The 72,089-nt window shown below is 42.6% G+C and overlaps 3 protein-coding genes across 3 annotated transcripts; all 3 read right to left on the reverse strand.

Moving 5' to 3' along the window:
* Positions 1-2,913: 2,913 nt before the first annotated feature.
* Positions 2,914-4,371, reverse strand: LOC132228014 (heterogeneous nuclear ribonucleoprotein A1-like). Its single transcript, XM_059683777.1, has one exon. The coding sequence runs from the start codon at positions 4,234-4,236 to the stop codon at positions 3,295-3,297; it is 942 nt and encodes a 313-aa protein (XP_059539760.1). The 5' UTR covers positions 4,237-4,371; the 3' UTR covers positions 2,914-3,294.
* A 9,318-nt stretch (positions 4,372-13,689) lies between these two features.
* On the reverse strand, positions 13,690-16,690 carry LOC132228015 (cysteine/serine-rich nuclear protein 1-like). The gene is given in 4 exon segments (XM_059683778.1): positions 13,690-14,865; positions 14,867-15,100; positions 15,102-15,538; positions 15,541-16,690. Coding segments are annotated over 4 exon segments (1,839 nt in total). The 5' UTR covers positions 16,553-16,690; the 3' UTR covers positions 13,690-14,709.
* A 6-nt stretch (positions 16,691-16,696) lies between these two features.
* Positions 16,697-17,127, reverse strand: LOC132226609 (nuclear nucleic acid-binding protein C1D-like; the record flags this gene model as incomplete). The annotated part of the gene is made up of 1 exon (XM_059681173.1): positions 16,697-17,127. A coding segment is annotated over exon 1 (423 nt), but the record flags the coding sequence as incomplete, so codon positions are not given.
* Between the last annotated feature and the right edge of the window lie 54,962 nt (positions 17,128-72,089).

Consider the following 72,089-nt stretch of genomic DNA (forward strand, 5'->3'; position numbering starts at 1 on the left):
TCCGCAGTCAGGTTCAGTCCAGGATCCCCTGCCATGCTCTCTCGCCAGGCTCCGCCTCCAGGCTCCGAGGCCAGTCCCTGTCCAGGATCCTCCAGCATGCTCTCTCCAGCGAAGTTCTTTTGTCTCTAGAGAATGCTCTGTGTAGGTTTTGTGCCTAGGCTCTGTCTCTCTTGGTCCTGTCTTCCAAGCCCTGTGTTCTAAGTTCTGTCTTATAAGTTCTGTGTCTTGCTGTCTTGTTACATCTGTATTTATACCAGTTGATTTTAATCCTGTCAATTTCTATTCCAAAGGTTAGGGCATTTCTTATCTCCATTCCAGGGAGTAAAGATTATGTAGCTTAAGCATGATTGTTCATAGTTAAAGTGATTAGTTACCCACCTGGCACTTAGTTGAGGGGTTTTATTCCCTCCCTAACTTCAGGGGAAAATCCCTACCTGGGGATTCAACCTTTCTCGGAGAGGTGACCTTGGTTAAAACACAGCGCCAAGAAGGTGAGCAAACATATTAAGAACCGTATGCCATATATGCCAGGTCCCTTGAAACAGCAAGGATGGACCGGCTCCCGGCACCTTAAGTCTGACCTCACACCAGCATTAGGACACATGCTTCCTTACTCTACTTAACTCTTCTGCTAATTGGGTTTGTCCTCACCGTGACTGACTGCATTACTTACTTTGCCTTCTCCAGAATTTAGCAGTGTTCCAACCACACCAAATCAATGATAGGGGCAGGTCCCATCTTATTTTGGTAGCATTTTATCTTTGTCTGCTCACTGGTAAGTTATTGAGTTGAGACATGACACCAGCATTACCAGTGCTTGCCAATGTGACAATGGCTCATGGGGCCCCAGAGAGTCTGAATCTTCCTGGTCTGGAGGATGTGTCTAGAGCCAGGTCAAAGAGGCATCAGTGTGGTTTTAGTTTGCATTTTCTAGGGAGATTGAGCACTATTTCATATGTTATTTGACATTTGAGTTTATTCTTTGATATTGCTATTTATGTCTTTTGTTCATTTCCATATTCTGGATATTAGTATTTTGTCTGTTTTACAGATATCATCTCCCAGAGTATGACTGTCATTTCACTCTATTTTTAAATAAACATCTTAATTTTAATGCATTTAAGTGTATTAATATTTTCCTTTATGTGTTTGAGAAATTCTTTTCAATGCTGATGTCATGAAGATATTATAAAGTTGTAAGCCTTTGTCTTTCAAACTTTATTCTTTAATCCATCTGAAATTGATTTTCTGTGTAGTATAAACTATAAATCCAATTTTAATTTTGTTTTCCATAGTCATAACCAGTTGTACCTGTACCATTTATTAAATAGTTTCTACTTTCTCCCATTGCTATGCATTTCCAGCTCTATCAGATTGGTTTTCACATAAACATATGTCATATGAGTAGGTGGAATATTAGAAATATTCTGTTATATTGGCCTATTTTTCTGTCTCTTGACAGTTATACATTATCTTAATCATTATAGCTTTGTAGTAAGACTTAATATCAGATTCTTGTTTTAGTCTGGCTTTGTTTGACCCTTTGCTCTTAATACAAATGTTAGAAATATTTTTAAAAATTCCCCAAAAATAAATCCTGTTGAGATTTTAATAGAAATTGGTATGAACTAAATCTTCAAATTATTGAATCCTCCAATTCATAAACATGATTTCTCTCTTCATTTATTTCAAGCCTCTTCAATCCCATTCAGTAAAGTCTTACACTTTACTACAAAAAGGGTCTTACACATCTTTGGTTAAACTTATTCCTAGATACATTTTGTTGTGTTTTCTGATTGTACCTGCTGTATCAAAACTTAATTACTCTTTTAATTTGGCCTTAAATCTAATGATCCTGTTAAAATTTATTTTATTTACAATTATAAATCAATATATAGATTTGTGTTTTCTTCGTATGCTGACATTTCCTTTGTGAATGAGGACGAAGTGTTAAAAATTAAATTTTATTTTCTGTCATTCTTTCTTTATCCATGGCTAGCTTTGGGACACCTCCCTTGCAATGTTATATAGAGGCAGTGATATCAAGCATTCTGATTTATTCCTGATTTTAAAAGTACGATTTTAATATGTCACTATTAAAATATCTTGTTTTGCTCTATGCATTTCCAGGTACTCATTATCAGGTTAAGATTGCTTTTTAAACCATGAATTGCTGCTGAATTTATTGATTTTTTTTTTAAGTATCTGTTGAGGTGATCATATTGCCTCTAATATCTTGATGTAGTGAATCATACTATTGATTTTCTAATGCTGAACCAACCCTGCATCCTTATAATCAACTCAATTTTGCCAAGATGAATGTTCTTTTCTATGTATTGCTAGGGTCCCTCAACCTGGCCTGTGCCCTCTTGTAATCTGGGACCTCTCAGGGGATGTTGGACTGCCAGTTTTGGCCTGATCCCCGCAGGTCAGGCCGAAGGACCCCACTGATGCACGAATCCGTGCACTGGGCCTCTAGTACATATACACACACACACACACACACACACACACACACACACATATATATCATTTTTGGTTAATCTCTTCCCACACTCCCCCTTCCCTCTGAGATTCGTCAGTCTGTTCCATGTTTCCATGCCTATGCATTGAGGGTCTGCCCCATGCAGGACAGTGCGTGTCATAGCTACTGGCTGAATGGTCGAATGGTTGAACAGTCAGGTGGCTGCTTAGGCATATATATATATATATATATATATATATATATATATATATGGTATCCTGTTGGGGTCCAACCCCAGCAGGTCCAGGGGTTCCCAAAGGTGTGGACGGAGTTGGTGAAGAAGAAATGACACGGAGATAGCGTTCAGTTGATCAGCAGCCTAGCCAGGTTCTGTAGCCAGGTTCTCCAGCCAGGATCTGTTTATTGTTTGTTTGTTTGTTTTTTGGTGGTTTTTTTTGTTTTGTTTTTTTAAAGACACATTTATTCAGTGTCATGATCAGACTATTACATTTAGCAATCAACAGCATGGGTGCAAAAAAAAAAAAATCTACATTAAAACCCTTGGTTGGAATGCTTTATACTTTCCACAGAACAGAAACTAAAATAACCTGTTATACAATTAGTCACAAATACAGTCCTCAAGTTTTTTTGCCCATACACATGAGTATTGTCTAACACATGTCTTCTTTGTAGCAGCTAGGCCCTGCCACCACTGTGCTTGGCTGAGTTCACAAATCCGTTGTAACCTGTAGCTTCCCTGTCACTTCTCTGGCTCTCCTCTCCTGCTAAGCTTTGTTTCCTGGCAGTAATTAAAGCCTTCTGCCACTGCCCTAGCTACTGCTGCTGCTGGATCCGCCATAGCCACCTTGGTTTCGTGGTTTGGCAAAGTATTGACCTCCACCACCATAAGGGCCAGAGCTTCTGCCTCCAGAGTTTCCTCCCCTCATAGGCCCCAAACCTGAAGATTGATTGTTGTAATTGCCAAAATCATTGTAGCTTCCACCACCTCCAAAATTGCTTCCATCATTACCAAATCCATTATAGCCATGCCCACTGCCACCATATCCACCGCCACCACAGCTGCCACCAAAGCCACCTCGACCACTGAAGTTTCCTCCATGACCAAAGTTGTCGTTTCCACCAAAACCACCTCCACGACCACCTCCGAAGTTTCCAGAACCACTTCGACCTCTTTGGCTGGACGAAGCACTAGCCATCTCTTGCTTAGGCAGAGCTTTCCTTACTTCACAGTTGTGGCCATTCACAGTATGGTATTTCTGAATGACAATCTTGTCTACGGAGTCATGGTCGTCAAAGGTTACAAAAGCAAAGCCTCTCTTTTTGCCACTGCCTCGGTCAGTCACGATTTCAATCACTTCTATTTTCCCATACTGTTCAAAATAATCTCTTAGGTGATGTTCTTCAGTGTCTTCTTTAATACCACCGACAAAAATCTTCTTCACAGTTAGGTGGGCGCCAGGTCTTTGAGAATCTTCTCTGGAGACAGCCCTCTTTGGTTCCACCACTCTTCCATCCACCTTGTGTGGCCTCGCGTTCATGGCTGCATCCACCTCCTCCACAGTGGCATAGGTGACGAACCCAAAGCCTCTGGAGCGCTTGGTGTTTGAATCCCTCATCACCACACAGTCCGTGAGTGTTCCCCATTGCTCAAAATGGCTCCTCAGGCTCTCATCGGTTGTTTCAAAGCTCAGACCTCCGATAAAGAGCTTCCGCAGCTGCTCCGGCTCCTTGGGAGACTCAGACTTAGACATGATGACTGCAACAGGGGAATTCCAACGATGCTTACTCCACGGCGTTCAGCAGAAAGGAGTGATCTCCAGGTTCTGTCTTTATTCTCCTGTTACATCTGTATTTATACCAGTTGATTTTAATCCTATCCATTCTATTCCAAAGGTCAGGTCACTTGTTCTGTTAAGCTACAAGGAAGTAACTGAAGGAGATTATCCTAAGTAAAGATTATGTAGCTTAAGCAGGATTGTTTGTAGTTTAAGGGATTAATTACCCGCCTGACAGTTAAGGAATTTTATTCCCTTTCTTAGTCCTATTAATCCCTAACTCCAGGGAAAAATCCCCACCTGGGGAAACAACCTTTCTCAGGGAGGTGGCCCTGGTTAGAACACATAGCACTAAGAAGGGGAGCAAACATATTAAGAACAGTGTGCCATATACACCAGGTCCCTTGAAAAAATATGCTGTGCAGATGTTTCTTCCCTGCAGCGACTGTGTCAAGCAGCAAGGATGGACCAGCTTCCGGCAAATTCCCCCTTTTTTATTTTTTAAATGATAGCACATGTAAATCAGCAGCCCCCACTCGGATTGGGTTGTTTAAGACTCGGAAGAAGACTGACAAGCAAGGATAGTGAGCATAGCAATAAACATAGTGGATGGAGTGCACACAGAGCCTTGTAGAAGGTTTCTGGCCTCTTCAGTCAAGGATTTCAGCTGTCCCCAAGTCGGTGGTTTGGTTGTCCTTGTTGTTCTGACTAGCGGGAAGCGTCAGTGGCGACGGGCTTCCCGAAGTGTCAGCACGTTGAATGGCTGGATCAAAGGGTCCATCAGGGCCGAGCTTGATGGTGGTGTCGGTGTCCAGGGAGGAGTCAGCTGTGCCCTCTGGGTTGGCCAATATGGATGATACCGGGGAGAAGGAGGATGAGGCGGAGATGGAGGGCGGACTAGATGGTCTGGAATTTACACAGGTGAATCTGCGTCCTGTGGAAATATACAAGCACATCCTCTCCCGCAGGTTAAAAGTACATCAGGTCCCTTCCAGGCTCCTGTAAGCAAGTCTCTCCATTTGACGAGGGCTTTAGGTTTAGTTAGATCAGGGTTCCAATGCCTGTACATCGGGGAATTTCCCTCAGAATCTACATTTAGTATATTAATTACAAATAGAGTATGTTGTAGAACATGATGAGGATAGGAATATTTAAACTCATTTTCTTGTAATTTTTTAATTTGTGTTTTTAAAGTTTGGTGAGCCCTTTCTACTATTGCTTGGCCTTGGGGATTGTAGGGTATTCCTGTAGTATGTGCGATGCCGAATGTAGAGCATAAGTTTTTAAAAGCTCTAGAGGTATAGGCAGGCCCATTGTCTGTTTTAAGTGCCCTTGGTATTCCTAGGTAGGAAAAGCATTGGAGTAGATGTTGACTTACATCTTTAAAGGCTTCTCCTGTACGTGCAGAAGCAAGGATAACATGAGAAAAGGTATCAGTACAAACATGCACATAGCAAAGTTTGCCAAAAGATGGGACATGAGTAATGTCCATCTGCCATAAGTCACAGGGTCTAAGTCCTCTTGGATTAACTCCAGTAGCAGGGCTAGGAAAATGAGTAGGACAATGGCTGCAGTCACACACAATACTTCAAGCAGCTTCTCTAGATATGCGATAATATAGACAGAGAGCAGAAGCATTTTGATGGTGAATGGCATGAGACCGCCGGGCTTCTTCTAGAGCTGTACAAACTACTGTGCGAGTTAGTAAATCCGCCTGATGGTTTCCTTCGCTTAGGGGTCCTGGTAGGCAGAAATGAGCTCTAATATGCCCAATATAGAAAGCGTTTTCTCTTTTGTGAACGTAAGTTTGTAGCTGAGTTAACAAAGAGAAATGGCTGTTCTTCCTTGTGGGAGAGAGGCGGTTTCAATATGAGGAAATAATTTAACTATATATTGAGAGTCAGTGTACAAGTTAAAGGGAACCTGTTGCAATTGTTCAAAAGCATAAATGACTGCAAAAGCTCTGTTGTCAGGGCTAACATCTCTAGGGTTTGCTGAACATGGGTTATTGAGTCAATGATTGTTACTGCCCTACCATTAGAGGAACCATCTGTGAATACTAAAGAGGCAGAAGGTGATAATCACTCTTTTGAACATTTAATAGGAAATACAAACGGATGTAGGGAGAGAAATTGCAATATAGGTGATCTTGGCAAATGATGTAAAATTTGTTCTGGGAAGTTACCTATAGCTATTTGCCACTCTTCTTCAAATTGTAATAGTGTGTCTAATTGCTCTCTTTTATAAGGTACTAGAGGCCCGGTGCACAAAAATTGGGGGGTTGGGGCACCACCCTCTGTCACACTCAAGGCAGGGTCGATGGGGAGGTTGCGGTGTGACCCCCTGTCATGCACAGAGCAGGGCCAATCCGGGGGTTGGGGCACTGCCCCCTGTCACACACAGAGCAGGGCCCATCAGGGGGGTTGGGGCTCCATACCCTGTCATGCACAGAGCAGGGTCCATCAGGGGGGTTGGGGCTCCGTACCCTGTCATGCACAGAGCAGGGCCCATCAGGGGGGTTGGGGCTCCGTACCCTGTCATACACAGAGCAGGGCCCATCAGAGGGTTGGGGAGCTCCCTCCTGTCACGCAGAGCAGGGCCCATCAGGGGGTTGAGGAGCTCCCCCCTGTCACAAACAGAGTAGGACCAATAGGGAAGTTGGGGCACTGTCCCCTGTCACGCACAGAGCAGGGTGGATCAGTGGGTTGGGGTGCCGCCCTCTATCACCCACAGAGCAGGGCCGATCAGGGGGTGGGGGCGCCGCCACTGTCACATTCAGGGCAGGTCGATGGGGAGGTTATGGCTCTACCCCGTCACACACAGAGCAGGGCCCGGGGGGGGCGGGAGGGTTGGGGTTCCGCACCCTGTCACACACAGAGCAGGGTCGATCAGGGTGTTTGGGCTCTGTCCCCTGTCATGCTGATCCCGTTGCCGGGAGGCCTCTTGGCTCCACTGATCCTGGTGCTGGGAGGCATATTACCCTTTTACTATATAGGATAGAGGCCTGGTGCATGGGTGGGTGCCAGCTCGTTTGCCCTGAAGGGTGTCCTGGATCAGGGTGGGGGTCCCCACTGGGGTGCCTGGCCAGCCTGGGTGAGGGGATGATGGCTGTTTGCAGCTGGTCACACCCCCTTCAGGGTGGGGGTCCCCACTGGGGTGCCTGGCCAGTCTGGGTGAGGGGCTGAGGGCTGTTTTCAGGCTGGGGGTGACTGAACTCCTAAACGCTCCTTTTTTCCTTTTTTTTTTTTTTATTCTGGGCCAGCTTTAGCTTGAGGCTTGGCTCCAGCTCTTAGGCCTCCGCTGCTGAAAGTAGGTTTCTGGCCTTTGCATACAATGTTGCAAATCTGCTGGCTGAAGTGCTGCAGTATTTGTTACAATGTTTGAAACTGCTGGCTCAGAGGCCTGCAGCGGCAGGCGGGGAACGTTGGTTTCCTCCGTCACTGAGGCAACCAAGCCTCATGTTAGTTTCAAGCTGCCTGGCTGCAGGCCGCCATCTTGGCTGACAGTTAATTTGCACATCTTGCTGATTAGCCAATGAAAAGGGTAGCGGTCGTACGCCAATTACCATGTTTCTCTTTTATTAGTGTAGATTATTGTCTCAGTAACTTCTCTTCCAAAGAGTTCAATACTGCGTCGTCTACCTTTGATAATGAGAGTGGCCACTAGGGAGAGATAGAATGTTACAATCTTCCTAGGAGTGACAGGTAAATGTATCCATTCTAATGGTCCTTCCTGCCATAAGCATCCTGTAGGAGTATATTTAGTGGCTAGAATAATTAAGGTTCAATATTTGGAATAATCTAGATACTGTAGTTGCTGTTTATTGATGGCCTGTTCTATTTTTGCTATAGCCTTTTCTCCTTCTATAGTTAATTGTCAGGGAGACTTAGGGTTAGAATCTCCCTTTAAAATGTCAAGTAGAGGTTTTAAGTCAAGAGTGGTTATTTTTAGATATGACCTGACCCAGTTGATATCACCTAATAGTTTCTGATAATCATTTAATGTGTTTAAATGTTCTTTTCTTAATTATAAAGGCTGATGGGTGATAGTAGAGGTATGTAATATTCTGCCTAAGTAGGAAAAAGAAGGTTCAGTCTGAATCTTTTCTGGGGCTATTTTTAGACCATGTTCTTCTAAAGCAAGGACGGTCTGTGTAAGAATTTCCTGTAAAGTAACCCGATCTTTATGAGCTAGTAAAATATCATCCATATAATGAATAAGATATAGATCTGAAAATTTCTTTCTAATAACTTGCAATGCCTGATCTACAAACTTTTGACATAATGTAGGACTATTTTTCATCCCTTGTGGGAGAACCTTCCATTGATATCTCTGATAAGGCTGTTTAAAGTTTTCTGATGGTATGCTGAATGCCAATCTTTGACAATCAGCCAGGTGAAGAGGTATAGTGAAAAAACAATCCTGTAAGTCAATAACAACAACACAATACTCCTGTGGAATTGCCACTGGGGAGGGCAATCCAGGTTGTAAGGAGCCCATATCTTCCATGGTGGCATTTATGGCTCTTAGATCTTGCAAAAGTCTCCACTTGACTGATTTCTTTCTTATTACAAATATGGGTGTGTTCCAGGGACTATTTGATGGCTCTATATGTCCCTCTGCTAATTGCTGATCAGTTAATTGTCGGGCTGCTGATATTTTCTCAGATGTTAAGGGCCATTGCTCAACCCATACTGGTTGTGATGATTTCCAGACTATGGGATCAGCAGTCCTAAAGGCAATGGCCCCGATTATAAATCCTGTCGAGGAGTGTGAGGAATTACTTTCTTTTCCTAATCCCTTTTCTGGATTAAATCCTGTGTCTAGCATCTGTGATGTTACTCTATCACTGGGGCTATATAATAGAACTCCCATTTGAGACAAGATATCTCTTCCCTATAATGTAAAGGGGATAGTCGTAATTACATAGGGACAGAATGTTGGGTTGATCTTAATCAGCCCCAGTTAAAATCTGAGAACTCTTTACATTAGATGCCTTGCCTAGTCCTACTAGGGAAGTGGAGGTGGTGTATGTGGGCCACGAAGAGGGCCAATCCTTCCCTGCTATGCAGGAAACATCTGCTCCTGTATCCAATAGACCAGGGGTCCTCAAACTTTTTAAACAGTGGCCAGTTCACTGTCCCTCAGACCGTTGGAGGGCTGGACTATAGTTTAAAAAAAAAACTATGAACAAATTCCTATGCACACTGCACATATCTTATTTTGAAGTAAAAAAACAAAACGGGAACAAATACAATATTTGTATTTGCATGTGGCCCGCGGGCCGTAGTTTGAGGACCCCCGCAATAGACCTTCAGTTGGTTTTCCCTGAATTTGTAAAATTTTTGTAGGTCTAGCAGCATGGATTTCTTGTATCCAAAATGCTGCATCACTAGATCCAAAGCCTCCTGCCCCTCTGGCTTCCTGGGTAACAGCTGTCCCTATTTTATGTATTGGTAACAGGAGTAATTGGGCAATTCTCTGGTTGGGCTGATCTGTATAGTTGTGGTGGTGGGGAAAGTAAAATCTGTATTTCTCCTGTGTAGTCTGCATCAACAACTCCTGGGATGACTAAGATCCCCTGTAACGAGGTGGAGCTCCGTCCTAATATTAAACCTACGGTTCCCTCAGGCAGTGGCCCTGACACTCCTGTAGGAAAGGCTGCTACCGGCGAGTCTGGGGTTAGTATTGCGTGTGTGGTTGAATGGAGATCCAATCCTGCACTGCCTGGGGTTGCCCTGAAGAGGTCACTGACTGAAATTTGCAGAGGGGTTGAGGGTTGATGCCCCTATTATTGCAGGGCCTGGGGCTGGCCCCCTCTCAAGTTTCCCAATTGAGGTGATGGGATAGAACCTCCTTGGGAGCAGTTTGTAGAATTTAAAGGCCGACCATTTTTATGGTATTTTGATCTACATTCTTTTGCCCAATGGAATCCTTTCTGACATCGGGGACAAACAGTTTTTGGAGGATTAATATTATTCCCTGCTGTATTTCTAGGCTGTTGAGGAGCTTGCCATCTGGCCTGAGTATTATTATTTTTATTTGGGCATTCTCTGCTAAAGTGCCCAGGTAAGCCACAAGGGTAGCAGTTCATATTTCTTTTATTACCTGTATTATTGCTGGCTTGTCCTATGCCCTGTACATAAAAGAGAATAAATAGGTCAGCTACACAACACTTACAGCCTTTATTGATAGGATGTAGCCATTGTGCCCAAATTCAGCCATCAATTACAACTTCATTTCCCATCCACAATTAATGAGAATATATTTTACTTCAAATGGGACATATAGGCAGAGTGCCAAAAGTTAAAGTATAACCTTAAAGTCTTGAATTCACACTTCAAATATCAAAAGAAGCAATTCCCAAAATCATGAAAACATGAAGTAACTACACATAAAAAAAAACACACATTTAAGTCATTTCACTTTTTCTTGTATATAGTGAAAACAGGAGTATTTATAACTTCAGACTTCAGAAAGCATACTTCATAAAGTCATTATTCATTTAAAATAGACAAATGTGAGACACCAAGATGGTGGCGTAGGGTGTAGACCTGTGCATGCTGCCTCCCACAACATCATTGAAACTACCAACTATAAGACAAACAACCACCATTCAGAACCATGGGGAAGTTGGCCCAGTGGAAGTTCTACAACTGGAAGGAAAGAAAGAAGTGCAGTGAGACTGAGCAGGAGCTACAGAGGAGCCAAAAACAGAGGTACAGAGTCGCGCACCAGGCGGGCTGCAACTGGATGTGCGGTTTTTTTCAATCGGAAGTGGTTATGAACTCTTGAGTTCACTGGGCTTGTCCGGATAGGCTCTCTGAGGCCCCAGACCCCACGGGGAGAGCCGGCACAGCCCTGCAGCGGTCAGAGAGTGAGGGAGGCTCTGGCATGCAGCTGCTCGCCAGCACTGGGGGACGGGAAGTCCCAATGTCCCGGAGAGGCGAGGGGCCGTGGAGACACCGCCATTGCTATTTGCTCCACCCTGGCGACTCCCTGAGACCCCACCCTACTCAATTTACAACCCCATCCAAGCTGTGCCAGAGGCACAAGAGGAAACACCTGCACTTTTACAAACTCTCGAATCCACTGAGCTGGTTTGGGGTGGGAACATGAGGCACCAGACCCTATAGGGAGAGGCGGCATGGCCTTGCAGCAGTCAGAAAGGGAGGGAGGCTCTGTTGCACAGCTGCTCTCCGGCACTAGGGGACGCAAAGTCCCGGAGTCCCAGAGAGGCGAGGAGCTGCGGAGACACCATTGCTATTTGCTCCGCCCTGGTGACTCCCTGAGACCCAGCCCTACTTAATTTACATCCCCATCCAAGCCTTGATAGTGGCACAAAAAGACCCACCTGCGCTTTTGAAGCATAACCAAACGAATTGCAGACTTCAACTCCTCGCACCCATAAGAGATACACTCAAGAAGCAGATCCAGGGGAACCAAGATGGCAGTGTAAGGTACAGACCTGTGCGTGATGCCTCCCACAACATCAAAACTACCAACAATGGGACAAACAGCTATCATTTGGAACCACCGGAAAGCTGGCCCAGTGGAAGCTCTACAACTGGAAGGAAAGAAAGAAGAGCATTGGACTAAGTAGGATGTGCAGAGGCGCCAAGAACAGAGCCCAACCCAGCAGGCTGCAGATTTCAACTCCTCGCATCCAAAAGAGACACACTCAAGAAGCAGAACCAGGTTCGGAGGAAGCTGGGGCTGGACCAGGCTGGGCTGGCGACATGAAACCGCTGTACCAGCAAATGCACAAGCACATCCACCAATTCCAGTCTCACATGAGACGCTGGGAGACAGCAGACAAGCAGTCTGTACACTTAGTAGAAAATGAAATCCAAGCAAGCATACCAGATATTCAGCCACCAAGAACGCCTGGAGATTTTGTCCAGCAAGGAGCCGCCCAACAAAAGACAGAATGCCAAACTTCGTGTTGCCCCAGTGAGGCCCGGACGGCCCCGAGAGGTCGGGACACCCCTCGTGAGGTTGACACTGCCCCGGTGAGGTCGGGACGGAACCAGTGAGGTCGGGACGGCCCCAGTGAGGTTGAAACGGCCCCGGTGAGGTCGGGACAGAACCGGTGAGGTCGGGACGGCCCCAGTGAGGCCAAAACGGCCCAGGTGAGGTCGGGATGGCCCCAGTGAGGCTGAAACGGCCCCAGTGAGATCAGCATAGCCCCCGTGAGGCTGAAACAGCCCTGGTGAGGTTGAAACTGCCCTGATGAGGTGGGGACGGCCCCGGTGAGGTTGAAACAGATAATAAAGACCAATATAAACTGATGAACAAAAATAGATGCAGAGGCAGAGCAGCATTGAACAGACTGTCAAACTACAGTGAGACGCCTGGGGAGGGTTGGGAGGGGGGGCTTAAGAGATCAACCGAAGGACTTATATGCATGCATATAAGAATAACCAATGGACCAAAACACTGGGGGATAGGGGAGGCCGGGGGAATGTCAAGGGGGGGGCGGGAAGGAGACATATGTAATACTCTTTGTAATACTTTAAGAAATAAAAATTATTTAAAAAAATAAAATAAAATAGACAAATGTTTACAGAGAACATTTAACTTAAATTTCATAGTTGCTTATAAAATAGTACTTGAAAGGTTGACCTATATAAGGAAACAAGAGTCCTGTCAAGAGAGATGGTAAACTATAAATATAAAATATACCACAATGTTAAAAATCTCACAGTACACTATAGGAAAATCAATAAAGATAACTTCATCTTTCTGGGGGGAAATGTATTTAGCATTACAAATTCAAATGTAAATTTTTTTAAAATATATTTTATTGATTTTTTACAGAGAGGAAGGGAGAGAGATAGGAACATCGATGAGAGAGAAACATCGATCAGCTGCCTCCTGCACATCTCCCACTGGGGATATGCCTGCAACCCAGGTACATGCCCTTGACCGGAATCGAACCTGGGACCCCTCAGTCTGCAGGCCTACGCTCTATCCACTGAGCAAAACCGGTTTTGGCCAAATGTAAATTTTATATATGAATTCAATAAGGAATACATTTAAACCGTGCATTGTCACATAATCACCATCTATTTTGTGTTAAACAATAAAAATGATATACTTTTTGAACATGTGTATATCAAAACCAAAAGGTTATTTTTTACTTTTTTCTTTTTTTAAAAAAATATATTTTAATGATTTTTTTACAGAGAGGAAGGGAGAGAGAGATAGAGAGTTAGAAACATCGATGGGAGAGAAACATTGATCAGCCGCCTCCTGCACATCTCCTACTGGGGATGTACCCGCAACCGAGGTACATGCCCTTGACCGGAATCGAACCTGGAACCTTTCAGTCCGCAGGCCGATGCTCTATCCACTGAGCCAAACCGGTTTCGGCTACTTTTTTCTTTTTGTTCTTTTCTTTTCTTTTTTTTTTTTTTAAATAGAGCCTTTTTATTGGTACCTGTAAGTTCAGGTAGAAGGTGTTCCCACAAGCACACAGGCTGAAGGCAAGCCCAGAGCCTGGGCTCCTTGGCACAGACACAGAGAAAAAAATGAATAAATTATAGTTACAATATTCAGGGACAATATAGAAATTAGGATGCAAAATTCATCATCAATAAATGGGCATAAGAGCCATAAGGCACCACCCCTTGTCTTGGCCAACTGGCCAAGGGTACAGGCAGGTGGGCCAGGCTGGAGTGCAGTGTCCAGAAAGCCCTGAGATTGTCGTCAAGGGCATGCGGTGGGCCCCGAGGCACTGAGGCAAGCCCCTTGCGCGCACTCGGCCTCCTGCTTCCCCGTCCTCCATTGGTGGACCCAGACTAACGGCTATGGCCCTTGGGGGAGGAGAGAGATGGGGCAGAGGACAGGAAGTAGAGGGGGCTGAGTGGGTCACAGTTGGTCAGCTCAGTCCCTCCTCTGCCCAGACATTGTCCGAGGCTAACCTCTGCCTGCTCAACCATCCAGAGCCAGGCAGCTGCCACAGTAGACATAGTTTTTGAATCCACATCTGGTCTACACCTAAGACCAGGCAGGGCAGGGCTGCAGGACTGTAAGGTACAAGGGACTCGTGGGGTCTGTGCCCCACCCTGACCCCAGCCAGGGATGAGAAGCCTAAGCTGCCTAGTCTCCAAATAAATTATGGAAATAAATTATTGTCTTCACAGTCCAGAGGATTCAGCCACCCAGGGGGCGCGGGCTCAGGATGGCAGAAGCCGGAAGAGGTAGGTGTTTCCAGCCCTGTCTCGCTGTCATTAGGCTAAGAAACATCATGCCCTCCTCTTCCTGGCATGCGCCATGGAAGTGGGAGAAACTGGGCACCAGGGGCTGGGTGGCTGACGGGGGGAAGCCCCCTCCCACTCTCCAGCACAGAAAGTTACAAAAATAAATAATAAATCAACCCAGAGGGTTGCATGGAAATTAGGAATGCCCACATGGGTGAGCCAGCCAATGGGAGACGGTTACCTACTACAGGCCCCAGAGAGCCCCCAAATTATGGCACAGCAGCAACAGGGCTTTCCGGGCGGGGAAAAGGCCCCCTAGTCCTCGCTCAGGCACGAGCTCCAGCAGTGATGCCAGGGCAGTGTCCTCAAACAACCGGCTGTTCCAGAAGGAAGCCAGCGTCCTCGGCAGCTGGCTCCGACAAGCCCATGATGGATTCCAAGAAGCAAACGCCGGTGTCCCCCGGCGGGGAAAAGGCAGGTAAGGGAAAGTGGGGTGCCTCAAGGTTGTCCAGGCTGTCAGACACCTTCCAAGAGGTGTAGTGGGGCCCCAGACTGTAGTCTGGCAGGGCCTGGAGCAGCTCAAAAGAGTCGCAGGAAGACCAGCTGAGGTCCACTGAGCTGCTCTGGCCGGCGTCCGTCCATGCTGGGCAGCACCTCGGTGCCAGGGAGGCTGCCTTCTCCCAACCCTTCAAGGCCACTGTTTAGGAAGCCGCTGGCATCCAGGTTGGCATTTTCATCCAGGATGCCTGATGTGAAGCTGGTATTGGCATAGCTGTGGGTCCAGCCAGCCAGGCCACCGGGGTCACCAGAACCAAAGATATCGGCGAGGTGGAAGCAGCTGAGGTTGTCGAGGTTCCCCACACCCCTTTCTTCGTCCTCCTCTCCACCCAGGTCTGAGTCACTGAATCTCAGGATCCGCTCGAGGCTGTCATCATCCATACCAGGCTGGAAGCCAGGGTCAGGCAGGGCTGGATGCGCAGGACTGTCAGGGGGCTCGCTAGTGCCCGATGCTGCGGAGGAATCAGACATGTCGCTGCTGCAGCTGTGGTCTCCCAGCTCACTGCTCACGGGGAGTTGGCCAGTGAGAAAGCGGGGGTCAGCACCTGCCCACCAGGGCTGGGTGGACTGCCCGGGGCAGGGGCCTCCAGCTCCCCAAGGCTCTCAGCCCCCTGCTCCAGCTGCAGGCGGGTGAGTGTGTGCAGCAAGTGGGTCTGAACCCGCGTCTGATTGAATTCCACACGGCCCTTGGGGTTCTCGCAGCCCTCCTTGCAGCAGCCACAGGGGAACGCTGTGTGGTCCATCTGGCACTTGATGCCCGCCAGGCTGCAGCTGCAGGTCTCAGGGTCACAGGCCCGATCGCAGCGACAGCCACAATCCTCCCGGGACTGGCGCAGAGCCTGCAGCTCCCGCTTCTCCTCTCGATCGATCTTCCCCACGCCTGCAGCCCGCAGCAGGGCCCGCCGCTTCCGGGCTGGGTAGGGATGGAGGGAGGTCATTTCCTCCAACCGGCCACTTGCCACGGCCTCTGCCAACTCCTCATCTACAGAGGCATCATCAATGGCATCCAGGGTCAGAGTCAGGCCGGCCTCCGCCTCAGGTACCCCAGCCTCTGTAAGCTTCGATCGAAGCACCTCCAGCTTCTCCTCCTTCAAGCGTAGGCGGAGCTTCTCTTGCCGTGCCCGGGCCTGCTCCTGTGCAAACTCGGCCAAGGAGAAGCGGCGGCAGGCACTGTGGCGAGGGGCCATGCCCAGAGTGCAGCCCCCGCGGCCGGGCACGCTGGTGAAGCCCTGGCACCGAGGGAAGTAGAAGACAGTGGTGCCATTGAAGGCTACACGGCCTGGACGCTTCCGGGGAGCCCGCTTCAGGATGGACAAGGGGGTAAAACTTTGGGGGCCACAGACGTTTCGGTCAGGCGGGGACATCTGATCCCAGGGGCTCTCCTCTTCCAAGTCCCAGGCTGGGGAGACTGAAGAGCTTGGGGAGCAGGAGCCAGAGTGGTGGCCCGAAGAGGACAAAGACGAAGACGAGCAGAGTGAGGAGTCATCCTCTTCCAACTGGTCAAACTTCCTTTTCAGCAGCCCAGCCATGGTGGGTACCGGGCACAGACAGCCTGCCAGCCGGGTGCGCTCCACGAACCCCGACGCGACCCACGTCCCGCGGGACGCCCTCCGCTCCGCGACCCCGCGTCCACTCGGCCCGCAGCCGTCGGCCCTGCCTCCCCGGGCTCTGCCTCGGCTACTTTTTTCTTTACTAGCAACTTTGGATGCATTTTTAGGTTTTGGTTCCCAGAGGGCATTTTTCACGAATCTTGAAGCTGCACCTTTGTCCAGCCTGGCAGCCTTCTTCTTATCAGTTATTTCCTTGACGCTGTTCATGTACACTCTGATTCTTTCCAATTCCTGCTTTACTGGGTGTTCCTTAGGATTAACTCCCTGAGTTGCCAAATAAGCCCAAAACATTGAATTTAATGTGTAAGCAGAAACTAAATCCACTTTTGCATGTTCAAGTGGGTCCAACTTCTGCAACAACTCATTTCTAGAAACAGACATCATGGTCTTCAGCATGTCATCTATAACACCAATGGAATTCTCAAATGCTGATAAATACTCATGGATTTCTGCTGGATGGTCTTCATTAATTTCTTCTTCTGCCATTATGACCTAAATGGTACCTGTATGGTCGGTGCGGACCCTCTTCCAAATTGCAGACTTCTGACTTCTTGTTTGGGCGCCAGATGTTGGGGTCCAACCCCAGCAGGTCCAGGGGTTTCCAACGGTGTGGATGGAGTTGGCAAAGAAGGAATGACACGGAGACAGTGTTCAGTTGATCAGCCTAGCCAGGTTCTAGCCAGGTTCTCCAGCCAGGTTCTGTCTTTATTCTCTTGTTACATCTGTATTTATACCAGTTGATTTTAATCCTATCCATTCTATTCCTAAGGTTAGGGCGTTTGTTATCTCCATTCCAAGGTCACTACTCTATTGTTCTGTTAAGCTACAAGGAAGTAACTGAAGGAGATTATCCTAAGTAAAGATTATGTAGCTTAAGCATGATTGTAGTTAAAGTGATTAATTACCCACCTGGCAATTAGTTAAGGGGTTTTATTCCCTTCCTTAGTCCTGTTAATCCCTAACTCCAGGGAAAAATCCCCACCTGGGGAAACAACCTTTCTCGGAGAGGTGACCTTGGTTAAAACACACAGTGCTAAGAAGGGGAGCAAACATATTAAGAACAGTATGCCATATACGCCAGGTCCCTTGAAACATATGCTGTGCAGATGTTTCTTCCCTGCAGTGACTGTCAAGCAGCAAGGATGGACTGGCTTCCGGCAGAATTCTGTTTGCCAATATTTTTTTTTAAGATTTTGGCATCTATGTTCATAAGAGAGAGGGCCTATGAATTGCATTTCTTATACTGAACCTGTCTGGTTTTGATATCACCATTATATCCAACTTCAGAAAATGAGTCAGGGAGTGATCTCTCCATTTTCCATTCCTTGAAAATGTGTTGGAACTCCCTGTAAAATTGTCTGGGCCTGGTGAGTTTCCTTGTATGCATGAGAAGATTTTAAAATACTAACTCATTTTGATTTGCATCTTTTGGATGATTAGTGACATTGAGCATTTTTTCATGTCTCTTGGACATCTGTATATCTATTTAGGTTCTTTGCCCATTTTTCAATTGGATTGTTTGTCTTCCTTTTGTTAACTTGTATGAGTTCCTTATATATTTTGGATATTAACCCTTTATCAGATGTATCATTGCAAAATATATTCTCTCATATAGGGGGCTCTCTTTATTTGTTGATGGTTTCTCTTGCTGTGCAGAAGCATTTTATTTTGATGTAGTCACATTTGTTTATTTTCTCCTTAGCTTCCTTTGCTTTAGGAGATGTATCTATAAACATATTGCTACGAGAGATGTCTGAGATTTTGCTGCCTATGGTTTAATCTAGGATTTTTATGGTTTCACGACTTACATTTAAATCTTTTATCCATTTTGAGTTTATTCTTGTATATGGTGTTAGTTGGTGGCCTAGTTTCATTGTTTTGCATTTATCTGTCCAGTTTTTCCAACACCGTATATTGAAGAGACGGTCTTGATTCCATTGTATGCTCTTGCCTCCTTTGTCAAATATTAATTAAGCATAATGGCTTTGGTCAATTTCTATGTTCTTTGTTTTGTTCCATTGATCTTGTACCAGTACCAGGCTGTTTTGATTACGGTGGCTTTGTAGTATAACTTGAAATCTGGTATTGTGATTCCTCCAACGTTGTTTTTCTTTCTCAAAATTGCTGCAGTTATTCAGGGTCTTATTTGATTCCATATAAATTTTTGGAGTATTGGTTCTAGCTCTGTGAAATATGCCATTGGTATTTTAATAGGGATTGAGTTGAATCTGTAGATTGCCTTAGGTAGTATGGACATTTTAATGATGTTGATTCTACCAGTCCATGAACACGGTATGTTCTTCTACTTGTTTGTATCTTCTATCTCTTTTTTCAACGTCCTGAAGTTTTCTGAGTACAGGTGTTTTGTTTCCTTGGTTAAGTTTATTCCTAAGTATTTAATTTTTTTGTTGCAATGGTAAATGGGATTGTTTATTTTCTCTTTCTGAGAATTCATTATTGGTGGTGAATTTGTGGATCATCTTTGTAGTTCTGGCAATTTTTATTTTATATGTTTAAAAATTGTACCATGAAGCCCATTTAACTTCAAATTTTTAAATCTTGATGAAATGGATCTTCTATTAATGTTTTTATCCTCATTCCAGTAATTTTTTAAAGTCTATTTTGTCTGATATGGGTATAGTCCTACCATCTTTATTTTGGTTAGTGTTTGATAAGTAGTATATCTTTTTACACCCCTTGACTGTTAGTCTTCCTCTTTTGTTTAATGCTTTGTACAGTGGTGTGCTGGCAAATGTTTAACAACCAGCTCTCTGGGGAGCTCCTGAGAGGCAGAGTCTGATTTGTAAAACTTACTGATTTCTGTTGTGTGAATACTTCTACCTGGTATTGCCCAATAAAATACAGGATGCACAGTTAAATTTAAATTGCAGATAAACAGGATAATTTTGAGTATAAGTATGTCCCAAATATTTCACACATTTAAAGGTATTTGCTGTTTACATGAAAGTCAAATATAACTGGTTTTCTTATATATTTACTTGCTAAATCTGGCAAACCTACCCTCATCAACATTATGTCATTGAATGCAAAGTTGCGAGATGTTCATACCACTTTTTTTAAAATAACTTTATTGAGATATAATTTATTTACCCTATAATTCACTCACTTAAATGTACCATTCAATAGTTTTAACATAGTCAAGATTTGTGCAACAACCACCATCACGACCAATTTTAAAATATTTTCACCACCCTAAAAAGACTCATTAATAGTCACTAACTTCCAGCCATGCCCTGCCTCAGTCCTAATAGGCAACCACTACTTTATTTTCTATCATTGTAGGTTTACGTCTTCTAGACATATCATACAAATGGCATCATACCATTTGTGGTTTTTTATGACTGTCTTCTTTCACTTAGAACATCTTTTCAAGGTCCATACATATATTGTAGTGTATATCAATATTTCATTTCTTTTTACTATTGAATAATAATCCATTGTACGGATAGATCACATTTATTAATCCATTTATCAGTTGATGGGCATTAGGTTGAATAATACTGCGATAACAATATAAGCTTCTACAAGCTGGTAGGAACCAGTGCAAGGCAGCTCCAGTACCCTGCTGGTTTTAGGTGTGTCTCTTTTAGATAATTCATGGCCTTATGTTATCATTGCCTACTATCTCTATTTCCTTTGGCCTATCAGCTACCCAAAGACAAGGAAACTGTTCACTATTGTACCTAGAGTTTCTAATTTAGTGCCTAATATTTTATTTTGAATTAATATTGTATGTATGCATTAAGTATGCACAGTGGTTAAGAATGAGGAGTTTCTGAATCATTTAAATATCAGATATGCCACCTCTGTAAATACAGAAAAGCTAGCAAGTTACTTAACCTTTCTAAGACTTAGTTTCTTTACTTTTAGTATGGAAAGAATAATAATGTGTGTGTGTGTGTGTGTGTGTGTGAGAGAGAGAGAGAGAGAGAGAGAGAGAGAGCTTTAGCCTTCTCCCAGCCATAAGAAGGGGATAAGGAGACTTAGATGAGTATACATACAATTCTATTAAGGACAGAACCTAGACAATGTCACATTCTACTTCTGCTTATAGCCCATGGCCATATAGACCTTCTAGGGAGGCTGGGAAATAGTCTTTATCTGGGCAGATATTTGACCAACTAAAACCCTATTATTAGGGGAGAGGGGAAACTAGCTCTCTGACAGAGATAACAATCTCTCCATCTTTGGAGACAGTCTCATCAAAACTATCATTAGAGGAAACCAAGTCACCTCTCCACCCAACCAAAGGATGGGCATGTGACCCGAACTGGGCCACTCAGACTCTCTGAAACTGAAATATTGAGCGAAGTGATACAGAGACTTCAAATAGTTTAAGTTCATTCATCCTGCTACTCAGATGTCTGAGTTTTTCTAGTTCTTCAGTTTGCCTTTAGTCTACTGCCCCAGATCCAGATTTCCCTTGAACTTTGTAATATATTCTTTTTTTTTTTTAAGTTGTTCAGAATTGGATTGAGTGACTTGCAATCATAGAACTCTAACTGATCAAAGGTGAAGTCTGGATGCATGTCAAGGTGAGAAAGTATAAACTGGTTCTCCACCTCTGAGGATTTCTGCCTAAGCACATCTTCACTTTTGCATGACAGCTCTCAGCGTTAAGGTAACTATAGCATCAAAGATAGCAGCTTAAAACAGAAACAGAAAGAAGTGAAAATTCAACAGACTAGGCTAATGGTTGCACTTGCTCTGTGCCTACTTGAAGAGAATACTCATTACTCTAATGTTTGAAGCAACTCTGTGCTTTGTTAATATTCCACACATATTATCGCATTAAATCCTTATAGCAACACTAATAGGCATTTTTATTATTTTCATTTTCATATGGGAAAATGGAACTTATAAAGCTAAGTGTCTTGCCTAAGGTTATATAACTTAAAATAATTGTAGCCAGCATTCAAAACTAAGTTTAATTTCAGCATTTGAACTCATCACCATTATGCTATACCACCTTTCATAATAAAAATTAAAATATTTGCTAATTAAACAGCTTTTTAATTATATTTTTAATTGTTAACATTGTATTATGAAAATTTTACATGTGTAAAAATAGAAAGAATGGTATAATAAAGCCTCAGTTATCCATCATCTAGAATAGATTCAACAATTATTCTCATTTTATCACTCTTTTTTCATAAATTCTTTCTCCAAATTTACACTTCCTTTTTTTATCATGGAGATTTTATTTTTAAAAAACTTATATATTTATTTGTTATTATTTTGGCCAAGAGTATTTTAAAAAAACTCTCAGAAATCATATCTCCTTACCTATAAATACCTCAATGTGTTTCTCTAGTGCAGTGGTTCTCAACCTTGGCTGCACATTAGAATCACCTGGGAATCTTTTTAAAATCCTGATTTCTGGGCCTCATCCTCCGGAAATTCTGTTTCTTTGTTACTAATGTTGTGGCCTCACCCCATAACAAAGAAACAGAATTTCCAGAGGATGAGACCCAGAAATCAGGATTTTAAAAAGATTCCCAGGTGATTCTAATGTGCAGCCAAGGTTGAGAACCACTGCTCTAGTGCATGAGAGCTTAAAAGGAAAAAGATAATATTATACTCCCTGAACTAATAATTCCTTAATATGTTTGATATCTATCTAAGTTCAGCTTTCCCTGATTGTCTCAAAAATATCTTTTACTTTTTGTTCAAATAAAAATTAAAACATAATGCAAACATTACATATGTCAAATATTTTCTTAGTTTCTTTGAAGTTATGACGGTTCTCCCCTTTTTTCCTCTATGTCATGTGTTTGTTGAAGAAAAAAATAGGCCTTTGTCCTGGGGAATTTCTAACATTCTGTTTGGCTGACAGCATCCTCCTGGTGGCATTAATAGGTTTTCCATCTCCTGTCTTTCCTGTGAGCTGGTGGTTAGGTCAAGAGACTTGATTAGCCCTAGCTAGTTTGGCTCAGTGGATAGAGTGCTGGCCTGCAGACTGAAGGGTCCCAGGTTTGATTCCAGTCAAGGGGACATACTGGACTGTGGCCTCAATCTCCAGGAGAGGGCATGCAGGAGGCAGCAATCAATGTTTCTCTCTCATCATTGAAGTTTCTATCTCTCTATCTCCCTTCTTCTCTGAAATCAATAAAAAATATATTTAAAAGAGAGAATGAGAGAGACTTGATTAAATTCAGGTTTGAAAAAATAATTTTTTGGCAGAAATACTCCATAGATGGTAAAATACCTTACTTTTTAAATAAATTGTATAACTGATTTATCCAATGTGCTGAATTGGTGATTATAACTTTTTTAAAGAAAACTGCTTTTTCACCACTGCCTTCAAGCAAGCAGGCCTCCCTTCTCTGCTTCCAAAGACATTTCAAACCTTTGGGGTTACTCTCAGATGAGAAAAGAATCTCATTCCTAACTATGGAAAATTTCTGTACAGTCTAAATTAAATTTTAATTTCTCATCTATTTCAAATCTCCTTCCTCCTCTCTCTCCTATTTTAATTCCATTTGGCAGACAGTCTCCACCGTGTCCCTCTGGTCAATGGAAAGCATTGTACATTCTCGCTCAGACAAGTGGTGGAAGTGTAACTTGCAACCCTCTATCCTTGCCCAGCAACAAGGGACAGCTCCAGCTAACCTCTTGTCTGCAGATTTTCCTATACCCCTCAAACTCCAGGGACCCTTGTTGCGTTCTCCCCAAAATTGGATTGTCTTCCATGTCTATAGTAGCACAGGGCAGATGTACACATTCCTTCAGCCCAGGGAATGAAAATCCCGCATCCCTTTATGGCTAGTGCTCCCAATTCGAAGGGATTCTTTCATTGCCCCTCTTCCCATAGCCGCCATGTGAGGAGCAGTGGCTCATGCAGAACAGGGAAGAAATGCTACTGTGCTCTACCCTCTTGAGAAGTCCCCCTAAAAAGTATTGCCCAAATGAACCTCTGGCCCTCTCTCCTACACTGTTGAGAGTGATGGCTGGTGGACATGGATGTTATTTCATAGTAGAGTCTGTGCACTTGTTGAGGGCCCTTCTTTAAAATGTGGGGCTGCTTCTCACCCCTTGTCTATACCTCTGAGGCTGTATCTTCAATTCTTAGCAACAGGAAAATCCCAATCAACATCCATAATAGTCTCTTAGGTTTATCCTCGACTTCACTTCATAAGGTAATTCTGCTAAACATACAGAATTTCCTAGTTTGTTTTAAAATAAATGAATTAAAGGAACTTCCATTTAAATAGAACCCTCCAGGCCCAGCCAGTGTTGCTCAGTGGTTGAGCTTTGACCTATGAACCAAGAGGTCACAGTTTGATTCCCAGTCAGGGCTCATGCCGGGGTTGTGGGTTCAATCCCCAGCAGGAGGCATGCAGAAGGCAGCTGGTCAATGAGTCTCTCTCATCATTGATGCTTCTATCTCTCTCCCTCTCACTTCCTCTCTGAAATCAATAAAAATATATTTTTAAAAAATAGTACTTTCCAGGATACTTTTCATGTGTCAGTGGAATGTTGGTAAATATGCACAATGCTAACAAATTCTTGCCTCTATCCTTACTCACGCAGACCTGAGCAGTCTACTAAACACCAATAAGAACAAAGCAAGAAAAGGAAAACATTTCTAAGAATAGTAGAAGACAAAGAAGTCCACAGTGATAGAACCTGTAAATTAAATGCATTCAGTTTTGTTTAATGTGTCATACGTAGAACTACCTACTTGTTTGATCCTCATGTTATATTAGATACAACCTATAACTATTTTAATTGTCGTGTTATGGTCTGTGTCTATTTTGTAAATTAATGGGTTTAATTATAACTGCTGGGTGGAGAACTGCCTATTCCAGCCTTAACTAGAACTAGAATCAGGAAGTAAGAAGAAGGCTTCCTGACTCGCTAAAGGGTCAGCTGAGTACATTTTTATTTTGCTCTCAAAGTAGGAGCTAACAATAAAGTAACCAAGAGCTGCATGATGATGAATCAGTACCTGTGGATAAATGGCAGGGGCGGAGGTGTGGGGGCTAACTCTGGTACACCATACTGGGCTGAAATAAGGAATTTAAAAATGTCTGAGATGATTCTGGATGTGTACTCTAATGGGGTCAATTGAGCCATGTTACACTTACTCTGGATGTAGCTAATTAAATGAAACCTGAATCTAAGAATTATATATATTAAAAATTTGTGCACCTAGCAGAGCCCAAGGCTAGCACTAGAATCTTAGTAAATGTCTGTGGGAAGGGAAGGAAGAAAGGAGGGAGGAGAAAGGAAAAGAAAATTGGTTTTATTACCTCATTTTTAACAACTGAGTTAGCGTAATTTGGCTAATGGGTCCTTTTATGGTGTTGTAAAACATTGAATTTAAGCCTAATTGTGCAAATAAAAGAAAAGTAAGAGTTTAATTTACAAAATCATGTTATGGTAATAATTGGAAGGCTGAAAGCACATGAGTTTGAAAAAGAAAAGTTAATGTTTAGTTTTTATGTTTTTGTTTCTAACTCTGGCATCATGAATTAATTTTGTGGCATATTTAACATTTTAGAATATAAAATCATTGATTTGTTCTCTTAAAAACCTCATTTTCCAAGTCATTTGAATTAAATTACAAATATATTTAAACACAAAGAAGCTACTAATTAATGGAAAACAAATGTTCCATTAAAGAATGCAATGTAGTTTGTACATTTACAGCAAACCTGATAAAATAGAATTTTAGACAGCACATTAGTCATTCTTCCCAACTCTGTGCCATGTGCCAACTTCATAATTATTGTGTCTTCATCCAAGTCTGGGATACAGATGCTGCAGAAGGGGGTCACAGGCCTGACCCTGTGGTGCTCACCTGAAGGGGTATCCTTCACACATCCCTCTCCCTTCTCCCTCCCTTTGTGTATTTGCTACCTGCTGGTGTCATCCACTCCTCATTCCACCCTCTTGGAGAAAACCACAGGGTCATGAAGGGAGACCTCATGAACTTGCCCTTCCCTTCAGGATGTTTCTTTGGTACCTCCCCCAACCTTCTAATGATCATCATTATTTCTTGTCCCTAGAAAATAGACTCCATATAAATAGAGTGCTTAATTCATTTCTGAATCCTCAATAAACAGTATTTCTTGTAGTCCAATACTGGTCAAGGTCTGTGTTAAACATTACACTTAGAATTGAGAAAACTAGGTGTGGTCATTGGATTGGGAGGTATGCTATCTTCTGAGGAAGAGTCATTACATAAATCAACAGGAAAAACAGAACATTGCAAACATTTTTAAAAAATATATTTTATTGATTTTTCACAGAGAGCAAGGGAGAGGGATAGAGAGCCAGAAACATTGATGAGAGAGAAACATTGATCAGCCATCTCCTGCACACTCCCCACTGGGGATGTGCCCAAAACCAAGGTACATGCCCTTGACCGGAATCGAACCTGGGACCCTTGAGTCCGCAGGCTGACGCTCTAGCCACTGAGCCAAACCAGTTAGGGCGCAAACATTTTTTATGGAGGGAGAAACTAGGGTCCCAGGGACCAGAACAATAGGAGAGAAGTAATCAGACTGAGGGTTTAGCAAGAGCTCTCTGAGGAACCATTTAACTTGTGGCCCACCCATGATGACTAGGAGTTATTCAGGTTATGCAGGCTTGAGTGAGCAGAATGCCATCAGAGGCACACTGTATGGGAAGCCTGGAGCCACTGGGGCTGGAATGGGCGGGGCAAGAGAAGGGGGAGGAGGAGGGTCAGGGAATCTAGATACTATGGAGCCTTGGAGGCCACATTAGAGATTTTCTATTTCATCCTAAGAGATTTTGTATTTCATTCTCTGAAGGGTTTAAGCAAGAGACTAATGTTATTTGTGTACCATGGTGTCTTATGTTAATTTGCTACCCATTGAAGATTTACAAATAAATGGATGAATTAAACAATGAATCAATGACAGTTCTTTTATGCCATTTCAGAGTTTTACTGAACTCACACATTTAGAGTAATTTTATATAGTTTGTTCTTAGGAAACACATAGTGGGAGTTTGTTGATATTCAGGCACTCTGCATTCATTTTCCCTTTCTATCAACTTCCCCTATGGTAGGCAGTTAGACAGACATGAGCAGAGCAAAAATGATGGGCTAGTCACAGAAGATCACCAGGGAGGAAAGCCCTGGGTGCCTAGCAAAGGACAATTGTAGGGTGGAACCTTGTCCCCAGAGTGACCTTTCTTCTCCTGGTGCTTTGGATCCCCAGACCTTGCCTCCCTAGAGATAACATTTAGACCTCAGTTGTATTTCAGCTCCACGCCCAGAAAAGCAGAGAAACCACACAAGCAACACCAAGGCTGCCCTCAGGACCAGCTGTATTGGGTAATGATCCTCCTTCCCCCTCAGCCCTGGCGTTGACCAATTAATTAGTGAAGACCTAGAGACCCTGAAAGGGCACACCTGGAAAGCTGCTGAGTTGTTCTGTTGAGACCTTCCCCTGAGACTTCTCCTAAACTCTCTACCCTTAACACCCTTAGAAGACCCAACCTGCTCTCCCTCCTGGCCCAAAGACCATTTCTATTCCCCCTTTTACCTCCTCCCAGGCAAGTTATTAATCCCTTCCTCACTTCCAAGCTCCAAGTTCCCTTCCTTTGCCTCTATAACTTGTTTTCTCAGCCCATTTCTTCTATGAATTACTTCTTCCTCCTCTGCCTCTGTCCCCGCCCGCTACAGCTTGGTCCAGAAAGACGTCCAGTCTAATTAACATATTACGCTTTTATTATTATAGATTATTATAGATGTTCTCTTATAGTTTGAATCTTGATTCTAAATTCTTTTTTATCCAGAACTCAAGTACCGAGGTTGCTGAACCCAGGTCTGGTCTGACTCCATGGGTCTAACACCTGGTGCCATTCCTGCAGTTTACAACACCCCCATTTTATTTTAGGCAATACATCTCCCCATTGTGTGCATTCTTGGTGTCAGCTCTCCCTTGGCCAAGAGGCAGGCATGAAAACCAAACTCTTACAACTGGACTTTCTCTCCTGGGACTTAGACTCCCTAAAGGAGTAATTGATAGAGGAGAAGAATGTTTGAAGGATTTCACTTCAGCCGTGGCAGTTAAGAAAGGTAGCATGCATTGCAGATTCTAGTGCTCTCAGGTTCCCTGTATTTTGCCTTCATTTCAAGCCTGAGTCCCTAGTCGCTCATTTTTCTTCCCACTAAAAGTCCCACCAGTGCATCTGTTAGGGGAAAAAATAGAATATTGGGAACTAGCTGTAGCTATAAGAAATATTAATCATGCTCTGTTAAATTTGATTGCCCTGTTTTAATTAAAGAAAGGACATTCTAACCTGGCTGGGAGTCATAAGCTCCAGGACTTAGGAGTCAACCTTGGACCTGGGAGTCAACCTTGGAATGTGGTCCATTCTCATTCAAGAACTGCCTATTAACATGGAAAGATTAAGGAACTCGAACTCAAACTCGTTGCCCAAACAATGGAGTCCCACCCAAGCCTGCATAGCCTACTTCCCTATGCCTGTAATTCCTACTTCCCCATGTACTCTATCCTACCCATTATAAGCAGCTGGTTTATGGGGGGTTGCAAAACAGATTTTTGTGGATGACCTGCTGCTCTCCCACACTGCCGGCATTATTGGAATAAACACTCATTTATGATTCAACCCCATCTCTGCTTAACTGGCTCAAGTAGTAACAGGCAGCCCGGACCCCTGGTTATCCAGTTATATATCCACTTTTTCTTTAAAATTATCAGTGTTGGTTTCTCTCACTTGCAATAAAAGAAGCACAATTGGGATGGAAATCTATTTTAGCTCTAAATGGTTATGACATTTAGGTGTCAAGTTTTTAAAACCTTTCTCTGGATATGTTACTTGCTTATTTCTAATCTAATGGGATTTTGGGATTTTCAACATTTTCTTTTACTTCTCAAAATAGATTATAGTAGTTGGAATGTACTTTCTGGGCTAAAACATTTGAGATCCTTAAAAGTAGTTTCTCTTCCTCAAAGATGAACTAGTTTCTTAATGAAGTTATAGGGAGGTTTCAGGGAGAAAGGGAGTGGGAAAGAAAGAGAAACATCAATGATGAGAGAGAATCATTGATCAGCTTCCTCCTGCAGGCCCCACACTGGGGATCGAGCCTGCGACCTGGGCATGTGTCATGACTGGGAATTGAGCCGAGACCTCCTGGTTCATAGGTCAACATTGAACTACTGAACCATGCCAGAGGGGACTTAAGAAGTTTCGTCTTTGTCCTATTTATTCTACTTATTCTTTAGAAGATCATTCCAAACTATGTTTCAAAGAACACCAGTCCCATGAGATGCTTCCAGATAAAAAAGTGTCATCTCACTTGTAAGTGGAATCTAAAGAACAAAATAGGTCCAGATTGAATGCATGGAATAGAATAACAGAACTAGGGGGGTTGGGGGAGGGGGGTTGGGGGGCAGGGGATAGGAAGAGATTAACCAAAGAATATATATGCATATATGCATAACCCATTGACACAAAATAGCATGGGGAGGGGCGGAGGTTGGGTAGAGGCAGGCAAAAAGTGAGAAAATGGGAGATATCTATAGCAATGTCAACAAGAAAATAAAAAAAATTTTAAAGTGTCAATTAGAACATAAGTCTCAGTGGGTTTTAAAGAACATTGTGGCATCTTAAAGCAAAGGAAAAATCCTGTAATAAAGAACTCTGTGTATTTTCCCAATATTTCCCAAAAATAACTGGTCATGCAACTCTTCTTGCAAAACCTATTCTAGAACTAACATTTTGTGGAACCCACTTTGGGAAATGCTGTTTTTGAAAATCAAAGCAAAATGATAGTGAGGTTTTCCCATTTTGTCTGCGCCATCTATTAACACTGCATCATGTTCCTTTGGCAATGGGTTCGTCTTTTTTCTTGTTTCTCCTGCTTCAAATACACCTTGAACATTATTTTAGTTATTATCTACTTTAGACTCTTTAAAGGTCTCAGTCCCTCCTGGCACATGTTAGTCTTTGGATTTATTCTAGGTTTATCCTGAAATGCCTCTCATAGTGAAGGCCCATCAAAGTGCTCTGAGAGCAACCACAGTTTTTGTTTCATTTACTTTTCTGTGTGTGTCTTCAGAGTGTCCCTAAGATTAGGGGTGATATGGTAGAGGGAAAACTCAACAGTCAGCCCATGCTGGTATTTTATGCCTATGCACATGAAAATATATTCACATACACGAGTACATATCATAGGAAAACACCATGTATTCCCAAAGTCACCTCAAAGACATCTGATTGTTCTTGGGGTAGTCCCAAGCTGAGATAAAAAGTGCAGATGGAGAGTGAGCTATGAGAACAGATCATCTTTCTCCCAACTTGCCCTGACTGGTCCAACAAGTCTGTAAGGAAGGAAGTTAAGGGGTTCCAGAAAAAAGCCCAAATGGACAGGAGGAAAATCAGGTTTAACAATGAGGGCCTTGACATTGGCCCAAATGATGACAGTTAAACAACTGACACAATTCTGTCTCTAATTCTTCATTCACTTACTAATTCATTCAACTAAAATTATTCAGCACCAGTTCTGTTAAGGCATCTACTTGGTTCTTGCCTTCAAAGAACTTACTGTTATATCAGACACCTAAATAAAAGTGTACAGTATAAGCTGAAGAGGGTTATGTTAGAAGAAGGAACAAAATGCTTTACTACATTAACTTAGATATTTAGATATACTCTGCAACTGAAGCTTGTGTTGTTCTAGAAATACATTATTTAAGTATTTCATGAATGTACCTTCAATTTTCCCTATTAGCCCATGTTCATTGTTTCATAGTATTTTTATAACATTCCACTGCGAAATATAATATAGAAATTAAATTACCAAAATATCTGTTACTAAATCAAATACCTATCCTATTGATGAATGTGTAGGTAATTTTAATTTTATGTGCTGTAGTAACATTCTTGTGTACACCTAATGGGTGTGAAATGGTGCCAACTGTGATTTTAACGTGCATTTCCCCGATTGCCATGAGGTTGGCCATCTTTCATTTTTGGGCATCTGGGATTCTATAAATTCCTTTACACTTCCTTTTCATAAAATGCCATAAGGCTACCACCAGAGCAGACCCTCAATGAGGATTGCTGATCCTACTTCCCATGGCAAAGTTGCTTGTTTTGCTAACATGTCAGTGCCTACCTTCTAATTTGGCATCACTGAGGCCTACTTTTTGCAAGAGGGTGGGTTCTGAAAGTTGTTGTTTTTGTAGACTGGTGTCTATAATGCCCACGGTAAGTTCACTGAGTTATAACGCTCTCCTAATCTCTCTGTGGGGTCTAATTATGTGATTGAACTTCTGTCTCAATTTCTCTAAGAAATAGAGCCCAGCTCTGCTCTGCTGGAGCACAGGCAAGTTTTACCATTTCTCTTCCTGAGGGACTGAAGACTCTCCACTGACCTTCAAGTTGCTGGCTAGGGTTATACTATAACATTTGAACCATTTGGAAGCATAACATTAGTTCCCTGCTAACTTGAAGCATCACCTGTCTGGAGACTTTTGCTAACATGCACCACGTGTAAAATGGACCCGCTTAGATATCAGCATTGGGTGCAATTGCATCATTTATCCCTTCCTCTGAACATTACTTGGACCATCAGCCAGTGTTCTTGGGGGTCAGAGCCACAGTCATATCATGTTCCTGAGCCTAGATCCAGCCTCCACCCCCTCCCAGACAGCCAATCACTGAGGTCCTGCATGGCATGAGGCTGACTTTCTAGAGCAGTGGTTCTCAACCTTCCTAATGCCTCGACCCTTTAATACAGTTCCTCATGTTGTGGTGACCCCCAACCATAAAATTATTTTCGTTGCTACTTCATAACTGTAATTTTGCTACTGTTATGAATCGTAATGTAAATATCTGATATGCAGGATATATTTCCATTGTTACAAATTGAACATAATTAAAGCATAGTGATTAATCACAAAAACAATATGTAATTATATATGTGTTTTCCGATGGACTTAGGCAACCCCTGTGAAAGGGTCATTTGACCCCCAAAGGGGTCGGGACCCACAGGTTGAGAACTGCTGTTCTAGAGTATGACAATTGATCCTTTTCCCTCAATTATTCATGTTCCAATGAAATATAATTGGTATTGATTTGAACTTTTAAGCAAATAGAACGTTTTTTCCTGTAAAAGCTCCTTCTTAGAGACATATGGTGATGGATGGATCACAAATCTTAAGAGAGGAAGTGCTACTTAATTCCTGCCTACTCATTCTCTTCTCATTACTTCTTTTTATTTTTTTCCTGTCCTGAACTCAAACATTTCCATCCAAGTTAGATACTTATTTAAAATCATTTGTGGGTGTGTGTGTGTGAAGGGGGAGGGAGGGTACTTGGCATTTTGAAATTTAAATGAGAAAAGAATCAACTTCGACCTCTGAATGGCTTTTCATATTTTAGGTCAGCAGATTTCTTCTCATTTGGATATGTGCAACTACTGTGGCATTTTGATTACAAAATAGGCCATTCACTAAGGCAGTAATGTGGACAGAAAGTCCTGTGGAGTATAGCAGAATGAGAAAGCAAGTGATTTTCTGCCAAGCTCACTCCGGGCACCCAAACATGGCCCAGTTCTGCACTGGAGGAGAAATAATAACTATTCCCCCAGCCCATACCTTCTTCTGGTTTTATGCACAAAACTATACCCCCAACGGCTGTTGGGGTCCAACCCCAGCAGGTCCAGGGGTTCCCAAAGGTGTGGACGGAATTGGCGAAGAAGGAAAGACACGGAGGCAGCGTTCAATTGATCAGCAGCCTAGCCAGGTTCTCCAGCCAGGTTCTTCAGACAGGTTCTGTGTTTTATTGTCTTGTTACATCTGTATTTATACTAGTTGATTTTAATCCTGTCAATTTCTATTCCAAAGTTAGGGTGTTTCTTATCTCCATTCCAGGGAGTAAAGATTATGTAGTTTAAGAGTGATTGTTCATACAGTGATTAACTACCCGCCTGGCACTTAGTTAAGGGGTTTTATTCCCTCATTAACTTCAGGGAAAAATCCCTACCTGGGGAAACAGCATTTCTCGGAGAGGTGACCTTGGTTAAAACACATAGCGCCAAGAAGGGGAGCAAACATATTAAGAACAGTATGCCATATATGCCAGGTCCCTTGAAACATATGCTGTGCAGATGTTTCTTCCCTGCAGTGACTGTCAAGCAGCAAGGATGGACTGGCTTCCTGCAAACGGCTGCCATGCACTCCTCTTTCCCCACCTCTGCATTTCCATGGCTTGCCTATACTGTTTGATCCCATTTGTCTAGAAACATATCCGGCAGATTCCAAAATTCTGAGAAAGATGAACAGGAAATGTTATTCTTTGCTGTCACTTGGAACAAATCATTGACAAACTCGAAGTGTTTTCATAATATATCTTAGAGAGGAAAAAAAGGTCATTGCACATCAAGAGAAAGCATTTCAGAGAGAATTTTATCTCTGCAAATCACTAGTCATGCTGTATTGCTTTGAGAGAGGAAATGAGTGAGAAGTATTTGTTCCCAAAAAAGCATAACCCTTATTGTAAGAATGCTGAAATCTGACTTGGTTGCTAGAGAAAGGATTCTGCCTCCAGAACTATGACATTTTTCACACTTTTGGGTTAACGGTCTTAACTGTAAAGTGGGAAGATTAGGCACATTTTTTAATTCCAAAAGTTTGGACAACATGCTCAAAAGCTCTATTAAAAGGTGAACGATGGTCTTGAAAAAGCAAGTTTGGAAATTGAAAAACCTTCTAGAGTTATTTTACAATTCACCTGGGCCCTCTTTATTGCTATGTAACCTTTGAGTGGTTATAGCCCTAACAAGTGTCCCAGTTCGCTGTTCTCATGGAGAGGCGATGTTTCTTAGGTATGGAGAGTGGGAGACACATTGCCAACTCACTCTGCAGAGCCTTCTGTCACTCACACACACATGTGTATCCTCAGCTGGAAGGGAAAATCAATTTTATGTATTGATCAAATCTGGTAACACATCCTGAGAATTCATGAACCACCACTGTGCACACACCCAGGTGCAGAACTACTGCCTTAGGTCTGGCTTTAAAAAACAGCTTCCCCTGGCTAAGGAGTGTTAACTCATGTTTGTGGCTGAGGGTCCTGGAGTATTAGTATAAAGCAGTGTTTTCAAAATGATTCATGAATAAGAGATGAATTTTAGTAGTATGTGGACAACAGCAGTAACTAAAATAGAATCATACAATTATTTTAAAAATTCATTCTAATCATACTTTGATTACATCAAAGAGGAAATTTTAGTTTGATAATAAGTTATTACCTCTCTTCTTAATAGTAACACAGAGAGAATAAGGAGGTCCTAGATTCAGAGTTTTCAGTGGACAATCTTGTTTTGTGAGGCTCTAATAGCACTGTTTTGCTTTTCTTGTTACTACTTTTACAATTGCCTTCTATTTCTGCCAAATGACACTGATAGTGCAGCATACGGTGAAGCACATGGTGGCTTATTTCCCCCAGAGCAGGAGGGAAAGAGAGGTGGTGCCAGGGACCCATGACTAAAGCCAGAGTATTATCATGTAATACTAGAGGCTCAGTGCATGGATTTGTGCATCGGTGGGGTCCCTCAGCCTGGCCTGCGGCTCTCCGACATTCCCCAACGGGTCCCAGATTGCAAGAGAGTGCAGGCCAGGCCGAGGAACCCCACCGGTGCATGATTGGTGCCAGGGAGAAACCGCGAGAGGGCTCCAGGGTGTGTTCGGCCCATCTCGCCCAGTGCCAATCGGCCAGACTCCAGCAGCAAGGTAACCTACCAGTAGGAGCATCTGCCCCCTGGTGGTCAGTGTGCATCAAAGCTATTGGTTGAATGGTCAAAAAGTTGAACAGTTGAATGGTTGCTTAGGCTTTTATAGATATAGACTAGAGGCCCAGTGCACAAAAATTTGTGGACTCAGGGGGGAGGGGGGTCCCTCAGCCCGGCCTGTCCCTCTCGCAGTCTGGGACCCCTCGGGAGATAACGACCTGCTGGCTTAGGCCTACTCCTGGGTGGCAGAGGGCAGGCCCAATCCCTAGGTGCACCCCCTGGTCAGGCTCAGAGCAGGGCCGATTGGGGAGTTGGGGCACCGCCCCCTGTCACACTCAAGGCAGGGTCGATGGGAGGTTGCAGTGCCACCTCCTGTCACCCACAGAGCAGGGCCAATCAGGGGGTTGGGGCGCTGCCCCCTGTCACTCACAGAGCAGGGCTCATCAGGGGGTTGGGGAGCTCCCCGCTATCAGGCACAGAGCAGGGCTGATCAGGGGGTTGGGGCGCCTTCCCCTGTCACGAACAGAGCAGGGCGGATAGGGAGGTTATGGCCCCACCCCCTGTCACACACAGAGCTGTAGGGCGATCAGGGGGTTTGGGCGCTGCCCCCTGTCACACTGATCCCGGTGCCAGGAGGCCTCGCGGCTCCGCTGATCCTGGTGCTGGGAGGCATATTACCCTTTTACTATATAGGATAGAGGCCTGGTGCACGGGTGGGGGCCGGCTGGTTTTCCCTGAAGGGTGTCCTGGATCAGGGTGGGGGTCCCCACTGTGGTGCCTGGCCAGCCTGGATGAGAGGATGATGGCTGTTTGTAGCTGGTCACACCCCCTTCAGGGTGGGGGTCCCCACTGGGGTGCCTGGCCAGTCTGGGTGAGGGGCTGAGGGCTGTTTTCAGGCTGGCGGGTGACTGAAGCTCCCAACCGCTCCTTTTTTTCTTTTTCTTTTTTTTATTCTGGGCCAGCTTTTGCTCTGAGGCTTGGCTCCAACTCTTAGGCCTCCACTGATGAAATCACGTATCTGGTTTGTTTGGGTTCTATAATCAAAACACTGTTTCTGAGATTCCGGCTGGCTGAAAGCAGGTTTCTGGGGTTTTGTTTAGCTCCTATATTTGTAACAATGTTTCAAACTGCAAGCTCAGAGGCCAGCAGCGGCAGGCGGGGAACGTTGGATTCTTCCATCACTGAAGCAAGCAAGCCTCATGTTCACTTCAAGCTGCCTGGCTGCCGGCCGCCATCTTGGTTGGCAGTTAATTTGCATATCTCGCTGATTAGCCAATGGGAAGGGTAGCGGAGGTATGGCTAATTACCATGTTTCTCTTTTATTAGATAGGATTGCTCTGCCATATTCTATTTGTTAGAACAGGTCACTAAGTCTAGCCAATGCTCAAGATAGAGAATTACACAAGGGTGTGAATACTAGGAGGTAGGGGCCTTTTGGAGCATCTTAGAGGTGCCTACCATAGGGATACATTATAATTGCCTCTTTTTCCCAATGGATAGCATGCTCCATAGGGACAGAGAGAGTATCTTGTTCATTGTGGTGTTCCCAGTACTGGGCACAGTACCTGAACCTTAAAACTGCTCAATAAATGTTTCTTTCAGGGAAACAAGAAAAGATGGAAGGAAGGAAAGAAAAGAAGGAGGGAAGGAGGAAGTGAGGAAAGGAGAAGAACCCAAGTGAGGAGAGCAGGGTGCTCTGCTAATCACTAGAGAGCAGAACCCATGAGGACTCTGGGAATGGCACCAGTACTTCCATCTCTCTCCCGGTCCTGAGTAAAAGTGAGTCTCCGGGAAAACGAAAGCTGCTCTGACAACACCCACAATCCTGCTTCTAGCATAGTTTATGCAGATGCTGAACAGTTAAGCTATAAAACAGTACAGGAGTCACCCAGGGGAGGCCAGCCCTGACTGGGGTCCCCAGTAGTAGATAGATATTCAGGCTCTGCTGAAGGAGCTGCCATCACCGAAGGGAGATGAGGGAGAATGTGCAGAGTGCAGCAAGGAGGAAAGCACTGCTCCTGCAGGAAATGTTACTCTTTGTTGTCACTTGGAACAAATCATTTAAAAACTCAAAGTGTTTTCATAATATATCTTAGGGTGGGGCGGGGGGGGGGGGATTGCTGCATCACCAGTCATGTTGTACTGCTTTGAGAGAGGAATGTGTAGAGGCTGCTTTGTTGCTTACCATTCAAAATAAAGATATTACTTAGCTATGAATTCTTTGTGAGCATAATTGTAATGGATGCATATATTTGATCAAGCAGCTGTAACATAAGCTATTCAGCCATTACTCTGCTGTTGCATTTATGTATTGTTCCCATTTTCCACTGTTATGCACAATGTTGCAGTGAATGTTTCTGTAATCCTATCTTTTCACAGTTGTGACTATCTGTCTCTGTAGGTTAAATTCCTAGCTGTGAAATTGTCTGGCAAAGTATATGCACAGTGTGTGTGTGTGTGTGTGTGTGTGTGTGTGTGTGTGTGTGTGTGTGTGTTGCCAAGCTGCCCAGAGAAATTATGTACAAACTTTCATTCCTGGTGTATAAGAAAACTTGTTTCTACACACTTGCTGAGACAGGTTTAGTTTCTCTTTACAAATTTGCCAATCTAATAGCTGAAAATTAATAGCTTATTATTGTTTTTATTATAGGTTCTAGTCTTTAACGCTGCCCACTAAATATTTTTTACTTTCCACCTCCCAAGCATATAATAGGATTGAAATTGAAGGCCTTTGAAGTTAGATGGGGACATATGACCTGTTCTGTTCACTGAGTTGTGAATAGAAATGATAGGTACCACTCTGGGCTGAGTATTTCATTTCCAGTGTAAGACCCTACAGAGCTCTCATTCTCTTCGGCTATTGGTTACCAGCAATATTCCAGGAAGTGGCCTGGGTCTTATAATTGGTTAACATGAATATGCCATGTTAACAATTCCATGGAATGAAGCCTTCCACCAAGCCATGACAGAGATGATGAAAAATTAAACCTTTGTGGTTTTAAGCCACTGAGACTTGGTGTTGAGTGTTACTATGACATTACCCAGACCATTATGCTGATGCATTAGACATCTTTGATCTTACTGGCATTGAACACATTTCCCCATGCTTACTGATCATTTGTGCTTCCTTTTGTGTGAATGTTCTGTTCATGTCCTTGCATGTTAGTGTTTGAAGCTCATGGCACTTGACTACACATTTGTCAAGGCTGAATCTGATCCCCAATGAGCTATCAGGAAGAATGGTGAAGTCCATATAAACATTATAAAGTTGGATCTACCACAACCGACTTTTTAATTTTTTTTCAAGTGAGGTGCCTTTATTTCAATGATAATGTAAAAAAAAAATTAATATGAACATATTCTGGATCATTTTAGTGGTTGCTTTATAACTGAGAGATGCTTTTTACTTTTATGATCCAAATAGTTTCTATGGTGTCAAGTAACACTACTGGGCACACACACTAATGGGAACAAATGTGGATGTAAAACATAAATAATGTTTTTGCACCAAGTGAGGGACAAATGATGTCTCAGCTTGTTGTCCACTGTAGGGTCAGAGGTGTACAACAGTAAACTCCCCAGTGCTGCCTCCCATCTTTGGTGCTGCTGGGCCACATTTTACCTCACATGTGCTACCTGCACATACTACACTCATACTATTTTTGCTTTAGTAAATCACCTATCTTTTTAGAGAACACAAAACTTAAAAAAAAAAAAAGAATTTTGTGTTTACCTTCACTTCCACCATTCTCTGTGCAGATCCAAGTTTCTATATGAAATAACATTGCTTCTGTCTGAAGACATTCCTTTAACATTTCCAAGACACTTGTAATTCATTTTCTTAATTTTTGTTTGTTGGTAAAAGCGTTTAGTTTGGAAAGGTATTTTTGATAGTTTTGTGCCGGGAGCCGGTCCATCCTTGCTGTTTCAAGGGACCTGGCATATATGGCATACGGTTCTTAATATGTTTGCTCACCTTCTTGGCGCTGTGTTTTAACCAAGGTCACCTCTCCGAGAAAGGTTGAATCCCCAGGTAGGGATTTTCCCCTGAAGTTAGGGAGGGAATAAAACCCCTCAACTAAGTGCCAGGCGGGTAATTAATCACTTTAACTATGAACAATCATGCTTAAGCTACATAATCTTTACTCCGTGGAATGGAGATAAGAAACGCCCTAACCTTTGGAATAGAGATTGATAGGATTGAATCAACTGGTATAAATACAGATGTAACAAGACAGAAAGAGACAGAACTCAGAACACAGAACCTACACTCAGAACCTAGGCACAGAACCTACACAGAACGTTCTCTAGAGACAGAAGAACCTCGCTGGAGAGAACATGGCAAAAGATCCTGGACTGAACCTGACTATAGAACATGGCAAGAGAACCTGACTAGAACCTGGTGACTGAACCTGGCTGGAGATCTCAGACAGAACCTAGAAACAGAACCTAGCGAGAGAACATGGAAAAAGATCCTGGACAGAACCTGGCTATAGAAATTGGCTGGAGAATCTAGACAGAACATGGCAGGAGAACCTGGACAGAACCTGGCGACCAAACCTGGCTGGAGAACCTACAGAACCTGGCAATAGAACCAGGCAAGAGAACCCAACCATGCTGATCAACTGAACGCGGCCTCTGAGTCTTTCTCTCTTTGCCGACTCCGTCCACACCTTGGGGAACCCCTGGACCTGCTGGGGTTGGAGCCCAGCAGTTTTGTTCTTTTGGTACATGGAAGATGTCCCTCTATTCTGACAAGAATACTGCTGTAGTTCTGTGCTCCACATGTTCTTTCTCTGATTGCTTTAGAGATTTTTCTTTATCCTTGGTTTTCAGTAGTTTGACTATTATATGTGTAGGTGCTGGTTTTGTTTATTGATCAGATGTCTTTTCCAGGTTAATGTGCATATGAATCTCCCTGTTAAAATACAGATTTGAGCCTGGCCAGCATGGCTCAGTGGTTGAATATTGAACTATGAACCAGAAGGTCATGGTTCAATTCCTGGTCAGAGCATATGCCCAGGTTGCTGGCTCAATCCCCATTGTGGGGTGTGCAGAAGGCAGCCAATCAATGATTCTCTTTCATTATTGATGTTTCTATCTCTCTCTCCCTCTTCCCTCCTCTCTTGACATCAATAAAAAAATATATTTTTAAAAAATTAAAAATACAGATTTTATGGAACCAAGATGGCGGCATAGGTTAACACCGGAGTTTGCTGCTTTGAACAACTACTTCAAAAGTGAAACCAAAAAATGGAAGGGACATCACCCAGAACCACAGGAACGCTGGCTGAGTGGAAGTCCTACAACTAGGAGGAAAGAGAAACGCATACGGACACTCAGAGGAGGCGCAGTGCTGAAGTCAAATTCTGAGGTGCGGAGTGCACGGAGCGGGCTGGCAGCGGAGGGCGCGGTTGTTGTTTTCAATCGGGAAGGAGTCGCAGACTCTGAGCTCCAGATCCGGGCGAGTCTTTAGGGACCCAGACTCAAACGGGAGAAGCGGGACTGTCTGGCTTCAGTCAGAGCGAGTGCAGCTTTCTCTCCGAGCTTTGCAGCGGGTGCTGGGACTCAGAGAGGCAGAGCCCCTGGGGACAGGACTGAGAGCCGCCATAACTGCTCTCTCCGGCCCACCCTGTTGATCCTGTGCAACCCGCCCCGCCCAAGCCCTGCACAGAGGCCTTTGCCGGATAGCCTCAGGCAAAGGCTAGATTAGCACCTCCCTAGAGGACAGAAGTTCTCTCACTGCTGACACTCATAGCTGATTCTCATAGCCACTTGGCCTGGAGGTCAAACCCTCCCTGGAATTAGCTACAACAATCAAGATTTATCTATAAGACTGGGAACAAAGACCACTAGGGGGTGCACCAAGGAAGCATAACAAAATGCGGAGACAAAGAAACAGGACAAAATTGTCAATGGAAGAAATAGAGTTCAGAACCACACTTTTAAGGTCTCTCAAGAACTGTTTAGAAGCTGCCGATAAACTTAATGAGATCTACACGAAAACTAATAAGACCCTCGATCTTATATTGGGGAACCAACTAGAAATTAAGCACACACGGACTGAAATAACGAATATTATACAGACGCCCGACAGCAGACCAGAGGAGCGCAAGAATCAAGTCAATGATTTGAAATGCGAGGAAGCAAAAAACATCCAACTGGAAAAACAAAATGAAAAAAGAATCCAAAAATGCGAGGATAGTGTAAGGAGCCTCTGGGACAGCTTCAAGCGTACCAACATCAGAATTATAGGGGTGCCAGAAGATGAGAGAGAGCAAGATATTGAAAACCTATTTGAAGAAATAATGACAGAAAACTTCCCCCACCTGGTGAAAGAAATGGACTTACAGGTCCAAGAAGCGCGGAGAACCCCAAACAAAAGGAATCCAAAGAGGACCACACCAAGACACATCATAATTAAAATGCCAAGAGCAAAAGATAAAGAGAGAATCTTAAAAACAGCAAGAGAAAGAAACTCAGTTACCTACAAGGGAATACCCATATGACTGTCAGCTGATTTCTCAACAGAAACTTTGCAGGCCAGAAGGGAGTGGCAAGAAATATTCAAAGTGATGAATACCAAGAACCTACAACCAAGATTACTTTATCCAGCAAAGCTATCGTTCAGAACGGAAGGTCAGATAAAGAGCTTCACAGATAAGGAAAAGCTAAAGGAGTTCATCACCACCAAACCAGCATTATATGAAATGCTGAAAGGTATCCTTTAAGAAGAGGAAGAGGAAGAAAAAGGTAAAGATACAAATTATGAACAACAAATATGCATCTATCAACAAGTGAATGTAAGAATCAAGTGAATAAATAATCTGATGAACAGAATGAACTGTTGATTATAATAGAATCAGGGACATAGAAAGGGAATGGACTGACTATTCCTGGGGGGGAAAGGGGTGTGGGAGATGTGGGAAGAGACTGGACAAAAATCGTGCACCTATGGATGAGGACAGTGGGTGGGGAGTGAGGGCGGAGGGTGGGGCGGGAACTGGGAGGAGGGGAGTTATGGGGGGAAAAAAGAGGAACAAATGTAATAATCTGAACAATAAAGATTTAATTAAAAAAGAAAAAAGAAAATCACTCCTTATCTGTGAAGACAGTTACCAAATTGACAAAGCAGAGTTTTACTGTAAAAGATAATTATTTGTATATCAACTAGGATTCTTCAACTTGACTAGGTGTTAAATTTTTAAGAAATAAATATGTATACCAAGTAGAAATATAAAAAAAAAAAATACAGATTTTATTTCACAGGTCTATGGTTCAGCTGAGTGCATTTCTAACAAGCTACCAGGTGAAGGCAGTGTAGACAAGGGGTTAGAGCACTGCCCAGGTAGGCCAGCTGAGCAATTTACCTGGCAGCAATTTCTCTTGTATCTCTAGTCCAGCTCATCCCTTGAGATGTTACTACTCTCCTACATTTCTGAGTTATATTACAGCCCCTTCAGGCAGCTGCTAAGGGAGCCTCAGGCTATCTGCACCTGAGTGTGAAAAACGCCTCCCAGCTGTGGAAGCAACAGAGCTGGGGGGCTGAAGCAACCACATAAAAAAGGGTGGTGACAGCCACAGGAATGCAGTATGTCAGAAGCAGGCTAGACAGTGGTCTAGAGGGGGAGGGTAAGTAAATCTTCAGAGTTGTATAAACTGAGACCGGAGTTCAAGAAAGAATGATCTCTCAAACTATGTGTTTTCAAGCTTAGAAAAGAAAACCCTAAGGCCTTGAAGAACGCGGGGCCTTCCAGGCAGCTTTTGCCTCCTGCCACACACATCAACCCACTGCAGACCTCTTACTTCATAATTCAAAAGGCAATTTCACGGTACCATTAAGAAATTGAGACCCATGTCATGGCATATTTCAGTTACTATTGCTGAATACAATTGCTCTTTATATTTCTTTATTAACAATTTCTTGATCACCTGCCATGTGTCAAGTATCAGTGCTGTCTTTGTATCTTTTCAGAAGCCATTTCTCTTTGGGCATCAGTCAATCATTTTGCCTTCTGACTGTAATAGGCAACTCTGAACATGATGGCAAGCCCTTGAAGAGACCGACTTGGTTTGCCAAATATTTTGTTTCTCATTCCTCCCCATGACTAGCCTGTGTGGCTTCTCTTTGAAACACAGCCTCAGTCCACTGTCGCAGGACTAGCGATATCATGAGGAATGTGGTTTGGAGAGAGGAGGGCAGAGTGTGCCCCCCACCGCCAGACCCACTTAGGCCACGTGTGTCAGGTGAGCCGGGCTGCCCACAGGTCACTCTCTGCAGCAATCAGCCAGGAGGAAATGGCCTTTTCAGGCTCCTCCCTAATTACTTAAACACAAGGCCTCTTTTAATTAGAAACCTAACCAGACTTTTTTTCCCCTAGGTGTTCATTATCCTGAATATAAGTGCTAAATGGAAAAGAGAGACAGCATCCAATGTTCATAAAATGAAACCCATTTCCTTGCTTGGACACGGTGCTGTGAGCAACAGGATCCACTCTGCACGGACAGAGAAATCTGTGAGCTCCGAGGATCTGAAAAGACGGCCCACTCAAACTACACATATCCTTACCCAGGCCACCAATTCCCTCTCCCCATCACTACCATTGTGGTCCTCAGTTGACAAGTTTTCCTCTTGTATGGGATCCATGTGGTGTAGCTCAACATGTAACATGTGGGGGCAGTAAGCAGAGAGATTAGGAGCAGAGATTAAGGAGCCGGACTGCTTGTGGTCATACCTCAGCTCCGTCAAGGTTGTAGCAGTGTAATCTTGGGTAGATGACTTAATCCCTCCATGCCTCAGCTTCTTCATGTGTTAAAAAGGTTGATCTATAAATACAACACAATCCCACTGAAAATCTCCACAGAACTTCTTTTTGTAGTAATATTAGAAACAGCCCTGAATTAGGTACTATTATTATCCCCACCCCATTTTTAAAGTTCAGTGTATCCATTATTTCCTCTCTGAAGCATATTTTAGTGTCATATATAAGAACTCTTCACCTGAGAATAAACAAGTAATCTTTTCTGTCAAAGAAGAGAGTTTAGGCAGCTGCCATTTTGAAAGGGCAAAGGTCAACCCCTTCCTTTAAATTAGCCTATCGCTCAAGACTGGGAGCCTGAGCTCTTCCAGTTAAGAGTGTGGGACAGCCCTAACCAGTTTTGCTCAGTGGATAGAGCATCACCCTGCAGACTGAAAGGTCCCAGGTTCGATTCCAGTCAAGGGCACGAACCTGGGTTGTGGGCACATCCTTAGTAGGAGGTGTGCAGAGGCAGCTGATTGATGTTTCTAGCTCTCTATCCCTCTCCCTTCCTCTCTGTAAAAAATCAATAAAGTATATTAAAAAGAAAAAGAGTGAGGGACAGATCACATGCATCAGAAATAAAAGCCCCATGGGACTGCCACTCAGTGCACTCCCAGACCATGTGGGTGTGCACCCTCCTGCAGGAGTAAAGACCTCTACCTTACTGCCTGGCTCCTGGGTGAGCTTTATGTTCTACCAGGACCCCCGATTTAAGGGGCTCGCCTTATTTCTAACATAAGGTAACAAACAGTTTATGCTATGTTTTCTTCTAGACATTTTATAGTTTTACATTTTACATTAAAATTTATTATCCAGAAAGGCAAAGGCAAAGGAATCAGAATAGCCAAGAAAAGTTTAGGGGGAAAAGGTTGGAGGATTTATACTACCTGATTTCAAGACTGACTACAAAGCTATAATAATGAAGTCAGTGTGGTAATAATGAAATGCTAAGACATACAGAGCAATGCAACACAATAGGGGTTCAAAAATAGAACCACACAAATAAAGTCCTCTGATTTTTAAAAAATCTTTATTGTTGAGAGTATTACATATATCCCCCTTTTCCCCTAAGGAACCCCTTCTAGCCCGCCCCTGCCCCCCTGCCCCAGGCCTTCACCATCCTATTGTCTGTGTCCTTGGGTATGCATATAAACATACAAGTTCTTTGGTTGATCTCTTCCCACCCACCCCCTGCCTTCCCTCTGAGATTCAACAGTGTGTTCCATGCTTCTATGTCTCTGGGTCTATTTTGTTCATCAGTTAATTATGTTCATTAGATTCCACATAGAAGTGAGATCATGTGATACTTGTCTTTCTCTGACTGGCTTATTTCACTTAGCAATAATATTCTCCAGGTCACTCCATGCTGTCTCAAAGGGTAAGAGATACTTCATTTTTACTGCTGCATAGTATTCCATGGTGTAAATGTACCACAGATTTTTTTTATCTACTCATCTACTGATGAGCACTTGGACTGTTTCCAGATTTTAGCTATTATAAGTTGTGCTGCTATGAACATAGGGGTACATACATTCTTTCTGATTGGTGTTTCAGGTTTCTTAGGACATATAGTACACTGATTATTGATTCCAAACCTGAAAGGCAATTCAGTGGAGGAGTAGTCTTTTAAACAAATGGTGTTTCATTTTATATTTATATATTTATATATATATGAAGAAACACTTCTATATGAAGAAAAAACCAAGCCTTGATCCTTATCTCACATTTTATGCCAAAATTATCTCAAAATGGATAATAAATTTTAATGTAAAACTATAAGATGTCTAGAAGAAAACATAGCATAAAATGTTTGTTACCTTAGGTTAGGTAAAAAGTTTTTATATATGGCACTAAAATATGCTTCAGAGAGGAAAAAATTGATACACTGAACTTTAAAAAATGGAATGGGGACAATAATACTATCTAATTTAGGGTTATTCTGAGGATTAAATGGCTTAAGTAATGTAGAGCACTTAGAATAGAGTACTTATAACATAAACCATAGTAAGTTCTCAAAAAATGGTAGTTACTAAAATTTTCATTGTGCCATGTTTGTCTAATATAGGCACTTATTGAATAGCTACTATTTATTGACTATTTCCTGTATTAGTTTCTTATTCATGTTACAACAAATTATAGCATATAAACAAATTATAGCATATAAACAAGTTATAGCATAAATAGCACAAATTTAGTGACTTCAATCAATAGGAATTTATTTTGTAGCCAGAAGCCTGAATCAATTTTATTGTGCTAAAATCAAGATGCTGGCAGGGCTGGTTTCTTCTGAAAACTCCAGGGGAGAATCTATTTCCAAGCCTTGCCCAGCTTCTATAGCTGCATGCATTGCATTCTTTGGCATATGGCCCCTTCTCCCATCTTCAAAGTTATCAGCATATTATCTTCAAATCTCTCTCTGCTTCCATCATCACAATGCCTTCTGCCTGCCTCTTTTGTAGTCAAATCTCCCTCTGCTGTGATTACATTTGGGACCCACCTAGATAGTCCCAGATAATCACCCTATCTCAAGGTCCTTAACTTAATAGCATCTGCAAGATGTTTTTGCCATATATATTAACATTCACAAGTCCCAGGGGTTCGGACCTGGATATCTTTGGGGGTCATTTTTCAGCCCACCACCCTCAATCTGTGCCAGATAGTTGGCGCAGTGCTATACAAAGTTGTTTCATTTATCTGCATCGAAGCCCTTCAAAGAAGTTGTTTTTAATCACCACTGTTAAGATGAGAACAAAGGTTTAAGTCAGGTGTCCAGTAAGTGCCAGTTAGAACTTGAAACAAAGAACTTTGTATTCCAAAGCCTGTGCTGTCAAACCTTACACTGCTTTCTCTGTCTGCCAATGTTTGGTGGAAGAAGAAGGGACCTGAAGTGCCTTAGTTTAGGTGTAACCTAAACTAAGAGAGTCCAGGCAGCCTACCAGCAGCCTCACGGGCAGGGAATGTAGGACTGAGGACTGTAGCATCACAGGAGACCTCTTGATGGACTCAACAGTGTTTTGCATGAACTGTCCCTAAATCTTAGGTTCAGGATTAAGTCTTGCTCATTGTGACATCCCCAATGCGGATCACAGTGTGCGGCATGTTTGTTGCAAGTATCCAATAGATATTTGGACGAATGAATGAAATAGTATCCTAGTTCTTTTTAGGCTTGATGCTTGGTCTGGTGGTTTCACTTTCATCTCCTCTGTCAAACACTGTCTTTTCTTTTAGCTACTTTTCTCCCTGGGACTGGGTCTTTATTCTCACTCTTCTGGGGAGTTCTGTTCATCACTGTTGGAAAGATGCACTTCGGAACACACTTGCAATTTTGCTACTTCTCTGATTTCCTGGGTTTTTCAGGGTCAGAACAGCATTGTTTCCCTGTCCTAGAAGAGCCTCCTCAGAGAAGAATAGTAAGGGCAGAAAGTGCTCCCAGGATAGGGGCTGAGTCACGGTGGAAGGAAGACTTGCTGTGTCACCCCAAAGGTTGACCTGAAACAGCATGCCCATCTTGTTTCGTAACTCCCATCCCGTACTTCCTGCAGATAAGAACAGAATTATTAACTTCATCCTATGATTTAAAATAAATAAGAGTAATCTGTTTAAGGTTACCAACAACATGTTAAGCTACATGAGAGTCATACAACAAACCAGAGGAAGAAATTCAATAAACTCAAACTTCTGAGTTTGGAGACATGAGCCATGTGTCAGAGGAACAGTTTATTAACTCCTCTTTCTATAGTTGGTAACCTGTCTCCTCATCTAAATCTCTGCTCAAAGTCAACTCCTCCTGGAGGCCCTTCATGACTGCTCTATTTAAAACAGGTTGCCGCACTGCCCCCATCATTCTCTAGGCCACTCTTCTGTTTTATAATTCTCAGGGTCCTTACCACTCTCTGGAAAAAGAAGCTCTTCAAAATCTAGATGCTAATCTTCTTTATCTCCCCTTTAGAATATAAGCTTCATGAAAGCAGGGGTATCTCCGTGTCAGAACCTATACTGGTGGTTGGCGCCTATAAATGTTGCTGAACGAATATGCTGTATGGGAATTGAGGAACACCAGCTTCTCAAAGTAAGGGGGCAGGGAGAAGAAACAAAAAGAGGGGCCGAGAAAGACTAGTCTGTATTTAACCTAATCTTCCTTCTCTTACTGAAGTTCCACTCTCTGCTCCAGATAAACTGATGCAGCTGCCAAGTCAAAAGAGAAACAAAAGCAGCTAATTCTTGGCTTTTATTCTGCTTGATAATTTCAGGGTTTTTTCCACGGGATACTAGTAAATTTAAGATACAGTTTTTGCCTTGAGCACTGGCATTAGAGATTTAACACTCCATTTGAGATTTAGTTTCTCGGACTCATAACAAGGTTGGCCTATAGAGGGTGCTAGTTCACTTCAAAAAAATAAGTCTCCAAACCTTCACTGGGACCAGAAAAGAGTGTTTTTACAAAACAAGCAGGGAAGCCGCTTAGTAACAGCTAATGAGATGTTTAAATGGGCCACATTTTGTTTCAATTCCGAAATTTAAGAAAATATAAAAGCAACCTGTGAAAATACCAGAAGCATTCAAAGATCTCCCCTGAGGAAAAGAAGTGGCGTCATTTTTCAAATGCCAGGCTGTAAGAAGATTCTAGAAGCTTCTAGAAGGTGGGAGAAGTTACAAGTCCTAGAGGAGAGGCTGGTGAGCCTCCGCCACATTTCACCCTGTGCTTCCTGTGAGACAGTGGGGACTTTGAGGCCTGATGTGAGAAGCCGCAGACTGTAAATAAGGGAGGACTCTTCTCACTGCTGTCTAACTGAGCTCAGCATTCTGCTTTTAAAAAAATATATTTTTATTGATTTTAGAGAGGAAGGGAGAGGGAGAGAGAGATAGAAACATCCATGATGAGAGAGAATCATTGATCGACTGCCTCCTGTACACCCCCTACTGGGGTTGGAGCCCACAACCCAGGCATGTGCCCTTGACCGGAATCGAACCTGGGACCTTTCAGCCCACAGACCAAGGCTCTACCGGTTGAGCCAAACCATCTAGGGCTGAGCGCAGCATTCTTGAAACTGGCCCTGGGTTTCAGTGTTCAGCAAGGATTGGGGGTGGGGAGGGGAGGGGGGAGGCGGGGAGGTAATGCCACCTGCAAGGTTTGAAGTATGTGGTTGGTCACATTAGGCTTAGTGGGAACCACAGATGAGCCTGTAGGGGAGAGAAGCCTCTTCAGATTTGGATCTGCAAAGACCTCTTCAGAAGAGGAAATGGAACCCGCAAGAGAGCTCTTGTGAAAACTGTGAGCCCTCAGGAAGAGCAACAGCTGAGGAATCTTTGATGGTCCAGAGCCAACCTCAAGGCAGAGAGTCCTAATCCTACCTATTTCAGTGGTCAGATGTGCTTTCAATTTCCAAGGAAAAGTTAGACTCAAAAATCTGTGTGTCAGATTGGTCACTTTCATGTTCAATGGCTAAACCTGAGACCAGATTAATAAAGGGCAAGGAATGAGTGTCCAAAAACATTCAGCCACCTCCCTCAATTTAATTGTAAAATCAATCAACTTTTTAGAACAGTGTAGGAGAAACATTTACTTTGCAGTGAGCTATCTCATTGATTAAATAATTCATTTGGAAGACACACCTATGGTCTAAGATTTTAATATTAAAAAGAAAAAGTTTTTATCTTTCAAACAGATTTTCAAGATTCCAAAGTCAGTTTCTTTCCCCCTAAGGACTTGCTTTATCTCAGATGCCCTTCTAACCTTTCTTTCATTGTTATTTTTAACCATTAGCCATGTATTCAAAGTACAAAACCTATTTAAATGATTAATAGTCAATGTAAGTTCACACGCCTTAAGGTCAGCAAGTAGGCCGGGAGAGGTCTCGCTGGGAGCCACTTTACATCTAATCTCATTTTGACCTCAAACCAACTCAATTGTTAGCTTCATGCCTTATCAAAGTTAACAGTTAAAGGCGGCCAGGCAGGTACTATCGGGAGCGGAGGGAAGGGTTATGAGGATTAGTTGCTCTATGCAGGGGATGCAAACAATGTTTCCAGACCCGATTTGTCAAGAAAAGCTAGAAGATTTATATGAAGTCTCCTGTTTAAAAAAAAAAAAAATAGTGGTAACTAATGAAAATAATTGTTTTCAACATTACGTGAACCAAATAAAGAAAATCTGGGGCTAAACTCAGCCCACAAACTGCCGTTTGGCAAGGGGTGGAAATAAAGGTCTCCGGAAGATGACGTCACCAACGCTGCACAGCTGTGGCAGGTGACAGACAGACACGTGCTGCCCAGATCCCAGGATTTCCTGGCCACACCATTCTTAGATACTGACACATGCTGCGGATGGGTTACATCGGCGAAGTCCTTTTAATGTATGCCAACTTAGCAAAATCCTTTTCTACAAGATCCCACCACAGTGACTCAACCTAGTATGAGATAAAGTCAAGTAAACACGGATTTCTGAAGGGAGTAAAACTACGGACTGGGTCCCCTCTGAGGTCCCCTTCCTCTGCCTGTAAAACTGTCAAATGAAAAGTAAATCCTGGCTTAGTAAGGAGGGGGCAATCCCAGAGAAAGGGCCTAGTGCAGTAGAGAGAAAGCTCTGGCTAGAAGGTCTGCAAGTATCTCAAGAGTCCGAGTCCAAGAGCGTTTTGTTTTTTTTTAATAGGGAGAAGAGTAAACAAGAGCTGGGTGTGGGAAGTGGGAGGCGAGGGTGGCACACTGGGAGGGCATATCAGAGAATGTTTCACCCTGAGCTTAGCCTGTTTTAAGGAGGGACCTTCAAGGAGGGGCTGCATGCTGGCTCCTGCTGAGAGTGCGCCAAAGTTCATGGGCCTGGCACAGGAGAAAGCGTAACCAAAGTATAGTCGACAAATGCATTGTTCTGATTGATCAGTGGGGACAAGAAGTTCAATGAATCATTTATGAGACAAAGAATGGGACTTTGAAGGGCCTGAGTCTGGCCTTCTCATAGGTGAGCATGCTTCGAGAGTCTTGTGTAAGTCATATAGGGAGGGGCGGCTTCTGGCAGTAAGCCCTGTTTCAGGACCCAGAAGGATGAGGGTCTTTCTTAACCTTCAGTTAAAATTCAACATTGTCCAAACACAATCCCAAGATGGACAAAGGCTGAGAGTGGAATCAGGCTTGCTGCCCAGGCCCAAGCTGGTCAAATCCAAGGTCAACCTTCCCCACAGGAAAGGAAAGGACAGAAGCTCCAAGGTCCCGGTTTCCTGTGGAGAGGGACAAGATGTTGCAGAAACTCAGAATGGCTGGCTCTGGGCACAGAGGCTGGCATGGTTTTCTGAAGACAGTACTGTGAGGAGTGACATCAGGTCCACTAATGCCAAGGAAGCAGGTGCAGAACTGGCAGGTCATAGGTGTGGTGGTTTCTGGTCCCTAAAGGCCCTGGACATAATTGAAAGCTATTTCAAGATGGAGGATCTAAGAGAAAACATGAGCCCTAACCGGTGTGGATCAGTGGTTTGAGCACCAGCCCTTGTACCAAAGGGTTGCAAGGTTCAATTCCCAGTCAAGGGCATGTACCTGGGTTGTGGCTTGACTCTCCACCCCTTGTTGGGGTGCATGAGAGAGTCAATGCATCTCTCTCACATCAATGTTTCTCTCTCTCTCTCCCCTTCCCTTCCTCCCCTCCACTTTATCTGAAAAGCAATGGAAAAGGTAATCTCATGAGCATTAACAAGAGAGAGGGAGAGAGAGAGAGAGAGAGAGAGAGAGAGAGAGAGGAAATATGGGACAAAAAAGACCCCTTTCACTCATAGCCATCCTCATGACCATCTTGAGCCTTGAGAAAAACTCAGAAAAGTTCCAGGAATCAGCTGATGGGGGCTGGTGTGAAATAATAGTATTTCTTTTAATTGCCATTATCTTGCACCCTCACTCTGTGTCAGGTTGATGTGACCTGGGAGATGATGTTTGCTACATTATGCTTGCATAAATGGTCACATGTTTTATATGAATGTTGGCCACCAGGGAATGCTCTTAAGTTAACTTTTCATTTCATCAGATCCTCCTCCTGTTTAACTTATCTCATCCCTACTATTCAACTCAGACTTTGCTGTCTTTATATTGCATTCTAAAGAACTGAGGACTGTCTTTGAAGTGGAAATGAAAAGTGTCACCCCAAATAGACTACCTATATATCATTGAAATTTTAAAACAACAAACACAACAACAAAATGCTTTCCACTGTTCTAAGCATCCCAAGAGGCCTTCCCAATCTTTAAATCACTTTTGAGTTGAAATTGCTGTCATTCTAGTCAATTAGCTAACATCTGCCATCCACCTGGCAATGAAAGCCACTCTACTAAAAACTGAATTTACCCTCAACTTGCATCATTTACTTAATGTTCTAGACAGCAACTGTCTCATAGTAATACAATGCAAGCCACATGTCATTTTAAATGTTGTGGTAGCAATATGGGGGGGGGGGGAGGAGGGAAGGGGAGAAGTAGATAGAAACAGATTAAATTAATATAATAATACAGTTCATTTATTCTAGTATATAAAAATATAATTGCAGCTGGTAATCAATATAAAAATTATTAAGGAGAATATATCTTACATTCTCTTTTGTTCATACCAAGTCTTCAAAATATGGTGTGTATTTTATACAGCATATCTCAAATTCAGCCACTCCATTATTATTTACTGTTAATTGCTTTCCTTTTCAGAACCTATGGGATTAGAGTCAGTAGTCCTTCCCTAGTGTCTCATGGTTGCTGGTTTTCAATAGATGCTTTGAATCATGGAATCTCAGAGCAGTGAGGGATTTAGGTAGTTCCATTTAACTACCTTTGTGTGTGTGTGTATATGCAATTTTTCACATAAAAATCCTGAAGCATACATCAAGAGAAAAAAACAACATTGATTTGAAGTTATATTTAAATTTGATTCCCAACTCTGTCACTAAACTAGCTGTGTACTACTGTGTAAATCATTTTATTTTCCTGAGATTATTACATTTTATTAACTGGTAGCAATGAATACCTTAAGTGGGCTATAATATCTCAGTTTTACATTTTTAAAGATTCCAGAGAGCATGACAAAAACATCCATCGTTTCCCAAATTCCTTCACACGTTTTTTAAAAGTATATTTTGTTGATTTTTTACAGAGAGGAAGGGAGAGGGATAGAGAGTTAGAAATATCGATGAGAGAGATACATCGGTCAGCTGCCTCCTGCACACTCCCCACTGGGGATGTGCCCGCAACCAAGATACATGCCCTTGACCGGAATCGAACCTGGGACCCTTAAGTCTGCAGGCCGATGCTCTATCCACTGAGCCAAACCGGTTAGGGCTTCCTTCACACTTTAACCCTGTTACTAAAAGCTTTCCAAAATGAAAAGGAAAAAGAAAAGTTCATCTTAATTCAAAAACTATATGTAGTTTTATGGCCGAGTAGTATTCCACTGTGTAAATGTACCACAGCTTTTTTTATCTATTCATCTACTGACAGACACTTGGGCTGCTTCCAAATCTTGGATATCCTATATAATTAAAGGCTAATATGCAAATTGTCCCCTTGACTAGGAGTTCAGCCAGGGGGCGGGGCCATCTGGCCAACTGCCTGAGGCCCCTCCCCGCAGCCAGCCCCGTCCCCACCCCAGATCGGCCTCCCCAACCAGATCGGGGGTGGGCCAGCCAGACCCCACCCATGCACAAATTCATGCACCGGGCCTCTAGTTGTAAATAATGTTGCAATGAACACAGGGGTGCATATATTCTTTCAAATTAGTGTTTGAGGGGGAGGGAGACTTAATTTGGGCTAGTAAACACACAATATGGTGTACAGATAATGTGTTGTAGCGTTGTGCACCTGGAACTTGTATAATTTTTTTAACAAGTGTCACCACAATACATTCAATAAAAAGGAAAAAATAAACAAAGTTGTATATAATTTTAATGTTAAAGCAAACAAACAAAAAAGGATTAAATCAAAGTAAGGGTCAGATTTGTGCCTTGCTGGGATTTTCTGTTATGTAATCAATGGTGGTGTCTAGTAATGCTTTTATTCTGGATCCCAGGCAGGAAAACTCTTCAGAGCCCAAAGAAAATAACCATATGTTTTGAAGTTAATGAAAAGTATAGTAAATCATTATGTTATAAATAATAGGATATCCCATTCAATGGTTTTAATTATTTCATGTCTTTGAAAAACAAATGGATTTGATTAAAGTGTAATTTGATTTATTAAAATCTAATTGAGGGTGTATGTTTTGGCACTCCTCTCTTTTCTCTAAAAATATACAAATGTGTCTTTTTCCCTTTGTATAGTTTTTGGCTTCATTTACAATTTATGCAAGTGTTCAATATCTAAAATCTAAGATTTGGGTAAGTTGTAAAATCAGTACCTCACTGTTACTTTACTCTCCCCACCACATCACATCAGACATTGCAGACCGTCCATGCTGCTCTCTGCTGCAGTGCTTCCCACTCTCTGAAAGAAGACGCATGCTGTGGCAATTAAGTGAACATAATATTCATTTCCTTTTAGCTTTTCTTTACTCCAAAGGATATTTTTTATTATATGCTTTTGGCAAAGAAGATGAAAGTTCATCATTAGTAGGCCTTGCTGGATTTGTGGTGATATCAATTAAGTATTTGGTAAATGAATGACTATATGAGCGAGCAGATGAATGAATATGGGCATATCCCAGGATGCAACAATGACCAGGAACTGGTGTTAAAATCCATGCCCAGTTCTGGCAAGGCTCTGAATGTTGTCCACAGTCCTTGTTCAGTCTTCTAGGAGTATTTCATGATCACTTTTTTCTAGTGCTATACAAAAGTAAATCTGCAAAAGGTTATGGAAGTTTGGGGCTGTTAGCACAATTTCTCTAACGGCCTGAAGGGCTGATAGGATTATGTGCAACTCTGCACAAAATTCCTGGCAAGCTGCTGCTCAGTTTAGCTGTTTGTTACCTGAACTATTTGCCTAAAAACTTGGAACTGTCAAGAAAATAAGCACATCCTTTGAGTCGTTCTGCTAAAATTAAAAGTCAACCAGGATGTGGTGCTTCCAGCCTTTTCTTCATTCTGGCTCTATCTCAGGGGTTTTAACTTATAGCCCACAGACCCCTACACAGACCATGACTTTTAAACCAGGGCTGTAAACTTCCAGAAATAATGTGCTGCTTTTCTTTTCTTCTTTTTTTTTTTTCTGGAAAGAGCTTCCAATGGATTCTTGAAAAACATTCATAAGCTGCAAATAGAGGAGTTATAATCAGTCAACAGAGAAGAACCCCAGGTGCCTGACTTCCAAGGGCCTTGCTCAGCTGTTTGGCATCAAGAGAATACCAGTCCAGCGGTTCTCAACCTGTGGCTCGCGACCCCTGAAAATACATCCTGCATATCAGATATTTACATTACGATTCATAACAGTAGCAAAATTACAGTTATGAAGTAGTGAAAGGCGCGCAGCCCGCCTCTCCGGGCGGTGCGGGAGGAGGAGTCTGGCTGCTGGGCTCTGAAATCCCTCCACGACCGCCATAGGGCCTGGCCTCCCCGGAGCGGGTCCGAGTGTCTGGACCGGCTGCGTGGCCGGCAGCGGGCCAAGGGGTGGGGCAGGGCAGCGACCGACCACGGGGGAGGTCATGGGAGCGGAAGGCCTCACCGCCTGGCTCTTTCCTCCCTTCCCCCGTGGTCGGCTCCCCGCTTGCCCGCACTGGGGCTGGGGGTCCATGTGAGCCTTGGGGCCCGGTCTGGGGGACTGGGGCCTGCATGGGCCAGCCCTGTCATGCCATGGAAATAGCTGAATGTGCCTGGCCTATGTGGCTCAGTGGTTGAGTGCTGACCTATGAACCAGGAGGTCACGGTTTGATTCCCGGTCTGAGCACATACCAGGGCTGCAGGCTCAATACCCAGTAGGAGGCATTCAGGAGGCAGCTGATCAATGATTCTCATCATTGATGTTTCTATTTCTACCTTTCTTCCTCTCTGAAATCAATAAAAATATAATTTAAAAAAGAGAAATAGCTGAATGTGAGGGATGATGAGGACGTTATCTCTGTAGATCGATTTAAAAATCATTTAGGTTATTAAACAAAAAAACAAACAAAAATATGAAAAAAAGCAACAATTGTATTTATTTTTTTATTCCAAATATTTATAAAGGTCACAAACAAGAGCAATTTATCTCCCTAAGAAGTTTTATGTATCTGCCTTGGCCCATGTTCTTTTGATTAAAAAGGCAGAGAATGAGAAAAAATTACTTTTTCAGAAAAATTAAGTTCAGCTGGACTTTTACTCCTATAATTTAATTAACATGAAAAGCTACATATTTTATTCATATTAATGGACCAAAGGACAAAAATCATATGATTTTTCTCTTCTATCTGCAGAAAATTACATTTCAATTAATTGTGAACTTTTGGAAAGGTGTTTTAAAAACTAGGAGTAGAGCCCTAACCGGTTTGACTCAGTGGATAGAGCATCAGCCTGCGGACTGAAAGGTCCCAGGTTCGATTCTGGTCAAGGGCATGTTCCTTGGTTGTGGGCATATCCTCAGTAGGAGGTGTGCAGGAGGCAGCTGATCGATGTTTCCAACTCTCTATCTCTCTCCCTTCCTCTCTGTAAAAAATCAATAAAATATATTAAAAAAATAAAAACTAGGAGTAGAGAAAAAATTTCATAATCTGATAAGTATATATACTAAAACTCAGCATAAAATTTAATATTTATTAAAGAAATATTAGAAGCATTTTTGTTAAGTTGAGAATAAAACCAGGAAGTCTTTTCTTCCCCTTACTTCTCATGTGATACTGGAAATCTTGGCCAATAAAATAAATCAAGAGAAAGGAAGAAGTATAAAGATGGGGAGGGAAGAGAACCAGAGTCTCAGTTGTCATTTTTTACAGTTGATAAAAGTATTCGAAGAAAACTCAAAAGAGATTTGATAGGAAAACTATTTAGAATTGTTAATGAAGTTAAGCAAAGGATCTGGATACCTTTCTTACTGTAAAGTCAGCCTTTTATGTCAGTGGGTTCTGCAACAGTGGATTCAATCAACCTTGTATCAAAAATATCCCAAAAAATATTACATTGTGGCTGATGTGTACTATGTAGGCCTAGGATGATTGCTTCTGTACTGAACATGTACAGACTTGGTTTTCCTTGTCATTGTTCCCTAAACCATACAGAATAAGTATTTACATAGCATTTACATTATATTAGGTATTATAACTAATCTAGAGATTATTTAAATTATATGGAGGGATGTGTGCAGGTTATATGCAAAAATTCCTCCGCTAGAGGCCCAGTGCATGAAATTCTGCACTGGGGGCAGTGGGAGTCCCTCAGCCCAGCCTATGCCCTCTCACAGTCTGGGATCCCTCAGGGGATGTCCACCTACTGGCTTAGGCCCACTCCCTGTGATCGATCACCCCGCAGACAAAGGCCCTGACCACCCGGCTGGGGCTCCATAATTGATTACCCCACAGAGGGTGGCCTAGGCCTCCCTCATTGGGGTGATTGTGGAGTCCTCCCAATCAATCATCCTGCCAGCTGGTGGCTTGGGCCTCCCTCTGTGGGGCAATCGTGGAGTGATGGTGGGCCCCCCAACCAATCACATTGCACCTGCCTTGGCTGGCCTGGTGCCAGTGCATGTCATAGCATAGTCACCCAGACAGTCATTCTGCTGTTCAGTCGTTCAGTCAATTTGCATATTATGCTTTTATTATTAGAGATGTTATATAAGGGACTTTAGCATCCTTGGAGTGGTATTCTAGAACACCACTCAGATACTGAGGGACAATTATCCTAAGCTAGGAAATAATCTAATAAATATGCATAAAATCTCAAGACAAATCTTTAAAATTCTACTAAACTGGTATTTTCCCAACTTTAACATACATACAGATTATATGGGGATCTTGTTTAAAAAGCAGACTCAGTAGTTTTGGGGTGGTGCCTAAGAGTTGGCATTTCAAAACCTCCCAAGTGAGCTCATGGGCTAGCTGGTCCACTTATGAGTAGTATAGTACTGAAGCAGTTAAATAATAAATGGAGAGAGAGTGGAGGAACCAAGATGATGGCGAAGGTAAGCTCCTTTACTCGCTGCCTCCCACAACCACTCAAAATTTACAACTAAAATACAGAGCAACCATCATCCAGAACTGCCGGAAAGCTGGCTGAATGGAAGTCCTACAGCTAGCGAGGTAAAGAAAAAGCACACTGAGACTGGTAGGAGATGCAGAGGTGAGGAAAGGGCTAGTCTTGCACCCACATGCCGCTTTATTAATCAGGAGGCAGACCATCCCTGCAGAGGCCACTCGTGAGGAGCAAGGGTTCCCAGTCCCACAACAAAAGCCCAGCCCAGGGTCCCAGAGCTGGGAAGAGAAGTCCCCATAACTACGGGTTGTAAAAACCAGTGTGGATTGGGGCTCAGTGACACAGAAGCTGCTGGAAACCCAGCTGTGTCCTCTTAAAAGGCAAGCACCATGAACTGAACTTACAAGGTCTCACTTCCTCTGAGCTTCAGCACCAGGGCAAGGCTCTGGGGGACCCAGACACATTTGAAGAGGAACTAGATTTTCTGGCATTGGGACAGGAACTCAGGGGCTGCTTTCTCTCAGATGGATGTGCTCACAGGGATCATTGTTCCTATTCTGGGACCTCCCTTGGCACAGGGCTGTCTGGCAGCCATTTCTGTTTGCTCTGCCCCCATGATTCCCTAAGACCCTGCCTCATCCAATTTACAACCCCACCCAAGCTGTGAGCAGTGGCTTTTGCCTATGAATGGCCTGTTCTTGCTCAGGCTAAAATCTCTTAAACAAGCTTCAGCTGGGTCAGGGAGCCCCAAACCTATCAATAAAAGGCCCAAGACCTGGCACCAGCACCACTCTGCCTTGCTTTATAGCTGGGCTTCATCTGGGCACTTTCAAACCCAATACAAAGAGGAGGAACCTCAGATCTCTCTGTAGCTCCTGTGGGTGGCCCCAGGCAGTGGCTGACTTTGCATCTCCCTGGAGACCGAAGAGCCAGTGTACCCAGTGTTCAGTGTCAGACCATACCAGATTATAACTCTACACATCCATAAGAGACACACTCCAGGGGCAGATTCAGTGAGCACCAAAGCCCCACTGAAGCAAGTCCTGCTCCATAGGGGTATCTCCTGCACAGCAGATTTCCACTGTAGTCACAGCTGATCCTTATAGCCAATTGGCCTGGAGGTTAATTCCTACCAGTGACACCAACAGCAATCAAATTTCAACTACAAGACTGTGCTCACAGCCCACAAAGGGGCACACCTACAGCTCCCAGCTCAAGTGACTGGGGAGGCTGAGCCACTGGACCCTATAGGACACCTACTACACAAGGCCAGCCTACCAACTCAAGGAGACATTGCAGCTCTACCCAGTACATAGAAACAAATACAGGGAAGCAGCCAAATTGCAGAGACAAAGAAACATATCACAAATGAAAAAAATGGAAGAAAGCAAACTACTGGATATAGAGTTCAAAACCACAGTCATAAGGTTACTCAAGAATCTCGGATTCTCATAGCCACTTGGCCTGGAGGTCAAACCCTCCCTGGTATTAGCTACAACAATAAAGGTTTAACTATAAGACTGCGAACAAAGACCACTAGGGAGTGCACCAAGGAAGCATAACAAAATGCGGAGACAAAGAAACAGGACAAAATTGTCAATGGAAGATATAGAGTTCAGAACCACACTTTTAAGGTCTCTCAAGAACTGTTTAGAAGCTGCCGATAAACTTAATGAGATCTACAAGAAAACTAATGAGACCCTCGATGTTATGTTGGGGAACCAACTAGAAATTAAGCATGCACAGACTGAAATAACGAATATTATACAGACTCCCGACAGAAGACCAGAGGAGCACAAGAATCAAGTCAATGATTTGAAATGCGAGGAAGCAAAAAACACCCAACCGGAAAAGCAAAATGAAAAAAGAATCCAAAAATGTGAGGACAGTGTAAGGAGCCTCTGGGACAGCTTCAAGCGTACCAACATCAGAATTATAAGGGTGCCAGAAGAAGAGAGAGAGCAAGATATTGAAAACCTATTTGAAGAAATAATGACAGAAAACTTCCCCCACCTGGTGAAAGAAATGGACTTACAGGTCCAAGAAGCGCGGAGAACCCCAAACAAAAGGAATCCAAAGAGGACCACACCAACACACATCATAATTAAAATGCCAAGAGCAGGGAGAACCAAGATGGCGGCATAGGTTAACGCCGGAGTTTGCTGCTTTGAACAACTACTTCAAAAGTGAAACCAAAAAACGGAAGGGACATCACCCAGAACCACGGGAACGCTGGCTGAGTGGAAGTCCTACAACTAGGAGGAAAGAGAAACGCACACAGACACTCAGAGGAGGCGCAGTGCTGAAGTCAAATTCTGAGGTGCGGAGTGCGCGGAGCGGGCTGGCGGCTGAGGGCGCGGTTGTTGTTTTCAATCGGGAGGGAGTCGCAGACTCTGAGCTCCAGATACAGGCCAGTCTTTAGGGACCCAGACTCAAACGGGAGAAGCGGGACTGTCTGGCTTCGGTCAGAGCGAGTGCAGCTTTCTCTCCGAGCTTTGCAGCGGGTGCTGGGACTCAGAGAGGCAGAGCCCCTGGGGACAGGACTGAGAGCCGCCATAACTGCTCTTTCCGGCCCACCCTGTTGATCCTGTGCGACCCGCCCCGCCCAAGCCCTGCACAGAGGCATTTGCCGGATAGCCTCAGGCAAAGGCTAGATTAGCACCTCCCTAGAGGACAGAAGTTCTCTCACTGCTGACACAGCTGATTCTCATAGCCACTTGGCCTGGAGGTCAAACCCTCCATGGAATAGCTACAACAATCAAGATTTAACTATAAGACTGCGAACAAAGACCACTAGGGGGTGCACCAAGGAAGCATAACAAAATGCGGAGACAAAGAAACAGGACAAAATTGTCAATGGAAGATATAGAGTTCAGAACCACACTTTTAAGGTCTCTCAAGAACTGTTTAGAAGCTGCCGATAAACTTAATGAGATCTACACAAAAACTAATAAGACCCTTGATCTTATATTGGGGAACCAACTAGAAATTAAGCATACACGGACTGAAATAACGAATATTATACAGACGCCCGACAGCAGACCAGAGGAGCGCAAGAATCAAGTCAATGATTTGAAATGCGAGGAAGCAAAAAACATCCAACCGGAAAAGCAAAATGAAAAAAGAATCCAAAAATGCGAGGATAGTGTAAGGAGCCTCTGGGACAGCTTCAAGCGTACCAACATCAGAATTATAGGGGTGCCAGAAGATGAGAGAGAGCAAGATATTGAAAACCTATTTGAAGAAATAATGACAGAAAACTTCCCCCACCTGGTGAAAGAAATGGACTTACAGGTCCAAGAAGCGCGGAGAACCCCAAACAAAAGGAATCCAAAGGGGACCACACCAAGACACATCATAATTAAAATGCCAAGAGCAAAAGATAAAGAAAGAATCTTAAAAACAGCAAGAGAAAGAAACTCAGTTACCTACAAGGGAATACCCATACGACTGTCAGCTGATTTCTCAACAGAAACTTTGCAGGCCAGAAGGGAGTGGCAAGAAATATTCAAAGTGATGAATACCAAGAACCTACAACCAAGATTACTTTATCCAGCAAAGCTATCATTCAGAATTGAAGGTCAGATAAAGAGCTTCACAGATAAGGAAAAGCTAAAGGAGTTCATCACCTCCAAACCAGGATTATATGAAATGCTGAAAGGTATCCTTTAAGAAGAGGAAGAGGAAGAAAAAGGTAAAGATACAAATTATGAACAACAAATATGCATCTATCAACAAGTGAATCTAAGAATCAAGTGAATAAATAATCTGATGAACAGAATGAACTGGTGATTATAATAGAATCAGGGATATAGAAAGGGAATGGACTGACTATTCTTGGGGGGGAAAGGGGTGTGGGAGATGTGGGAAGAGACTGGACAAAAATCGTGCACCTATGGATGAGGACAGTGGGTGGGGAGTGAGGGCGGAGGGTGGGGCGGGAACTGGGAGGAGGGGAGTTATGGGGGGGGGAAAAAGAGGAACAAATGTAATAATCTGAACAATAAAGATTTAATTAAAAAAAAAAAAAAGAAGAATCTTTTAGAAACCTCCAAGGGACTTATTGACACTTTCAAGGATCTTAGGGAGAATGCCAAAAAAAGAAAAAAGAAAAAAAGAAAGAGAAAAGGACCAGTCAGAAATTAAGCATACACAGACTGAAATAAAGAATAATATATAGGGATTCAACAGAAGATTCAGAGACTCAAATCAACTATTTGAAATATGTGGAAGCAAAAAACACCCAATCAGAAGAGCAAAAAGAAATAAGAACCCAAAAATATGAAGATAGTGTAAGGAGCTTCTGGGAAAACATTAAGCATACCAATATTTACATTATGGGTGTGCCAGAGAAGAGAGAGAGCAAGATTCTGAAAACCTATTTGAAGAAATAATGATAGAAAACTTCCCCTACCTATGAAAGAAATAGACTTACAAGTCCAGGAAGCACAGAGAGTCCCAAACAAGAGGAACCCAAAGAGAACAACACCAAGACACATCATAATTAAAATGCCAAGAGCAAAAGACAAAGAGAGAATCTTAAAAGCAGCAAGAGAAAAGCAGTTAGTTACCTACCAGGGAATGCCTATACGACTGTCAGCTGATTTCTCAACAGAAACTATGCAGGCCAGAAGGGAGTGGCAAGAAATATTCAAAGTGATGAATAGCAAGCACCTACAACCAAGATGACTCTATCCAGCAAAGCTTTCATTTAGAATTGAAGGTCAGATAAAGAGCTTCACAGATAAGAAAAAGATAAAGGAGTTCATCACCACCAAACCAGTATTATATGAAACTAATGGCCTGGTACACAGATTCATGCACATTGAATTAATTAGAAGAAAGATTTGTGTGGTGATTATGTTACTGCAAAAAATTACATGTCAAAATAGTATATATAATATAGTAATATAAAATTAAAATACATTAAATATTTTAATGTCGCTATTTGCCCTTTCTCTATAATAGAAGTGTCAGAGATAAAAGAAAATTAGTAAAATGTATATGAAAATAATATATAAACTAGAGGCCTGGTGCATGAAATTCGTGCACGGGGAGTGTCCCTAGGCCTGGCCAGTGATCAGGGCTGATCAGGGCCTTCCAGCTACCAGCCAGGGCCTTCTTTCATTCCGCACCACACCCTGGTGGTCAGTGCACATCATAGCAGGCGATCGAACTCCCAGTTGAATTCCCATGAGGCCACTTTGCATATTAGCCTTTTATATAGAGAGATTGATTAATAAATAAACAATAACAACATGATATAAAAACAATGAAAACATGATATAAAAATATTGATAAAAACAATGACTGATAAATTGGTTAAACTTATTCTAATTTCTCCCTGTATACCACATTAAGAGTAAAAACACTTTCAGAGTGCTTGACTAATTTCCCTTGTGATGTAGTATTTACAACTTAACTTTAATGTCACCCGTTCTTTGAACTCAAGAGAAAGCAACATATAACTGACCATGTCGGAAAATGGGTTCAGGTAGGAATATTCTAGAGTTTGTCCATGTGATTTATTAATAGTCATCACAAATGCTGGCATCATGGGAAACTGTCTTCAAATTAATTCAAACGGGAGGCCAGTGTCAGACAGGGAGAAATCAATTCTTGAAATCAGAACAATCTCTCCTTCCGCAGATCCTGTTAATACTTCAGCTTCTATAATGTTAGGTCACAATCTTTTGATAATAAATCTAGTACCATTACAAAGACCCCATTTACTATTAAGATTTCTCAGTAGCATGATAATTGCACCTACTTTCAATTTTAATTTATGACACAGCATTCCAGAAGGAGTAATACAATTAAGAAATTCGCTGGGAAAATTTTTCTTGCGTGAGTCAACGTTTATTTTAAATTGCCAGTGCGTGTCATATGTACTGGCTGGTCAGCCACATGGAAAGATGGTTGGTCACTTGGCCATATATAGTACACAGAGGCCTGGTGCACTAAATTCATCCATAAGGGGGTCCCTCAGTCCATCTGCACCCTCTCCAATCCGGGACTCCTCGGACATCCCTCTTGCAATCCGGGACTGCTGGCTCCTAACCACTCAACTGACTGCGTGCCTGATCGCCCCTAACCCCTCTGCCTGCCTACCTCATCGCCCCTAACTGCTTCTGCCTGTCTGCCTGATCACCCCTAACTGCTCCTCTGCCAGCCTGATCGCCCCTAACCACTCTGCCTACCTGCCTGATGCCCCTAACTGCTCCTCTGCCAGCCTGATCGCCCCTAACCACTCTGCATGCCTGCCTGATTGCCCCTAACTGCCTCTGCTTCAGCTCCCGCCACCATGGCTTTGTCCAAAAGGACGTCTGGAAGACATCAGGTCTATCCAATCTAATTAGCATATTACCCTTTTATTAGTATAGACAGATATTGAAGGGTATTCTTTAAGAAGAAGAAGAAGAAAAGTAAAAAATATGAACAACAAAATGGCAACAAATACATACCTATCAACAATTGAATTTAAAAATCAAAATAAACAAATAAGAAACCTAATAAACAGAATAAACTGGTGAGTAAAATAGAATCAGAGGCATGGAAATGGAATAGACTGATGATCTCAGAAGGAATAGGGGTCGGGGAGCAGGAAGAGATTAAACAGAGATCTTATATGCATGTATGCATTACCTATGGACACAGACAATAGGGTGGCGAAGGCCTGGGGCAGGTTGGAAACTGGGTGAAGGGGAACAATGAGGGGGGGAAGAGGGACATCTATAATTATCTCAATAACGATTTTTTTAAAAGCAGTTTTAAAATCCATTCCCCCCCCAAAAAATAAATAAAAAATAAATGGAAATATAAGCCATGCTCATGTGGAACAACCTAACAATTGTAAAGATTTTAATTTTCTCCAAAGTAATCTATAATTTTATATTAATACAATTCCTACCAAAATTCTAGTAAAATTTGGAGGTAAGGGAGTATTTGCTCAGTTTACATGATAAAAATGTTTTTTATTTGTTTGTTTTTATATTTTAGGGGAAAAAAGAACAAAGTCTAAGGGGAACAGGAATTCCCCTACCATATATTAAGACATGTTATAAAGCCAATGTAATTTAAAAACAGTAATTTGTTAGTTGCAGAATAAAACGATGGGATAACTAGAGTCCAGAAATAGACTCCTGGATCTTGATCTGTGAAAGAGGTATCATCAAAACTTAGTAGGGAGAAGATAAGTTGTTTGGTAAATAATGTGGAGAAAATTGGCTCATCATATGGAGGATAAAAATTAGAACTCTATGTGCACATGCATAGCAAAAGACGGGCAATGGTCTATGTTTGTGGTTGGAATTGATCTGGGGCTTCTGATCCAGAGCCAAAAACAGAGAAGGAACAAACCCTTCCCAGCAGGTTGGCTCCCCACATGAGCACGTGAGGTTTACCACCTGCCTCCTTTAATTACTTTCTCCTGGCCATGTAATTCACGGAAATTTCTCCGAGGTACTCACAATGGGCCAGTCCTTGTACATAGTCCTAGGATACCGTATTATGAGTTTTCAATATACTTTTGTCTCCGTAAGTATTTTATTGTAAAGTTGGAGAAAGCCACATTAGGAGCTGCTAACCAGATGCAGGTAAAACTACACTCAACTTTTTGATTATTGAGTCTGACACATTAGTACTTTTTCTAACTTTCTGTGGTCTACATATTTGATTTTGAGATCTTCTTTGTTTTCACTATATCCACAATAAAAATATTTGAATATATCAGGGTCATGGACAAAGGTTTCAGAAAAATAATTAAGAGATTTTCCACAAAGCTGATATGTGCCCATTGATTAATAACAATGTTTGGGTAAGGCACTTCCTGATTCCCTGTCTTGTATCTCTGTTCTCTCTATAGCTGAGGCTACTTGACATCCATCTATGAGCTTCCCCTCCCCGTTATTTCTAGAACAATCCTAGGAATTTGAAATCTCTAGACCAAAACTGGAGAACTCAGCATTGGGTCATGTTTCCTTCTAGTAAACTACTGGCCCTCATCCAAGGTGTAACAGCTAGGCTTCTGCCATGTGGCCTATTCTTAAATTACTGTCTCAATGACCCGCTTTCTAATCCCTGTTATTCTATTATTAGAGTGCTTCCATTTTTAAAAAGTAGTTAAACTTGCAGTCTTTTCATCTATTTCTCCTAAATCCCCATACGAGGACTCCTTCCCCCCCAAACCCCCCCCCCACCCACCCATTAAACTCCAATACAAAAATGAAAGCCTATAACCTATCAATTTTTCTGTGGTGCCAACTCTTACCTGCCTGGGTTTCCAATTATAATTTGCACCTGATTCTCAATACACTGTCCGTCTTTTAGTATGCCTCACCATTTGTACTGGACATTTGTCAACATCTTTCATGCTACTTACTTACCAGTACTATCACCTGTTTGTTATGTAACATAATGCCTTTAAAATGCCATAATCTGCCAACTAATCCATCTTATCTTTCTCTAGAAACTTGTCTTTCTCTAACATCTGTATCTTCTCCCCAATATTTTTCTAATCTTGTTGACCAAAATATTATAAGCAATTTAATCTGATGTTTGCTGAAATCAAATATTTAATGTCCACGACTTTCTCTGATATCTACTTGTTCTATACAAAAAGAAATAATTTTAGCTTGGCACACTTGATCTTACGGAATCCAAAGAAGATCCTACTATTCAGTATTTATTTTTCTAGATGCTGGCAAATGAATGTTGTTTCAAACTCTGAAATGACTTTTATCTGGATGTGGAGACTTGAACGTCAGTCCCCAGCAAAATTCTGGACAAAAAGCCACCATTATAAACAATAAGGAACATTTACTACCTCATTTAGCAAGAAATCCTGGGATAGGTTGGTTCCAGGTTTGTTGATTCAATGGTTCAATAATATTATCAAAGACCCATATTCTTTCCATATCTCTGCTCTGCCATCATTACTAACTACATGGCCTTGTCTTTGGCTGGCTCCCTTCATGAATGCAAGGGAGCTCCCAGAGCTCTAAGTATCATGCTCAGCCAAAACTCAGGACTGTTTTTGTTTTATAACTCCTCTTTTACAACCTTTTCCAGAAGCTCCCTCTTGCTGACCTCTCATTATATTTTATTGTGCAGAACTGGGTCACCTGCCAAACCCATCACTGGCAAGCTCAGGCTGACTAGAATTTAATCCTGAGACACACAGGAAATGGATGGCAACTCTCAAATGGGTTCTTTACTGTTGGAGAAAATGAGCAAAGGCTCTTGGTCAGGCAACTATACTGTCTGCTCCAGACAGAATGAATTACTCCCTAATTGGAGGGCAGGGATTTTTGAAGGCAGTTACTGATGAAGAGCCATTAAAATAGCTTTTTATCTGTTCAAAATAGTCTAGAGCAGGATTGTGTTCAAAACAAAGGGTAGATTAAGTTATCTCTAACATTCCTTGCCAACTGTTTAACGCTGTGGTCCTGCTCTCATTGTTTTCACTGGGGAAACTGCTTTGCAACTTGGAATTGTTCACATCAGCAATGTCTGTGCTGCCAGTACACGGGCATAGTTGCTGATGCGTGAGCATTTCCCCTGTTAGCACATTTGTGGAAAACTGAGTCACCGGGATTCGAGAAACTATGGCTCCACTGTCTGGAGAGCTTCCCTGTAAGTACATGAACTATCATGAACTCATTGACATATAATGTGAGGTTGGGCAAAGCAAATAGGTTTAGCTAACTGTTTTTTCCCCAGTGATGTTCCTTTTTATCTATTTAGGGCTGAAACAAGGGTTTGTGTTACATAAGGCAACAAAAACTCGAGGAAAAGTTGACCTGACTCATTTCATCACGTGCAGAGAACATTACTGTGCAACATGGTGAGCCATTCAAATGATGTACAATCCATATGACTTCCACCTGTGCAGCACAGGTCCTTCCAGAGCTGACTAGGGGAGGGAGGCAGGGGAGAAACTGGGTGGAGAAGAAAGTTATTTTTGTGACAGTCAAGGTATGATTACTTATGGATCCATAAATTATCAGCCAAGGCCCTCTTCTATCTGGCAGTAAGAATAGAGGAGTGGCTGGATGCAGTGGCACTACAAGGGTAGAGAGAGTCTTCCAGGCTCAGCACCTGATTGGATTTGGGAGGAAGAAAGAAGAGGTGAAGATAATGTTGCACTTTCTTATTGGAAGATTTTGCTAATATTATCCAGCAATTACTGCATGATGGAAACTATACTAAGTGCTTAATATAATTATTATGTCTCTTACTTACCCAGCTGAGGAGGAAATTGGTCTTGCAAGGCATGTCAGGCCATAAAAACTGTGAACAATGCACTGCCCTGGCAAGGGGGTTGGGGGGAGGTCGTTATCGTTATCGCTGGCCCCAGGACACATCATCACCACCTGGGGGCCTTCCTGTAAGCCCACAAAAGGGGGTGGAACCATATCTGCAAGACAAAGGCCCAAGAAGGTTATAAAAAGCGAAGCCTTCACTCTGATTTGGAAATTATTCCCGGAGTCCACTAGTGTTAATAAACGGGGTCCCTCCCTTTCTCTAGGAAGCGTGCTTGGTATTTCTTTGGTCTTCGGAACACCACAATTCTATTAAGTAAGTCCTATTAAGTGATTTCTATTTTATAGCTAAAGAAACCCAGGTTTCATGGGCTTCATTTAGTAAATAGCACAGATAAGATTAAAATCTAGATCCCGCCCTGACTGGTTTGGCTCAGTGGATAGAGCATTGGCCTGCGGACTCAAGGGTCCCAGGTTCGATTCCGGTCAAGGGCATGTACCTTGGTTGCAGGCACATCCCCAGTGGGGAGTGTGCAAGAGGCAGCTGATGGATGTTTCTCTCTCATCGATGCTCCTAACTCTCTATCCCTCTACCTTACTCTCTGTAAAAAATCAATAAAATATATATTTTAAAAAAAAATCTAGATTCCATTCTGATTTTATTGCTACAGTCTGCCTTTCTGAGTGGGGAGTGAGGAGTTTCCATTTAGACAAACTGAGTTTTTGGTGTTGGCAGGGCATTTGATTAAAGATGTCAGCAGGCTACAGGAAATGTGAAACTAAATTTAGGAACAGATTTGGGATGGAAGATAGATTTGGCAGTCATTCGCTGAGAGATACAAGTTAAAGTCGCAAGCATGCCCCGAGATAGGCTCTGAGCTTGCCCTGGGGTCCATCTGCTCTGTTTTGCTGTGTGGATATCTTTATGCATCTCAACCATCAGGAATTAAAAGAAAAATTGATTGATCCATGAGCTCATCTTATTGGTCTGACTAGCCCACCGACTGCCTATGTGATTTTGTGCAACTCACTTAACCACCCTGAACCTCTGTAAAATGAAGTCTCTTCCAGCTCTGAAAGTCTAGACAAGTGAGGGCCTGCTCTACAGCATTTGCAGTGAGAAGGAAAAAGATGAATGCAAGTTACTGCAGAAACAATTGACTGTCAAAATGTGAGAGAGAAGCAACAGAAAATGGAGAGAACTTTTCTACTGTAAGGTTTAGGAGAATCAGCACCATTAACCAAGGTAAAAGGTGGGAGTAACAAAGATTTTTGGAAGAATGATAATGAACTTTTTTTGGATATAAAGAATTTGGGTGTAGTCCACATGGTATTTCTTGGGTGTTGGTATGTAAATTGCTGGACTAGAAATATACACAGAACATAGATTGGAAGGTAAGAGGGTGGAGTCAAGTGACATTAAATAACCTACGAGATCTCCTCTGTTTCTCTGCCTCTCTGACTACAGTCTCCATAGCAACGTGACTCATGGTCCACGCTGGATTACCACACAGTGGATCAGCTGGTTTTCCCCTGTCAGACAAAGGACAAAGCATCCTCAATATTTTATGAATCAGTGGCAATGTGGTTCAGGGTATTTCAGATATTTTTTCATACCTTAGTTTATTGCTTCTTCCCTTTTTCTTTATACTCCTTTCTAATAATCCCCACCTTTACACATGTAGACCTCACTCCCCTTAATTTTTCTCTTTCTACATACTTGTTCCTTCAGTAGGCAGCTCTTCACAACTTAATTCATCTCCCGCCCCCCCATTGCCTCCCAGTCTCATTCATACCCTTTGTGTTATGCCCCATGAAAAGCCTCCTGCTTCCTTAATTACCAACCAGCTGGTAATTCCTCCCTTTGATCTCTTGCAAGCTTATACTACCTTGAGTCCTTATCATCATTAATAGCTAATTTGACTTAGGCCTTGAATTCTACATGCATTAGCTGAGTGCATTAGCTCATTTAATTGTTACAAAAAATCCCATGTGATAGGAGGTACTCTCAGTCCTGCAAAAAAGGGAAGAAACAGGTTTGAAATGATTATAGTGCTGGCCTGAGTCCCACAGTGAATGGGGAGCAAGGAATGGACTCGAGATTGCTTAATATCAAAGCCATAGCTCTACCCACCACGTATCACTGCCTTCTCCAGCCAAACTAGTATTTTGTCTTTCTTACTTTTGATCAATTTAATTTCATTTTTCAAAAGCGTTCAGTATTTTTATTGAGTACAACAATTATTTAAGCAACTAACCTTTAACTACAGTTCTATAGAAAGCCCTTTCAGCCTCGCATTATCACGACCAAACCAACCAGATCCACATATCATATTCTTTCAAAAATGTGTATACACAGAAGATTCACCTACTTTTTTTTTTATTGCTTAAAGTATTACAAAGGGTATTACATATGTGTACTTTTTTTTCCCCAGCCCTTGACAATCCCCTGGCCTCCCCTACCCCCCAGTGTCTTATGTCCATTGGTTATGCTTATATGCATGCATACAAGTCCTTCGGTTGATTTCTTACCGCCCGTCTTCTGCCCCCCTACCCTCCCTGGCCTTCCCGCTGCAGTTTGACAGTCTGTTTGAGGCAGCTCTGCCTCTGTATCTGTTTTTGTTCATAAGTTTATAATGGTCTTTATTATCCAGAAATGAGTGAGATCATGTGGTATTTTTCCTTCATTGACTGGCTTATTTCACTTAGCATAATGCTCTCCAGTTCCATCCATGACGTTGCAAATGGTAAGAGCTTCTTCTTTTTTACAGCAGCATAGTATTCCATCGTGTAGATGTACCACGGTTTTCTAATCCATTCATCTACTGATGGGCACTTAGGCTGTTTCCAGATCTTAGCTATGGTGAATTGTGCTGCTATGAACATATGGGTGCACATATCCTTTCTGATTGGTGTTTCTGGTTTCTTGGGATATATTCCTAGAAGTGGGATCACAGGGTCAAATGGGAGCTCCATTTTTAGTTTTTTGAGGAAACTCCATACTGTCTTCCATAGTGGCTGCACCAGTCTGCCTTCCCACCAGCAGTGCACGAGTGTTCCTTTTTCTCCACATCCTCTCCAGCACTGTCATTTGTTGATTTGTTGATGATAGTCAGTCTGACAGGTGTGAGATGGTACCTCATTGTTGTTTTGATTTGAATCTCTCGGATGATTAGTCACTTTGAGCATGTTTTCATATGTCTCTTGGCTTTCTGAATGTCCTCTTTTGAAAGGTGTCTATTTAGATCCTTTGCCCATTTTTTGATTGGATTGTTCATCTTCCTTTTGTTAAGTTGTATGAGTTCCCTATAAATTTTGGAGATTAGGCCCTTATCAGATATGACATTGGCAAATATGTTTTCCCACGCAGTGGGCTTTCTTCTTGTTTTGTTGATGGTTTCTTTTGTTGTGCAGAAGCTTTTTATTTTGACATAGTCCCATTTGTTCATTTTCTCTTTAGTTTCAAGTGCCCTAGGAGCTGTATCAGTGAAGAAATTGCTTCGGCATATGTCTGAGATTTTGTTGCCTTTGGATTCTTCTAGAATTTTTATGGTTTCCCGTCATACATTTAAGTCCTTTATCCATTTTGAGTTTATTTTTGTGTATGGTGTGAGTTGGTGGTCTAGTTTCATTTTCTTGCATGTATCTGTCCAATTTTCCCAACATCATTTATTGAAGAGACTATCTTGACTCCATTGTATGTTCTTGCCTCCTTTGTCAAATATTAATTGAGCATATTGGTTCGGGCCGATTTCTGGGCTCTCTATTCTATTCCATTGATCTATATGCCTGTTCTTGTGCCAATACCAGGCAGTTTTGAGAACAGTGGCTTTGTAATACAGCTTGATATCTGGTATTGAGAGCCCACCTACTTTGTTCTTTCTCAGGATCGCTGCAGCTATTCGGGGTCTTTTTTTATTCCAGATGAATTTTTGGAGAGTTCGTTCTAGATCTGTGAAATATGCCGTTGGTATTTTAACAGGAAGTGTGTTGAATTTATAGATTGCTTTGGGTAGTATGGACATTTTACTGATGTTGATTCTACCAATCCATGAACACTGTATGTTCTTCCATCTGTTTATGTCTTCCTCTATCTCTTTTTTCAACGTCCTGTAGTTTTCTGAGAAGAGGTCTTTTACCTCTTTAGTTAAGTTTATTCCTAGGTAGCTTAATATTTTTGGTGCGATGGTAAATGGGATTGGTTTTTTTAGTCTCTCTTTCTGAAAGTTCACTATTGGTGTATAGAAATGCCTTAGATTTCTTGGGGTTAATTTTGTATCCTGCTACATTGCCAAATTCATGTATTAAGTCTAGTAGTTTTTTGATGGAGTCTTTAGGGTTTGTGTGTATAATATCATGTCGTTACCTTTTTTTTTTTTTAATCATTTTCTTTCCTGCTCACCTCAATCTGATGAGGGTAACAAGGAAATAGATTTTACACATTGGGGGAGAGGGAGTGTTACAAAAGAAGATGAGGCAGAGCCCCAATTTTGTTTAAAGAAAACAATTTAGACACACATAGAGCAGTTAAATAAAAGTAAAATTCAGTGAATGAATAGGTGTCCCACAGAAAAATACAAGC

The sequence above is a fragment of the Myotis daubentonii genome, chromosome 2, assembly GCF_963259705.1.
Source record: "Myotis daubentonii chromosome 2, mMyoDau2.1, whole genome shotgun sequence".
Classification (NCBI taxonomy): Eukaryota; Metazoa; Chordata; class Mammalia; order Chiroptera; family Vespertilionidae; genus Myotis; species Myotis daubentonii.

Coding starts and splice junctions, on each gene's coding strand:
- LOC132228014 (XM_059683777.1), bottom strand. CDS start 4,236: ATGTCTAAGTCTGAGTCTCCCAAGGAGCCGGAGCAGCTGCGGAAGCTC.